This window comes from Cryptomeria japonica, chromosome 10 (assembly GCF_030272615.1).
Source record: "Cryptomeria japonica chromosome 10, Sugi_1.0, whole genome shotgun sequence".
Lineage (NCBI taxonomy): Eukaryota > Viridiplantae > Streptophyta > Pinopsida > Cupressales > Cupressaceae > Cryptomeria > Cryptomeria japonica.
The window spans coordinates 291,088,711-291,160,799 of NC_081414.1; the positions used below are offsets into that span (position 1 = coordinate 291,088,711).

General features: G+C 34.5%; 1 protein-coding gene across 5 annotated transcripts; it reads right to left on the reverse strand.

The window, feature by feature from the left end:
* Positions 1-8,504: 8,504 nt before the first annotated feature.
* On the reverse strand, positions 8,505-46,484 carry LOC131040932 (uncharacterized). 5 transcript variants are annotated; one of them, XM_057973893.2, is made up of 6 exons: positions 46,164-46,484; positions 43,451-43,562; positions 43,262-43,326; positions 36,857-37,087; positions 23,348-24,232; positions 8,505-11,126 (listed from the first exon to the last, which is right to left on the reverse strand). In XM_057973893.2, the coding sequence occupies exons 3-6, from the start codon at positions 43,295-43,297 to the stop codon at positions 8,829-8,831; spliced, it is 3,450 nt and encodes a 1,149-aa protein (XP_057829876.2). In that variant the 5' UTR covers positions 43,298-43,326; positions 43,451-43,562; positions 46,164-46,484; the 3' UTR covers positions 8,505-8,828. The 5 variants fall into 5 exon arrangements, with proteins under 5 accessions (XP_057829876.2, XP_057829874.2, XP_057829875.2 ...); XM_057973891.2 differs by having other exon boundaries at positions 36,857-37,100; XM_057973892.2 differs by lacking the exons at positions 43,262-43,326; positions 43,451-43,562.
* Between the last annotated feature and the right edge of the window lie 25,605 nt (positions 46,485-72,089).

The following is a 72,089-nucleotide window of genomic DNA, read 5'->3' on the forward strand; positions in this document are numbered from 1 at the left end:
TATAACTCATGAAAATATTTGAATTACTTGCAAGATACAATTGTTTTAGAACAAACCCATACACTTTAAGTATGAATCCTAATACCTGAAGGTACTAAATTGCTTGAAATTAAATAGCAAGACTTTGGGAATGAATTTAACACTTACTAAAAGCTTGAGAATAACCGCACTATTGATAAACCAACTAATTCTTGCATTAAAGTGACTTGAATTTTATTCTTAATTATTTCCTACAAACGATAACCTTACTTCAATATGGATCCTAAATTGTTTGAAAGGAAGGTAATACTATGGAAATGAATTTAATACTTACTTGCTTGAAAGAGAACTATTCAACAATGAGCTTTTCAATATAACCATATATATATATTAATTTACTAATTGTTTTGAAAAAGAGATTTTAAAAAAAAACTAAACACTTGCTAGTTAACCAAGGGTAAATATTAATAAGGCTCCCTAATAAATAATTTTGTAATCAATTTACTTCATGTTAACTTAATGTTTAATGTTTAGATATCTTTCCTTATCAATTTCAAATTCGCAGAAGAGAGTTAATGTTTCCTCCTAAAATTTACTTCAATTAAGAAAAATATTTTTTAATTCTAAACAAAAAATGAGTATTTAATCCAAATTCTTAGCATTCAAATTAATACTATGCAATGACCATTTTATGATAACAACTCTCTCTCTATATATGTATATATAAAGATTTACCTATATGATTCGTTATACAAATAATTTACTTCTTTTACATAAATAAATTATTAACTTATTTACCTCTACCCCTTTTCCAATATTAAGCTTTACCTTTACCTTTACATAATGAATTCACTTATTCTTTTACACAATCAAATTCAAATTACTAACTTACTAACTAGAAATTTCCATTCCTTCAGGAATATAATTAATTACACTCTTCCATAATATTCTCATTTCAGAACTCTAACCTCTAGCTTAAGTAAGAGACTGTTTTACCATTATATCAAATTAGCTGCATTGTTTTAACATCTAGAAAGAGTAGTTAAAAACTAGACTCTCTGCGATATGGTAAAAGGAATAGAAATAAAATTTAAACTCTTATCCAGCAAGCAATTTAATTTGTTGCTTTTCAATGGTAAGGACACTTATGATTATATACGGGCAATTGTGTAATATGTATTTAAGAGATAGTCAAACAGACAATATGATAAAACTTTTTTCCTAATAGATGCTATGTTAATTTAATTGCAGATTTTACTTGCAACATGGTTTGTTCAGTAACCATACACTTACATGGCATGTTGAAAAATTATTTCCATCACTTTAACACCGACAGCCTTTTTTTTTGGGAGTTACCTAGATACTGAAATAAAACAATCTGAATTTTCAAAAATATTGACTGGCACTACTATAATGTACGCTATTTCAGAAAAATGAATAAAAGAAAAAGAAAAATGTTATTGTGGCAATCATATGAATGCAAAGATTTCAAAAAGAGCACAGAATGGGCCTGTAAAAACTGTTAAAAAAAGACTTTCACTATATGCAAATTGTAGGCGTAATGTTGAGTCATTTGCTAGCATTCAACACAACATTTTCATCAAAACATGAATGAATAAACAACTTGAGAACATCGAACAACCAGAAAGAGATGTCAATCATCTAGGCTACGTCGCAGAGGTTTGATTTGTTGAACAGGCTTTACTACCAAATGCAATCGATAGGAAGGAAGAAGGCATACATTAAATGTGTGGATTAAATCCTACATCCATTCTTAGTTGGAGTAAAAAGGAGATTGCTCAAGAAGAGTACATAAACAGTAGCACAACTTTAGATCAGACAAGAAGCTATGCTACCAATTGATTTTCTAATGACTATAGCTATTATTTATTGGAATTGTGGCTTTAGGGATGTGGAACTGATTTAGGAAGATTAAGTAAAGACTAATGCACAGATCAGATAATTCCTTTCGCGTTATTACACATTTAAATTGTCCCCAACACTCTAAAGTCTAAGGATTCCAGGCAACGTTATGGGCAGGGTAAGCAATCAAATAACTTACATTGCATCAAAGACACAATAAAAATGCAAGGTTTCCAAGTAGATGGAAGATCCAAAGAAATTCCAAGCACTAGAAATCGTCAATGAAACTGAAAAGGAAAAGAACCCAATCTGAAGTGGAGATGCAATAACAAATCAGAATTTTTGACTTCTAGCTTGCATACGAGAAAAAGAGGATTTCGATCGAGATTCAAAGAAATTGTCATAAGATGAGCAATATTTTTCTTTAGACTGGCATGAGTGTATTTAATGAATATACAATTTAGAGAGTGATAGCACTGACCACACAAATCTCCCCATATTAAGAAGTTGCAGTCTAAGAGAAGACTTTTCAACTCGAAGCTTCTATCTCAGCATAGACAATAGATCAAATGGCTCAGAGGTACCAGTATTGTTAACAAGTTTTTGAAATGGTGTAGTAATGAACTTACCTGGCACAACTTCCATACTTCTATGTGGTGCAGTTTGTTCCTTCCATTTCACCGTTCCAAAGGAAGCTAAATAGTGTTGTTCATGTCAGTCCTGAGACAACAATAATCTAGCATATGGGATGTCAACTCAACCGATGCCTGAAAATGAAACCTTCCCATGCTTCCACTAGATTTTTTTTTCCATTTATCCTTGTCTTACATATGTTATCATATTCTCCATTGGCTTACAATATTAAGGAACCAGATTGCTCAGATCCCCCTCCCACTTTCTTCTCTTCTTTCTTTCTTCTTTTTCTTTTCTTTTGTCCCTCACCCTTTTCCATAAACTTCTCCAGTTTGATTGTGTAGGACTCTCCACCCCCCTTGCATGCCTACCCAAGCTCCAGTTATATAGATGGTATAATAAATGGTGTTAAAGAGTAGTGGAGTGTTGGTTTTGTGCGAGGTATTATAATAAATCTATCAAACGTAAAAACCACTAAGTGTTATAAATCTGCCAATCAGCAATGAATTCAGCATGCACATATTATTTGAATGTGCGAGGAAAATGGAAGGACTAAAAGTAGCTAACAGGTCCAGGCATAATTATTACCTAAGGGACTGGGACTGTAATTTCGAGCAATAATTAGCTATCATAACTATCGGTTGTTTGTTTTCTCCATAAGCATTCATTTTCATCTTTCCTAATTAATATATTGTCGTTTGGAGAAAACTTGTGAGCAATTAATATGTGAATTGTTGGGATTTATAGCTGTCTAAATATGGTACAAAGTAGTGGCCAGGATTCAAAGAAACCGCTATTATCATGAGTTGTTCATGACAAAGTTGTGAAAATTAGTAATTTGGATTTTAGTTAATTTAAGGTAAGAAAATTATTCTTAAATTTTGATAGTTTTTAAATTAATATAAATTAATTAAGATTATAAATAAAAAAACTTAATTTTTACATAAATATTGGAGTAAATAGATTAATCATCTATTAATTAAGCATCTCTAACAACAACAACAACAACAATATTAATAATAATAATAATATTAATGTCAAGTTTTGTCAAGGTTCAAAAAGAGGGTTATGACAAGCAATGGACGATGGACTAGTGGTATCCAAAAAACAAGACAAAAAACTGAAATCCTTCATGGGTAACCCTAAGGATCTTGCCCTCTGTCTAGGTAGAATTCTTCAGAAATGAGAAGCTTTGAGAATTCTTCGAGCCATCTGTAGTCTTGAAATTCATCCAGGAGAAACCATATTCAGAGTAACTCCCTACCAATTTGTGCCCATTTCCTATGTCGTGTCAATTGCTCAGCATTCAGGTTCAAAAGAAAAGGTTGTCTGGTCATATTTTGCTCAACGAGGAGAAGCTTGGGTAAATCACTCGTCCAAGGGATCCCCATCCCTACTTCTGCAAAGACGACAATAGTAACATTATCCCCAAGGAATTCTTCTTTGAACACTCTCCTTAACAGCATCAACATATCCATCTTTTCTCCTCCAAGGTCCAGAAGAGACGCCAAGAATCGGGACGTAATGTTCGTGTTAACACGGTGTCTATTATCATTTCTCAAAAGCTCTCGACCCAGCACAATCCTCGCAGCCTCGTTAGTGAACATCCCGACCTCCTTACAAACTGATTGGAGAGTTGGGTCTTTGACGTACCCCAAAAAGGCCCTCTAGTCCTCCTCAGATGTGCTTCTCAACCGGATAGGAGTGTTCATCTTCAAAAATCTTAATACCAAATTATACAGCCTAAAAACCTAAACCAGAGGCAGAATTTCAACTACCAGCAGCTTCGACAATTTATCTACCAAAGGCGAATTGAAGAAGAAAGAAGCGGAGATCATCTATAAATAGCTCCTCATACTAGCAATTCCTTCACCAATCGTATTAATTCCTTTGTCCTTTAAATTTTTATAAAACTTTCGTATCTCTTAGTAAATCATTCTCATAAATGCACGAGTGTGCGAAATTGGAAACAACTGTAAATCACTACTAATTACCAGATTGGAAGTCGTGTGTGCTGAGTGGATCGTAGTTAGAGAATGTCAGTGACAAGACATTAATAAATGTCAATACTCGATTAGGATAACATTTGATACGTGTCTACTATCTCCAATTCCATTTCAGGGACTTTTAGGAGAACTACGTTCTCTTCAGAAATTTGGGCCGAAAGAAAACTTCAGCCATTGATCTACGATCATCGAACGGTTTTAAATTATTGATGGATTTTAGGTATGTGTGACGTGTCAATGAGGTCACACTTATCGATACATCGTGCAGAGTCCGAACTCGACGTGATGTTGCATTAATTAGATAATGAAAATGGCTATTAATATATAACGAAAATGGCAATGAATTTATGAAATCGCCAATAAAATATTTATTTTTCCATAAATAATGAAATATTAGCCAATAAAATTAAATAATTTTAAATGGTAAATAAAAATCACCAATACACTTAAATAATTTTTCCTTCGGAGTATAACTTTTCGCCCATACACATATTTTTTTCTTTAAATGAAAAAAAATTCACCTCCGACATTTTATATTTTCCCTACACAATAATGAACTATTGGCTAGGATTTTATGGAATTTTCATACCCTAAAAAAAATCGCCAGTACAAATTAATTTTTTTCCAAATTTGAAAAAAAAATCGCCATCAATATGAAATTTTCCTCCTAAAAATAATGTCTAATTCGCTAGGATTTTACAATTTTTCCCGGGGGGTGGTTTCTTAAAGTTATCCCTGACTCTATATACCAATCCATGAGGATGAAAATGTTTGCTTACAAGTTGAGGTAATTTATGGGTCTATTGCTATGCATTTCCATGATATGGATCTCAACATTGAAAAGGTGAATAAAAGATATTTTTTCAAAGATGTATCGGTTTTGCTATTGATTGTAAAGGCTATTATAGAAATCTTAATAACAAAAAGAAAGAGACCCACAACATCATAAAATGTTTCTAAAGTGTTAAATTCAAGTTGCCAAATACCAGTGCACTTCTAGCTAGAACTCCAAGGCACTATTTGTCTTGCAGTGGGGGATTGTTTTGGAAATGTCTCAAGGTAGAAGATATCAAGCACATCAGTAAGTTTTCTAACATGGAAGAACCTGTTATGAAATTAGTTTCTACTTTCATGTTAAATATTTTATGTGGAGATCAAATTGTGCTTGAGGAAGGATTCAAAAAGTGCACAGTCTTCTGTAAGAAAGGCCTTTATATTGCAACATCAATTTTCAAAGTTTGGGGGAGCATGAGTTGCTATTTGATGATATCATTTTTTGTCTCTTATATGTGTCATTACCTATTCCAAATCTGCTCCTAATTAAAAAAAATTCAAAATGTGTCCGAGTTCAAAGTTGTTTGTGTTGTTTCATACATGGAGAATCACCTCACCTCCGAGGCAAAAAAGATTTAGAAAGAACCTAAAAATTGGTAGTTACTAATTGGGAAAGATGCAATGTATGAAAAAAACATACAGGTAGTATGGAGTAAAATGTTGCATATTGAATATCATCTTCATAATATTATAGAGCACGTATGCTTTTCAAGGAATTTTCAAGTTGCTTGGAAAGAACATGCAACATTACATAGATGCATAGTAAAGGTTGGCTATGCCATTTGTCACGATAGATTATTTTGGTATCGAGATTTTGGAGTTACATGTTTGCAATTGCTTGGGGACAAGCAATTTTGGGAAGGGAGGATTTGTCCTATCCCTTTTTTCCTAAAAATAACACTTACTAATTCCCCACTAGCCAAAAATATAAATCAATTATGGTGGGATACATTAGGAAAGATTATTTATTTAATATTCATAATGTCCCCTTTCCAAAATTAGCACTTTCTATTTTTAGAAAGCCCTACTTTCCAAAAAATAGTAAATCAAAATTTTTGGATAAGGTTGGAAAATAATATCTTTTTGGGTGATTTAATCAAATCAACAATAATGATTTATCATCGAAGATATTATTTTGAATTTTCTACTCAAGTGATGGTGTGGGTTCTTGAAAAGTCTTATTTTAGTAACATTTTGTATTTCATTGCCCCGTTGACATTTGTTGGCAAATGGCAAGTTTCCTTGGGAGTTAAAGGAGTTTGGAGACACTACGAAAGAGGAAAATTTCCTTTCCTAGGGAGTGGGATTTTTTACACTCATTTTGGTTTGAATTTGAATTGTGAAAGTGATTCCATATATGCATGGAATCGGCTCCATTTGGATTCATTCTATCTTGTCATTATAATAGATGAAAGCTATTTTCCTTTAGAGGCTAGTAAACCAAAGAAGGTGAAATCTCCAAGGCTAATAAACCAAAGAGATTGAGGCTAAAAGGCAATGAGTCTAAGAGTCTCTAGTGGCAATCTGGCCCAGAGATAGCATGTGTGCAGAAGATCTTTGCATTTGTGTTGTTTTCTTAGAGTGTTTGTGAGTGTTTGTAGCAGTTTGGAGTGCTTAAAGAAAAAAGTTTGGTGGTGTTGTTAGCAACATATTTGGTTGTTCTTATGATATTGTGGAAGCTCTAATTCAAGTGTATTTCAATCACATTAATTTGGAGTTTGGAGGAATCATTTGAAGTTTTCAATTGATTTCCTTAATGTTTGAGCCCCTATTTTGAGAGATCTTTGTGATGTATTTAGCAACAAATATCATGACTGTTATTTGATATATTTAGCAGAAACAATGATGTCAATAATAGTAATGGAGAATATTTTTGGTTGAATTAAGTTGTAAGTTCATTAGGTGGTGTTTTGGTGAAATTTTCTTTATACCTAATTTTACAAAATGTTCATAATTGCAAATTTGAAGTAGAAATTAAAGAAACTACCAAATCTGATTTAATTTTCAACAAGGGTTATTACATACAAGCAATAAAGAACAAATTAAAGCCTCACCTTGCAATCTTAAGCTAGCAATGAATGAATTCAATACAACCAACCTTTTAAGTGTTGTGTTCATACATCATCAAACACATTTTATAATTATACTAATACCATAAATCAAATACTCACAAATATATCTTCAAACATTATACAGCTCAAAATTAAAAAGTTTGTCGATTTGTTCAATATCAAACACATTTTATAATTATACTAATACCATAAATCAAATACTCAAAAATTATATCTTCAAACATTATACAGCTCAAAATTAAAAAGTTTGTCGGTTTGTTCAATACCTTGCTTGGGAAAAGAAATAAAATTTTTGGAAGACACTCAAATAGATGAACAAACTTTTGTCTACATTCCAATATATTACACAAAACATATCTTGCTATCAGCATAACCATTACACATAGTTGAAATGGAAGTACTAAAATATATTTAATTTATATGCAATTTTTAAAAATTAAAATCTCTTAAAATAATTAATATTTTAAGAACTTATAATAAACAAGCATCACCCAAAAATCCCAAAAATTGTTTGACAAGTAGAATCAACTCAGATTTTGACGTAGATTAAAGTGGTTCTTTATTTTTTTTTTGGCCACAAACTTTTTCCCTATCATATTTTTAAGTATATACTAAGAATATCTTTTATTTTCATTATGGTGTGCTAGATATTTATCTCTTTCAAGATGATCCATGACAAAAAAATTTAATGGTCTTTCAGTGCAGAAGCACGAGAATGAAGCAATATGCAAAATTACTATTTCAACACTTCATTGTTAGAGAATAAATTTCCTGTGAAAGAAGAGCTTTTACATTTATTTAGGCAGAGGCAAAAGATGATTATATGAACTAAAGATCGGGCAAATTATGCGTTGCATTTACTGATACAATTCATGTAGATCAAATCACTGGCCACTGTTTTTATACTAAAATTATTATTGATCAAATTTCTTGCACAAATCTCTATTAAACCATATTATTTTCACTTTCCTGCAATCCCATTCGATAGAAAGGAACTAACAAGACAACAGCACTGCGAATTGCAACTCTGAAATGCTTTGTCGAAGCCGCCAATGGATTTTTAATGGCCAAATGTATGCTTTCGCTAATTTGATGAGAGCACGAATAGAAATACAACTATGAGAAATAGATTTTTTATATTAATGCAAATAATAATGATTTTACTCGGGTTGAAGGGAATCCGGATATTGGACAGGAATAGATAAATGGGAACAAATTTAGATTTTGATTGATCTTAATTTGGGCAACATTCCTTTCATAAAGGCGGCCTAGGCAAAGCATTCTATTTTACTCTGATACATTCTTTAATTTATCCTCACTCCCAAAATAAATAAGCGAATGCTTCATACTGTAAAAAAACTGAAGCAAGATCTCAATATACATACACTGCTCTCTTCAAGCACGAATCCACAAGTTTACCAGCATTTATCAACACAAGATGCTAAGTACGTGGGCGCTGTGTCCTGCGCCGCTTTCCACGAATAGATTTGGTCCATCCAACTGTGCTCCCCTGCACACCTGCCTCGTGTGTTCTAGGCTTACTCCGTCTAGTGGAAGTCTTTCTCTCATTCCTATGGCAAGTGCTGTCTCTACTAGAATGGCTTGAAGAAGGCCCAACACAAGCAACCCGTCCTTGTTGATGAACGACACTTTCTTTTGTGACAGAGCTGCTTCTTTCAGATATGTCCTTAACAAGACTCAGAAGTATATTAGCTGCAAGATTTTCACGTGCCTCCTCTTCTTCTTCAGAGATTCCTTTATTCTCCTGTAATTTATTGCATTCCTTAGGTGTCTCGGTTGCCTCTGAGGATCTGTCTTTGGATGGCATCTTGTCTGTTATAAGATGATCGCTTTGCAAAGCTAGCATTTGATTGGTAGAGGAAAGTTGTGTATTGAGTTGGGTATCAATCAGGCGTTCAATTCGGTCTCTGTGTTTCAAGCTGTCTATCTGAATATCCTCCATATCCTTTTCACCTGACGGACATTCTTCGTTCTTGACATCATCCAGCTCACTTCTTGGACTGCCTTGGACTTTTACGTGACCGTTGCTGGTCAAAGCCTGGGAATGAACTTTATTGAACTGTCCTTTATCATCAGCCAGAGCACCTTCCGGTTCTTCTATTTGTACACACTGGATTCTACTGTGGATCCCATTTGTTTCTATCTGTAGCTGACCCTCAACGCTTTCTCTTATCTTACTTTCTGAGCAAATACTTGTGTAAGTGTCTATGGGATCCAGCTGTCGTGCATCTTCGCCTCTACATTGTTTCCCCTCATGGGTTCCTAGATTGTTGCTTCCATGGCCAGAGGAATCAAGGTCCTCTAGCTTATTAGTTTCTTTCTGTGATCCCATTCTTGATGCACAAATTTCACTCTTGTCAGTTGAAAGCCAATGCATCTTGTGGCTGGCATCTATTGACATTGTGTCCTCTAAATTCAACAATCCAGAAAGTTCTGTCTGCATCCCTTGTATCTTAAAACTAGTTTGTAAGTTTTTGTCAGGGGCATGCTTCTGGATATCAAGAGCCTTACTGAAGCAAACTTCGCTAGCAATTTTTTGTAGCTCCTTTGAGTCTTGAGATACTGCTTGCCCAGCAGAACATTCACTAGTGGAAATATTCCTCTTTTCTAACAGGGGATAATTTCCTTTATCAGATGAACTTGATTTAGACCCATCTTCATCTTTTCTTTTACTTTCATTGACCAATATTCTAATCTGTGTTTGTTCAGTAGTACGAAGCTCAGATTTACAATCTTTGCTAATTTCTTCTTGCTGCCCTGCTACTTCCTGTGTATCTAGACTGTGGTTATTACATCTTGATACTTTAGCATTAATTTGCTGTTTCTCTGATGTATTGAAAGGCTTTGAAGGCTCATTCCCTGTCGTAGAGATTCTTCTTTCTGAGTGATTGGATGTCTGGATATCTCTTGAATCTAATGTACATCCAGCTGTTCTATCAAAAGGTGGGTTGGCTGATGTAATACTAGAATGTTGAGGTCTAGGAAACCCTTCAGAACCATTAACACTGGAACTTTCCTCATGGCAGCGTTTTGTTTTAGCTTGCAAGGATGTCTCATTCTCTGCTTGTGATATAGGCTTCCCAGGTGTATGACTTTCTATGTGACCATCCCCCTGCTTTGATGACTGATCAGCACTATGACATGGTGCTGAAAATTTGTTATTATTTAAAACTTGCTGCTGATATGGATATAATTGAAAATATGCTCCCTGAGGACACCATGCAGCTGAGAGTGGATTTGGCAGAGGCCCCATTTCACTGGTTTTATTAACTGCTGGGAAAACAAATCCCTGAGCTGCAAGGGCAGGGTGACCTTCAACACTCCATTGCATGCCAATTGCTGGAATAGCTGCTCCAACTGGATATCCCGTAGGGAAAACCAAAGGAGTGAGCTGATTGGGAACTCCATAAGGATTGGGTGCTAAAATAGTTTGGAATGATTCTGTTGGATGTCTTACTAAGTTCTCTTGTGTGCTTCCGTTCTCTTCACAATTCTGTGCTTCTTTGTTTACACTAGTTTTCTTATCTATGTCTTGCATTGTACCTGACATCTTGATGTCTGTCAGAAAGGGGAAAATTCCTTTCCCTTGTATGAAAGGGTCTTCAGAGCTACCAACAAAGTTCCATCCCTGTGGTTGAGAGAAAACGGGGGCTAGCATCCAGCTTGTCATTTGACTGGGAGAATCATTTTCTGGGTTTCTCGAACCTGTCACTGTTGCCTGAATAATGCACCAAACTAGTTAGTTTTAGTTTGTTGGAGAAACATGTTACAGTCTAGTCTCATTGCCAAAAAAAAGAAGAAAAGGGTGAAATGAACAAATAATTGTAATTTACCTCCGCTTATTCTTATTAAAAGGAAATGATGTATCTGGTATGATTGAAATTTTTCCATAACAAAAGATATTTGCCATGGCTATGTTATGTGAGCTTGCAAGTCTTGTCCAACTTTCTTCTAAGATAACAGGGTTCGTAGTTTTCAAAATTCATATTTTTACAGCAGATAAGTATTTAGGAAAACAATGTCCATTGAAACCAAAAGATGTGGCGATTGCAAGATCTCTAATGTAGTTTTCGTATATGAAATGATGACCTTTAAAGTATGATTAGAGCGATTGCAAGATCTCTAATGTAGTTTTCGTATATGAAATGATGACCTTTAAAGTATGATTAGATCATAATATAAGTATACATATTCTTAAAAATGAGATTCAAGGAAATGTGAATTAAGTTGAGCAAAAGATAGGAGAAAAATGACAGATCAGTTTTCAAACAAATATTCCAAACTGTGCATAACTCAATGCAGAAGTTTATCAACTTAAGTTAGAAATAGTAGGTCAATGTTGAGCAGGTCTCTCAAAACTTATCGAATCATGTCTAGTACAGAAAAAAAGTAAATATCTTGTTCTCCTTCAATTCGGAAATTTTTGCTACTGTGATTAAGATGCAAAAATGCATGATAAATTACTGCATAGTCTGCATAAGCTTTCCCAACCAATGTTGCAAGTATATCTATTTTACATTTCCAAGTCTCTAAAGAAAAACCAATATGAAAACCAATGAAGGACATGACAGAATTGAAATTTATCAGATAACAGTCGTCACCAATGATTAATACTTCAAGACATTGGGATCATGCCTACAATATTTGAAAAGAATTTTTTGCCTCTGAGATTGCTGGAAGTAACAAGATTGAGGATATTATATGATATGGACATTAAGGTCCAGAAATTAGAGGTGAAACAATGAAAGCAGAAGAAAAAAGCCTGATTTTTCCAGTTTCTCAGTAAACAGCCAAGTCGTCAGGAATCAAGGTGGAACCTAAATTTGATGTAGTTTGTTAGCTTCCTAGAAATCATCATCTTAGTATGTTTTCAATGCAATCACACCATGTTTTTTATGTTTCTTCTGTGCAACCAATGAACAGTTTCCCTGCAAACAGTCTCTCTTGTATGAAAACAAGTATGAAGCTTTGTATGAGTCTATGAGATATCTGCCCAGCTAGTAGAAATACCAATCCTGGTAAAAGTTCCAAGGGGCTTATGGAAAATGTTAACATGCTCATAGATAATAATATGATAAAGGTCAATAGGAGGTCTGCTTTCCAAGACAATCCAACCTTGGATGTATATCAATTGTACATTCAAACCAAATCCCTATTTGTGGCACAGATTTAGTGCTGGGATATGTCTCTACCCCTTATCTAAATTTTATATGTATGCTTTAAATATAGGTGGTCTGCTTTCCAAGACAATTCAACCTTGGATGTATATCAATTGTACATTCAAACCAAATCCCTATTTGTGGCACAGATTTAGTGCTGGGATATGTCTCTACCCCTTATCTAAATTTTATATGTATGCTTTAAATATAGCTTTCATGCAAATTGATTACTTGGCACTTCTTTGGAACACGGTTTTGGAAGCTTATAGTCTTGGCCTTGAAGACTTGAACATATTTGTGTGAATAAGTGTTTTGTGTTTTGTTAAGAATGCATGAAGAATAAAGGAATAAATTCAATAAAACAATTTGTATCGATTCTTGTATGTCATTCTTGATAATTGTTTCATTTGTTCTTTATGTTCTTTGTTCTTTTGTGCTTTTTGACATCTCAACTTCTGCAGTTTTCTTAAAATGGTTTCTGAGTCAGTATAGATAAGCTTGGGCAGATATGTGGCCCAAAAGGAGAGTGGATTGATTTTTTAACACCCCTATCAAGTCATATAACCTAATTCTAGTACCATGTTGAGAATCTCCATTATTAAAATTCCACAAGGGATTGGAACAAATTGTTACCTTACTCTTTTCTCCACATATCCTCAATGGTATAAGCCACAATTTTTACACAAGTATGCAAGGCCCAAAACTATTTGCTAGAATTATGTGCTTCCTTAGTCATATGGTTCAAAACCATGTGACAAACTTATAATGCTTTAATGAATCCATATTTAAACCATACACATTTATTTGTAGATTAGTGATTGGCATAACATCGAGGCAAGCTTAGTCAATATCTAAGCCATTGGTAGTTAGAGCCCACACATTAAATGTATGTAAATGATTGACACAAAAAAATCTCACGGTTGGAAATCACATCTAAAGCTCCATATCCATAGGAAAAAAATTGGAACTCCAACTGTACTTCTCTACAATGACAAGCATTGATGCATATGCTGCATTGTCTGGAGTGTTGAATTTGATCAATACACCTTTTTAAACTGCACCATCTCTTAGACTGATTTCTAATATAGATTTATGCACTTAGATCAGACATGAAAAGGGATTCTTCACCAATGCCACTTCAATTTGAGTATCACATTCAATCATTACTGGTGACTGATCCAATCCAATGTCCTTGTTACAGTTTCTGCAACATACCCCACTTTACAAGCTTAAGTAGCAATTATGTACTTGGCTTCAGTTATGGATAATGCTACTGCTGTCTGTTTTTAGACATCTAGCTCACAGCATTCTCAAAAAGGATAGTAGTGCAATCCAGGCAAGCAGGTCCAAATGTAAGACTACCCCACCTAGAAACCACTCACGCTCACGTAGACCATATTCCAAGTGAAAGCCTCAAAATATTACTATATTATTAATTCAAAAGAAATCAGCCCTTACATGCTAGAATGGGCTGATAAGAAACCTGTAACTTCACTATCTTAATACAATACCACATGCCCTGCCAACAATGGCTTACAACAGGGTACATGAACTTATTGATTTCATGGTTCAGAAATAAACCACAAGACTGATCTAATCTTCTACCTCTTGACATCTCTCTATCTTTTGTTCCTTCTATGTCTCAAGGAACTTCTATGACTATCCACTAGCCACCTCACCTCTATGGCAAAACTCTACACTCTCTATCGACTATCCTTTAGTCAATCCCTGTCTTTCTCTTTCCTTGAGCAAATTATCTCTCATTTGTGCTTTGTGACTTCTTTTCTTCTGTAGTTTTCTTAAAATGGTATAATCAGTATAGATAAGCTTCGGCAGATATATGGCTTGAGAGGAGAGTTAATTGACCTTTAACACCTCCATGAAGTCATATAACCTAGTTTTGATACCATCTTGAGAACCTCCATTAGTTATAATTCCACAAGAGATTAGAGCATATTATTATCTTCCTCTTTGGTCCACATCCCCTCAATGATAAAAGCCGTTTTACACAATTATGCATAAAAGTTTTCAAGGACCAAAACTATTTGCTAAACATATGTGCTTCCATAGCCATCGGTTTCAAAACCATGTGCCAAGCCTATCTTACTTTAATGAAACTATATTTAAACTATACAGATTAAATGTCAATTGGCGATTGGCATAATGTCTAAGCAACCTTGTTCAATATCTAATCCATCTATAATTAAAGGCCACACTTTAAATGTAAGTGACTGGAACACATCCCAACAATCTCCTAATTGACAATCATAACTAATGCTCCATATCCAAGAAAAAATTTCAAAATTCCTGAATTCCTACATCAATTGCACTTCTCTAAAATGACACATCAATTGCACTTCTCTAAAATGACAGGCTTCATTGATGTATATCCTTCATTGTCTAGAGTGTTGCATTTGATCAATACCACCTTCCCAAATTGCACCATTTGTCAAACAAAATGCTTATACATATTTATGTGCTTAGATCACGTATTATAAGTGGGATTCTTCACCAATGCCACCTCACTTTGAGTATCACATTCAATCGTTATTGTTTCCTAATCCAATCCAATGTCCTTACATAGTCTCTACAAGCATACAGCCCCTTTACAAGATTAAATAGCAACTCTGTGCTTGGCTTCAACGTTGGATAATGCCATTGTTGTTTGTTTTTCTCCATCTAGCTCACATCTTCAAACAGTACACTGGTGTAGTTTAGGCACTGGAATCTAATTAAAGTGTAATGTCCCCGATCGGACAACTCTAGGAGATTGATGATTTATCAAACATGTGCAAGCTGAAACAATAAACAGACCAATATAAATGCCAAACCCTAGTTGATTAACAATAATGCAATTTTGCAAATCCTCATAATGCTGGTATACATCCTGAACACAACATACACAACTGATATGAATTGTATGTGTCAAATACATCAAGCATAATTGCTTATAACTGATTTCTTATGGGCAGTGATAGTAGCATTCACCTATGTCTATATGGAAACCTTTTACATTAAAATTAACCAAATATGAAAGTAGAATTGGATAATAAGTTGCTGAATAAATTATGACAGCAGCAATAAACATGGAAGCACAACATAGAAACCCCAGATTTGATTTTTATTTATGTCAGCCAATGTAATTAACAATAACGTATGCACCAGCAACAACAAGCCCTCATAGATTACCCATACTTAGTCTGAAAATGATTTGAGAATGCCATATATCTAATCAATCCAAACCTCCACAAGCTGAAGTCTTCAATAAATTACTGTAACAACCTGAAAGTGACTTTAAACCACTGTAAAGACACTGTAGCAAGTTGAAAATGACTTCAATTTATATGCCCAAGTGTGTTCCTTGAATAGAAATTGTTCAAATGGAGATGAGGGATTTTGTCCCCAAATCCAACTATGGAATGCCAAGAGGATTTTAATCATCCGGATCTCCAACAGCAAAGGTTTTCATCCTTGAATGCTAGAAGATTTGCTTTGAGCCTTGAGCTCTCTTCAATAGGGACATACTTTGGGCCCTCTATTTTATTTTATTTTTATTTTTATTTATTTTTCCCTCCTAGTATTTAAAAATTCTTTTAAATTACATTCAAAGGTCCTTTTTGAATTTCAATTCGTATAAGTGTTGAAAACTCTTATTGAACATTAAATACAACCTACAATAATATTTAATTTGCCAATTTGAAAATAAAGTGATATGGTCCAATTTAAATATTATTAGTTCTTTTAGTTTTGAAAAGGGGACATGACAAAAGATACCTTACCTTGTGACCAATCACACTAGAACAGATCATATGCCAAGCAGAGCCTCAAAACATTACAATTTTATTTATTCAAAAGAAGTATGCCCTTACAAGCTACAATAAGCTGGTAAGAAACCTATCCCACATCCCCTGCCAACTATGGCTTACAATGATTTCATAGTTTTGCACTAAACTACATGACTGATTTTGTCTTCTTACTCTTGACTTCTCTCTATCTCTTGTTCCCTCTCAATCTCAAGGAACTTCTGTGACTACCCGCTAGCCAACCCACCTTTATGACCGCACTCTAGCCAATCAACCTCTAACCTTTTCTCTCTAGACTATGTTCAAGTCAGTTCCTCTCTCTTCCTCATTTCCATAGTGAAAAATCCCTCTTTTCTCTTTCATTATCTGCTGCCCTAGACGGGAAAAGATAAATCATTAATTTTTTTCATGGAGCTGCCATAATAACTGCCCAATCATTCTTGTTCCTTCTTCATTGAATAAGTCTTTGCACTGTCATAGGCAATTGCCCAACTGCTGCAACAATCAGCCAAGAATTCATATGGCCACTAGAAGACAGGAATATTAGCAAAATGTCATCCCAAAGGAATATTTAGTTCTCTTGCATGGAAAAGAATAAACACCAAAGAGTGGTGACCTCAACAGTGCTGCTAGGAAAGAAAAACCAAAAACCATGAGATCAAATTGAAGAACAATTAATTGCCAAAAATTAGAAATAGGCAACAAATCACACATCCTAAAATGAAGATAATCGATCACCAAGAAACAAGATTGACAATATGCAGTTCCGCCCAAAACAACTACAATATCCAATCTGCGTAGCTTTTACATGTGTTAACAATCAAATCAACTGCCACCAAGAAAGACATGCAATCTAGAAAATCTCATGATCTAATGTTGACACCAAGAAACAAGATTGCCAACATGCAATTCCACCCAAAACACCTACAACATCCAATCTGCCTATCTTTTACATGTGTTAACAATCAAATCAATTGCCAACAAGAGACATGCAATCTAGAAAATCTCATGATCTAATGTTGACAGGTTGGACATGTAAAGCAAGTTGATCTACATAAAGACAGGTTAGATGCCACCTACTGCTTTTGTTTTTCTACATCATTCTACTGTCAATGATATTGTTGAAAGCAATGATAATTTCTCCAATAACACTCTCAACTTGATCCCAAGCAATGTTGTTCAAGTCATAGATGTTAAAGATGTCCTAATTGCTGAGTAAGATATCTGTTGCTGATGAAGTCCTTTGGCATTGAAGTCACATTGGTAGATGCTAATGAAGCAACTAAGGCAAATGCTAACGGAGTTACACAAAGGCATAAGCTAAGGAAGTGAGTTACCTTGTTGTAAAAGTCACATGCAAACTTGCTAATGCAGATGACAATGCAAGTGTATTAATTACCTTGCTATAGATGTGAACTCATGTTGTTGCAGAAGATGCAATTGTGTTTTGTGTTTTACCAAAGTTTGCTAGAACTTTATTCACCTTTCAACTTTGATAAGCATGTCCAACTTTGTAGCAATGAATCTATGTACATCAATTGATCTCATAGAATCCTTTAGTGAACCACCCCCTTGGTAGCACGTTGCATAATCCATTGTGTTGCACATATAATTGAAAATCCTCTTAAATGCATTCCAATATTCCTCGCCCAAGTTCGCTCTAAACCTATAGACTAATATGGCTCTCACTATATGAGCAAGATCTGACCTCAAGCAGACCATTGCATACAACAAACTTCCAACCATGCTAGCATAAGGAAAACATGACATGTCATCTCTTCGATTTTTGCTCTTTCGACACAAATATTAAGTATTCATTCCTATTGAAGATGTTGTCTATCTACGCTTTACATTCTGCATGCTAGTGTTGGAATCGTTTGCCATTGCACCAAAGCTCGAACTATCAACACCCAATACAAACACCAGATTTAACAAGATCCACGAGAGGCAATCAAGCCATGTCACGAGTCCCCAAAGAGGTGCTGACTACCAAGTCAACAATCTCCCCCTCGGCATCGACTAAGCCTTCAACACCCACTAAAGGGAGACTTGAACCTGTGACCCAAGGCTCTAATACCAATTGTTGGAATCGTTTGCCGTTGCACCAAAAGCTCGAACTATCAACGCCCGATACAAACACCAGATTTAACCTGACCCATGGGAGGCTGTTAAGCCATGTCACGAGTCCCCAAGGAGGTGCTGACCACCAAGTCATCAGCTAGGCCATCTAGTATTTCTTCCACGTGCATTCCTTGACTTGGATTTCAACATTTTGGACAATTATTCTACCCAATATCATAGGAAAGAAAGTGGATGAAATGCTCAACCCCTAGCACTTCTATGTTTACGCAATTAGAAAGTGGTGAATTTAATGTGCAGTTTGTATTTGATCGAAGTCCTTAAAAAGAGAAACAAAAGTGCACCAAGAACATGTACTTCCAACCATGGATCCAAAATTCTCTCTAACAGATGTAACAATGATTAAGAGGCTTAGGGAATGCCAAGTGAAGATACATATATTAACATTGTAGGAATCTTTGAATGCATTTTTAGGAACTATTCAACTATAACGGATCAATAGCTACCTATACAAAGATGCAAGAGGAGGATTACTTTCCTTGAAGCAAGTAAGTGTAGTTAGCATACAATGCCTATTATGTTTTGATAATATGGTTAATCTGACTATGTATTAATTGTTTGTCGGCTTCAAGTAGTTATAAGCTAAGTTACTGATTCAAGTTCGGGCTTAGGTTCAGGAACGTAAACCCGGTTTGTGGGTTCAGGCAAAAAAAATTTAACCTTTAGGTTCATGGGTCGGGTTCGTATGTGTCTATAGACTCTATACACACACACACACAAACATTTAAAGAAATGTAAAGAATTATGAAACTAACTACATTTGATTGTATGATACTTCATCATTGATCAATGCCAAATGCCAATTGATAGTTCATAATTGGATTGGAAGATAGAAAAATGCAGAATGGCAGAATAAAAACAGCAAAGGGCAATTGGAATGCCTGGGGTGAGCCCGAACCCAAACAAACCGGGTTCCGATGCAGGGAACAAAACCGGCAAACCCAGTAACATAGGTTATAAAAGTTAGTCGATGGTTGTATTTCTCTTAGCAATTGTCAGGTCCTTTAAATAGATTTTGTACTATCAAGGAAAGTAATATTATCTAGTTGGATTGACCCTGATCCTTGGCTGACCATCTTGGGTCTACTTCTGTAATAACTTCATGTGCAAATAAAGATATAGTTTTACTTCTTTATTTGGTATGCATTATTAATTTTTTTCATTATTTCAAGCATTCATTTTATCAGATAGGAGAGTAAGAAGTAAGATTGAGGGTTAATAAGAATTGGCAACAATTGACAAGATTGAGGGTTAATAAGAATTGGCAACAATTGAAAAAATTCAAAATAAATAATTTTATGAAGAAATATTAATTTATCTTTCAACATCAATTTTCATGTGTTACTTCAAAAATTTGGGTAAATAGTAAAATACATGTTAGCATTTTAATTTGTTACTTTTGTGACAACTCAAAACAAAATGGTATGTGAGGAAATTTGAAGTAGGTAATCTCGAGTGCAAGTTATGTAGATTTTACAAATCATAGTTACACGACTCACTTGGAGTCCTTTCTTCTATGTCTGCTTATCCTTAAAAATCTCTATATTTCATGGTTTTTTCAATTTTCGAGTCTAAGCCAAAAATCAGCTTGTCGAGTCTAATGCGAGTCTGTTGTAACACTCGTAGAAATAAGCTTTTAGGGGTTTTGCCTGTAAACACAATGCTCTAAAGAAACAATCTAGACCTATCTTTTGATCACAAAGGTAGGAGAACAAGACTAAACTTAATTATTTCACCACGCAGTTTTTTGTTTTTTTAGCTAAACAATAACATGACTGTAAACATTAATGCTATCCAATGATTAAAGCATAGATGAATGGAAACATGTCAACATATAAATTGATTTGAACAAGGAACATAATACTTATTTGACATTTGACAAAGAATGTGATTGAATGCAAGCAATAATACCAAAGCATACACTACACTTGGCTTGCCAAACTTGCACAATTACTACACAAAATTCTAACTTTGAAACTTGAATGATAAATTCAGCAAAGTAAAATAGAAACCTTTTTTATTATTGGATTGCCAAACTTGGATAATTACAACACAAAACTCTCACTTTGGAACTTGAATGAAAACTTGAGCAGCATAAGCTCAACACAAACTCTCATAGTTTTTCTAAGTGTTCAATGAACTTCTTTATAAGCTCTTTAAGAGAAACTTCTAAGGAAAAATTAAAATAAAATAGTGCTTTAAAACTGCTTTTAAAGAAACCCCAAATTCTTTCTACTGCAAAAAGGAAACAAAACACTAAAATTGCTTGAAACAGGCTCTTTACTTGCTTTAACTCAGTTTTCTCCTTAGTCGAGTTATTTTTTCCATTCTAATCCCTTCTTTTGGATGCTAATATATCACTTAAGAGACTTAGTCACTTTGTTGCACTTTTTAGCCACCATAACCAATTGGGTTGCATATTTGGAGTGGCAATGCCACATAAAAGGTGTGCCTTTCACTTGAATTGTGAAGTTTCTTTTTGTCAGACTTTTTGGCCACTTCAACCATCTTGGTGACTCTTTTTGGTTGGCATAATCATTAGAAATGTGTGAATTTGTCTTATGATTCACTTTATGACATTTATAGCCACACTTGTTGTGCCTTTTAACCATGTCAGCCTCTTTAAAAACCCCTTTTAAGTGACAATGCCACCAAAAGAATGCAATTTTAATTTTAATAAAACAAGTCTTCAGCTGGTCACTCTTTTTAGTCATCATTGCCAATGCTTTAAAAAAATTTAAGTGACACTAACATAGGAAAGGAGTAGTTTTCCTAATGTCCCAGTTTGAAGTGGTATGGCCACCTAGAAATAAGGAAATTACTTATCTTTTGCTTAATTTCACTTTATCCCACATTTTGACCACTATGACCAGTTCTGTTGTGTTTTTTGAGAGTCATAACCACTTTGAAATAACATGAATTTGCAAATGCCTAATGGTTGTCATGCTTTTCAGTCACTTTGAGCATTTATGTTGCAGTTTTAAAGTGGCATTGCCATCTCAAAAATTTGATTTGTGCTTATGTTTTTTCCTTTCAATTAGCTTAAATGCATTTTGACCACCTTCACCGCCTTTGTCACAGCTTTGAGGTGGTATAGCCACTCAACATGTGCAAAATAGCTGTCTCATTTTCTCTTTCCATTGTCACAATTCTCAACTACTTCAACCACCTTAGTTGCTCTTTCTCCCTAGCATAGCTACCCAAATTACGGAAAATGAATTAAAACCTTTAAGTTTGAACTCTTTGATGCTTGTTGCATATTTTAGCTATTATGGCCACTTCGATTGCTATTTTTCACTTGTTGTACTTCCCTGCCATCATTGCCATTTAGGGCACAACTTTTCCTTGGATAAGCCATTGAAAAGGTGTGACATGTTAACTAAGACTTAGATGTATCTCCTCTCGGGCATAGTTTCATGTCTTATTCATCATCTTAGACATTCATCTTCTTCTTTGTCAAGTATACTTTCCATGGCACTTTGACAACTTCCATAAACTGAAATCTGGGTACATTGACCTTATCACTTGATGTTTCTTTGATGTTGCCACTTGACCAAGGTGCTAGAATAGTTTTCTCTGGCAGCCTTGACAACTCCAAACCCCATCTTGAGATCTTCCTCTTTTCATCTCACTGCCAAAGTCACCATCACACATGAAACACTTTCATCATTAAATCGCAAAGGATCAAACTCAAACAACTTGCAAGACTTGTTAGTTGAAAAATTTGACAAAGTTAGGACAACTTTACCATTGGACAGGATGGGAATGTAGTTGACTTTGATAACATGACAAGCAAAACCCAGTTCAAGGCTACAAATTTGACTGTAGGCAAAGTTTTGCAGGGGAACCAATTTTAGTACTAACATGAGATATAAGATAATCACCTATATCATCGAGGATTAAGGATAACATTCATATCACAACATAAAGGCAGCTCAAACTCCATTTATGTAAAATAGCCCATAAACATTAGACCTTAATCAGATATTTTGGGGTTGATCAAAAGCCAAATAGTTTATTCTATAGCTCATGAGAATTAGATTGGAAGGCTTGAGGGAAATATTGGAAGGGGATAGTAAACTCATTATCCAAGCCTAGGTGAGTATTTTTTGAACCCCATTTAAGGAGGCTGTTTGATCACTCTGTATCTATTTCAGTTCCATAGAAGTTAACGTTCAGGGGTTAGGGTACATGGCAAATCCCATCTCCTTTGGGTTTTGAAATGGCTTGATATGCTACTACAGTTAATGAGTTCCCTTGCCTGGTATGTGTTTAGAGTTTTGACAGTACAGAAGTAGTTACTAAGGGGCTCCTTTAGAGCTTAGTTGTAGCTTTCTAACTTGAACATTCATTTCAGATTAGGAGATATTGAAGTAGTGTAGTGAGAGACTCCTTTGGAGCTTATTTATAATTAAGTATTTTTTGTTTTTATATGAATTGGAACTTGCACTTCAGCCTAGGAACTATTTAAGTGCACATACGAAGGGGTTCCTTTGGAACTTAGTAGTTGTCTATTTTTCTTTTATGAGCTAGATCTGATCATGGAGCATAGTTGCTCACAGTTTCTATCAGCAGATTGGTGAACAGTTAAATTTGTATAAAGAAGAATATGAAAGTACAAACCTGCATGTAAGAGCCATCAAACATAATTTGAAATTCTTTGTTGTGGCAAATAACCCTCAATCCAAACCTCTTTTCACTATGAATAAAAATTACTTAGAGATCTTAAAAACTGTACCATTTGCAAGTTTTGTTCATAAACATGATTAGGCTATTCTAATATCTTCAGCAAACACTATTCATGCCGTCTTCAAGACCTGGATGGAAAGGAATACAACCTGAGGAAACCATGATGGCAGTTTTGTGTTGATGTCTGAAGGTTTATCCTTACATTCCAAATCAAATGACTGATGCTTCTGCTTTTTATCATGCTGGGCATGATTCATGCCATTGCTTTCCCATTCAGAACTTTTTTTGTCCATCTTACCCTCTTTCTCAAGAAACATCACAGTTCCTGAAGTACTTTGAACTATAGTTGGTGTGGAAGTTTCTTGATCAATACTATCTTTTAAATCTGGTAGCAAATCAGTATCATCTTGTGATCCTTTAAGCCTCTTTAATGGAACACTTTCCAAATTCTCTCTCTCTACATGTCTTCCGATATCTGTTCTAAACCATTCTCTCTGCTTGGAAAATTGTTCTTCCATCTGTGTTATGGAGCTGACTTTTTCACTGCCTCCAAGCATCTCGTCTGTATCTAAGACATTTCTAGGTGCTACAGAAACTTCATCAGGATTTCCAGCTTCCCTCATCTCTCTTTCCTGATTTTCTGAAAAGTCATCAAGATCATCCAAATACTCCTCAGGAGGCCTTTCAAGGTCTATAGTTTTTCTTGCCCTTTTCTCTTTGACAGCTGAATTGATTGCTTTATTTTCACCATTCCACAAAGAACTCTGGCCGCTACTTTTTGCAATGTTCTCATCTGTGAGTATGAAACGTACAGGAGACCTGGGTCTTGTAATTGAAATGGAATGGTTTTCTGCTTGCTTAAATGGAGAAACTTGATGTAGTTTCCCTTTAATATCTGAGATTTTTGATGCATCATCGTGAAGATGAATAGCAGTTGTAGAAAATATAGACAGATTGTGTGGACTAAAAGAATGTTTTCTGATCTCATGCATTGCTGATCTCTGAGTATTGTAGAGTCTGTGCAGTGCCTTAACCTGATAGACAAGAAAAATTGAAATTATGTTATAAACGTGTTTCCAACGATGTCTACCACATGTGTGTGTGCACATCATTACTCTTATGAGGTGTACCTGAAAAGTGAAATAAGATAAAATGCTTTATAGTTTGTACCATTTATTGGATTTGAGAGATTTCAGATGAATTTAGTGGATGCATTATCTAGTTAAATTTCTGTACTTTTTGAAGCATACGTGAAAGATGAAATGAGATAAATACTGTATTACATTTTTTGAATTTCAGACATTTCTAATGAATTTAGTGGATGTATTATCCGATTAGCTTTCCGTACTCTTTTTGAGGCATACATGAAACATTAAAAAGTGAAATGAGATAAATACTTCATACTATTTTTTAATTTTTATAAATTCAGATATTTCAGATGAATTTAGTGGATGTGTTATCTAATTATTTTTCTGTACCAAATGTAATCTTTCAAGTTACACAGAAAGAAGATTATTAAAGTTGTTGACCTTGAAAAAATGTGGACTGTTAAATTCTATTCAGAAAGTGGGTAATTGTGATTGATATTAGGTAACCTATATTCAGGTTAAATTGCATTTTTTTCTATCACTCAAAATTTTGACAAAAAATGGTCTATATTCAACTCGTGCTTCTGCGCCCCTGCCTAGTGCCAAGTCTCTCTCTATGTAAAGCATCATGTTCATTGTGTGGCTACATTGGCAATGCTTAGTTTGCTCCAAAGCTTGGACATGTGATTGGAACCCGTGGCTCCAAAATTTGAACAATATACATGTCCATGTTCTCTTGTTCTCATACACACAAAAGACATAATATTTTAATGAGAAAATTTCTGGATGGGGAACTTGTCTATCTAACTGTTTCCAGCAATTCATAAATACAACCAAGTCAAACATAGTGACCACAAGTTGGCCTCTCTAGAACAATAAAAAGACAAGAGGAGAAGATAATGCATCATTGCTGGTCCCAAAATAAGAAGGTTCTCCATAGAAATGTCTACCCTAAAATCACTCACCTTGAAAGAAGTGGTCTCTCAAGGCTAGCCATAATATAGGACCCATCAGAGATCTCAAAAAAATCAGTGTATATCCTACTCATCAGAAGGATTCATCATCTTGAAATATGATACCATTGGCCTTCAATTAACCATAAGAAATCACATCATGTTAATAGGGTAATGTTCGAAGAAGGGATTCTTGGAGGAAACACCCTATGGTGCTTTAAGAGGGAATCCTGGTCTAGCTAGTGCTAGCATTGTTATTCCTAATAAGAAAGGCCTCCTAGTGAAAGGTGTATCACTTTTTCTTTATTGTCATTCTAACAATGAAGCTAATTGGGAAGTTGATTGTAATGCTAACAATGAAGTTAATTGGGAAGTTGACGTGGCTTAGATTGCTTTGGACTCTATTCAGAATTTCAGTGTGCTTCAAAGGTCTAGTAAGCGAAGGTGACTCTTTCGTTGAATCAATGGCTCAATAAGATGGATTGTTCTAGTTGGAAGCATAGACATTTGTTGAGAAGGCTATGGCTTTGAGTAAAGGTTTTGATGATATTATGTCTTCTCACTATTATCATGAGATGACCTCAATGGTGGATTTCTTAGCCAGCATGGACATAGATCAAATAGCTCTCATAGCTCTTTATAGTGATTAGAGTCTAGAGCTTTGGCCAAGTATTAAAAAAACATCCGTTTAGTTATCAAGCTCCATAAAAGGTTCATGTGCTTTTTTTCCCTTGCCTCATAGTGGGTGGCCTTTTTGGATATGGGTGTTTGATTCCCACCGCTCCCACGCCTTTTCATTTATTGTGATTGGAAGTTTGGGTGGCAGCTTGCCATCAACGAGTAGGATTTTGTTGTTTTGATGAGCTCTTGTTGTGATCTCCATGGTACGTTTGAAGTGACCAACCATAGGGTGTTGGAATTCTCTATTTATGGATTTGGAGGTGTGGCTTTTAGGCATTCTTTGACTCTCCTTGAAGTTTGCCTTTTTATGGGTGTAGTGGTTTTCTTGGGTGGTGCATAAGGGTTTCAGTGATGGTATTGTTGTTTTGGCTTTGTTGTTGTGGTCAATGGCCTATTATTGACAATCAAGGAAGCTGAGGAATTTATACCTCAAGCGTGTGGTTTCAGATTGCAGGTTATGTTCATTTTTTCATTGTCTGAATGATGCATTCTCGAAGTTGGTTAAGTCTGACTTAGTTAGGTCATTCTTGGATTGGTGCAGTGTTGTTTGGATGGTTGGTTAAGCTTCCACAGCCTACTTTGTTGAGCAATGTAGTGTTGGGTTAAGGGTGATGCTTTGTCAGCTCTAGGTGGGTTGCAAGTTCCAACTACAATGGGTGATTTTTGGGTGATTGGAAAAGAAGTGCTTGTGATCTTCAGTGAGCTGCAAGAGCTCAAGGGTTTCTTCCTTTATTTGAGGGTGGTTGTTGAAAACCTTCTAGTTACCCACACCAAGGGTTGGTCTATTGGTCCAGGAGGATGGGCTATTTGTTTGTGCAAAACAATGGCAAAAATTAATTCATGGCTTGCAATTTCTAGAGTTGGATGTTTGTGTTGGGAGCGTCATTCCTACATCGCTTGTGGTGGCCCTTCAGAGAAGGCTAAGGATGTTGATGGTAGGGAGGTTGGTTTATGTATCAATGTGGGTAGTTTGGGTGTCTCAATTCAAAGGATGTTCCCTCTTCTCTAAAGTGTCCGTAGGTTGGAATATCAATTCTTTTTTGCCAGTTGGTGATAGTATATATGGTATGTTGTCTATTAGATTTCAAGTTGTTGGCTATTGGGTTGTTCTATTAGTTAGTCATTATGAGTAGTTTGGTTGTACTTTATTTTTTTAATCATTTCTCAAGCAAGGGCCCCTATAGAACCCTCAACATATTATCTATAAAAAACATAAGGAATCACATTCTTAAGGAGAATTATGCACATTTTTAATGAAGCATCAAATATATTTACCATGAATGATGTGGGTCTAAATGAATCTGTCATTCAACTATTACATCTTTTAAGAAGAATACAAATGGAAGCTCTTAAAGTCGCACTTAATCATTGCCATACTTGATTACAAATTTGAATCTATAAATATTTTAGTCTTTCTAAGTCCAATCATTTGTCTATCTTCACCAATTTGTTGTTGATGCTACCATTCATAGTGTCTTGTCGCACAATTGCTCCTTTGATCATACTTGCATTCATTCCTTTGCTATTTGTTCAAACATGTGAGTGAATTTTGTTGATGTCCTAATTGCCAATTTTCATGATAATAACCAGGTCTGGATGCACAACCCAAACATTACTTCTATCTTTTTGTTATCTCACCAAAGGCCTTCGCCTTTTCAAGTTTATCATTGTTTTCCCTTACATCAATTCAAATGGTCAAGCAAGGGAGTCTTCTCCCCTCTCTCCTCTCCCTTATTACATAATCCTTTTTTGCTATTTCTTAGGTGAACTATTTGATATTTTTTGCATGATTTGCTAGACGATTCACTGTATTTCATCTTTTTCAGACATATCCCTGATCATTGCTTCTGTCCAAGTAAACTTTTGTCTTTTACCTCCAGGCTGCAAATTTTCTGATGTAAGTTCAATAAAAGCTTTGCAGCATTGTTACTTCATCATTTCTTTCTTCATTTGATGTTACAGGTTCTATATTTAATTTTATGGTTTATTATTATATTCATTTCGAGATCACCTATCACTCAATTCATTTCTTATCCCTCGGAAGCACCTTCCTTATTATATTTTTTGCCTATCTTAATTTTCTGTCATATATTCAATAATCATTTTGTGGAATTCTCATTTTTTCCCACTTCCCTTTTCTATCTTTCCAAAGACTTTCAATTTTTTCCCATGATCCAATATGTAATTGTATTCACTCGGTGGAACACCATTTTGCAGCTCCATTTTTCCCACTTCACTCAGTGGAAATCTCTCTATTATTTTTGCACAAACCAATAGTTCATTTGGATCTTCCAAGTAATTCTGCAGTTCCACTTGGATATCAACTCAGTTGACTCCTTTAGATTACTCTTTAGGGACTTATTTGGTCCCTTTAAAAGTTTCAGCACTTGATAGTTTGGTATCAACAGTGGATCTACCTTTTCCTAGTCTCTCTTCATATTACTGCCGATAACTACTGATCCAAAAATTGTTCTTTTGACATTTTCTCAAATTTGTGCTTGCCAAAAAAAATCTCAACAAAAAAATGTTGCTATTGTTGGTGTTGGAAATAAGCCACACCCGGACCGATGGTGGACTGGTCCAAAAGGGGCCAGTAGCTCAGTGGTAGAGCACTCCAGCAGCGTATCGAAGGTCCTAGGTTCGAGTCCTAGCTGGTCCATGTCTCAACATGGTATCAGAGCCAGGTCCAGGCTAGGAGCCCCAAGCACACGAGAGGTGTGGCTTAAGGGGGGTTGTTGGTGTTGGAAATAAGCCACACCCGGACCGATGATGGACTGGTCCAAGAGGGGCCAGTAGCTCAGTGGTAGAGCACTCCAGCAGCGTATGGAAGGTCCTAGGTTCGAGTCCTAGCTGGTCCATGTCTCAACCGCTATAAGAGGGGCTGAATTTGCAGAATAGTTACCTGGAGACACAGTGTACAGGCACCAGTACAGTAAGATGGACGCCATTAAAATGTTGTCACCAACAATTGCAGGTAGGGAAACAGGGACATGATCCTCATTCAAATTGACTATAGTTTAAAGTAATTTTCCAACAAGTTGCTGAACTTGCAAACCTGTATTTAATAGGCCACTCATCTCTTTTATAACCTGCTTCCTTCTGTGATTTGTTATTTAACACATCAATGGGAACTTCAATGGCCCAGTAATTCTACAGTTAAATCATCATAATTCTTCTATCATTGTGTTATGTCTGACTGCATAACTGATGCAGACTTGCAGCTTCACTGAGTTTCTGCATATAAATCTGAATAAATAGACCACTTTTTCTTCCTCTATGTTTGTATCTGTCCTAATGGTCTATACATTGCTAAGATGGTATTTGTTATTGATTTTGAAAAGTGAAAATTTATGAGAAATAAATGAAAATTAATCCTGCAATACCGAATACTGCATTTTTTTCCAAAGCTAATAACATAGAGCTTGCTTCAGCCGGTGATTCAAAAATTATCCTTCAGAACTTGCATCAGCTTTGCAACCACAAAGAAGTTATCAAAAAAAATTATTTAAATCTTTTTAGTAAAATCCACGTGAATGTTCTGTATCTTGTTTTCTTGTTAAGATGTATATCATATGAATGAGAGAAAATGCCATCACAAATTCACACATTGTATTTTAACTAAAGGAAGTACCAAGAACCATAGACTTCTTGACAGTGACAGTAGTTATATGAAAATGATACTGAGAAAACAGAAAGAGTATGTCTGCAAATCCTGTACCATCCAACCCAATGACCTCAACAGCTCTAACAGTTTTCAAAGGTTACACTATAAGGAAACAACAAAATTTTAGCTAGCAGTTAAAAGGAAACAAACTAGAACCATTGGAAGCCTGATGATGTAAAGATCTGGATTGACAAAAAAGGTCTAGCAGCAGCCAGTTAATTGATGTTGCAGACTCTCAATTTGATTGTCTGCTTGGTCAGGCAACACTCCAACATAGCATTGTGTGAGTGATTCTAAACAGAAGCACTCATATTTTTTGTATCACTCAAATTTCTTGTATAAGAAATGTTGAAACCTCCTTATTACTACATAGAGTTCGTCTGATATGAAGCGATAGAAAGATAAGCTCCCTTTGTAAAATTCTCCATGTCAATTCATCATTCTGTGGTCTAACTTCTCTAAATGACAAGTCAAGAAAACAACAAAATTTCTTCAAGATTAATACTATGATGGATTTCACGCAATCTCCCTGTAAGTTGTACATGTTCCTCTATTCTAAGAAGATAAATCTTGATGCCATATAATCTCCAATTGATATGTTCATAAGTACTATTGCTTCAATAATTACAATTTGAACAAAACTTTGGTACCACATATAGGTTGAACAAAGGAAAACTGTTCCAGGTCAACTAGAAATGTCCCCAGTAAAGGTGTGCAACTAAAAGATGAGGAGCTCGTAAAAAGTTTTGGTTTGTTCTTTTCCTTAAAGAAAAAGAGTCATTTTCTTAGAGGCATGAATCTCATGATTTAGAATAGGACTCTTCAGTGGTTCCAATATAACAAAGGAGATGTTGTATTTATATTATTAATGCCGCTGATATTCTTGATATAAAATCAGTCTATATGCAACCTGCATCAATCTAATAAGGTCCTATAAATTGCACCTATTCTTGTTTCAATGTTTGTCCTCCTTGAAGGTTTGATCCTCATAAATGCTTTGCCTAAACTTCAATGACAACATATATTGTCCATAGACTACCTATGAACCAAAGAGGGGGAATTCATGAATTTGAAGAAATGAAGAAAACAAGATGTCACCGTGTAAATCAAGAATGCCCTTAAAACACAGCTCTGGGGCGGCTATCACTTCACCAAGACTTGGCAGTCAAAATAGGACAAAGCTTACATACTCGATACAGGAGAGAAAATGAGGATCCATAGGACATGATTACTACAAATATCCAGCTACCAAGAACTTTCTGGCCTGCTGTAAGTGGGATTCAATTGTTTATTAATCTCTCCTTTCTACCGTTTGGTCCTCTTTTAATGTACTGACAATTGTATGATAAATATGTGCAAAAAGTTAGAGCATACAAGGGATCTGTCTGCTTATGATTTCCTTCAGAAAACAAGAGGCAGGGAATCATTTTAGAAAGACAATCACCCACTTTGCTCAAAAGAGATGAATGCCTTTCAAATGGATTCAACCATACATCTTTAATAAGAGTTCATTGTTTCAAACAGATGCTGACTCTGGCCTCTAGGAGAAAAATAAAAAATGCTAGACTTGCTAGGCTTCATGTACTTTGATGTTCACACAATATAATTCTCATGTTTCTTGGTTTAATATTGGATGCATTCTTTCCAGAAAAACAGAACTACAACACTCATGTAACCATCTAGGCCTCTACTCTAGCCCATTCTTCAAATTCCATAGCCATTGTGAATAGTAAGTCTTTAATGCTCTATAAAAGACTTCACTTGTGAACTAGACTTGAATCTGTAATACTTGTTGGTTTTAACCTGTAAATTAATCCCAATCTATTGGCTTCTTTGCAAGTACCTCACCAAACTTCAATTCTTTACTAGATCAATAAATCCACTCAAACTTCTTTGCTAGTTCTCTATTTCTATCAAGAGCAAAGTTTGATGACTTAGTATAGGGACTTGTAACAGATTTAACCAAAAACTCGGCTAGGACTCGGACAAAAAAAACCATAATTTTACCAAAAAAAAAAAAAGAAATTAATGATTTTAGAGAACATAAAAGCCTAATTTGACTTTCAATTTATCATAATTCAAACATTACACGTCATATGATCATCAAACACTCAATATTTGAAATTTCATAATTCATACTCATAGTTTCAAACTTTCAAATGTATAACAGCATCATAAGTTTATAAATGTTTACATAAAATGATATGTCAAAATGAGAAAAACAACCAAATACAATCTACAAATTCCTCTTTCCCCGCATAATGTAACTTAATTTGTCAAGCCTCGAACTAAAAGGTGCTATAGTATCAAAATGATGATGAATTGTTTCTTCAACATTGTCTTTTTGGATCTCAAATGCTCCTCTTCTCCTCTCCTTCCTTTCTTATTTTGTTGTTCAAACCAGTTTTGGACAAGATAGAAAAAATAAAGTGAAGAAAAAGTCACTTTTTAATGTTTTTTTACCTCCCTAGCCACACCCAAGTGGACCCGAGAGTCCGTGCTCAAAACTCGGGAGTCTAAGTCTGGGACTTGGAGAGTCCTAGGGCAAGACTTGAGTGAGTACTCCCCGGAACTCTTCTGGACTCGCTATGGGAGTCAGTGGAGAGTGGGCTCAGACAGAGATAGGACTTAGGAGTTTGGAGAATTCTGGAAAGTACTTGGAGAGTCCTCAAACTATGATCACTAGTAATTTCACATCTCCAACCTAATTGATGTTGAGAGTGTCAATAACAATTGTCAATATTCAATTGATTCATCATAGGTATTTGATATCCTAAATTTAGTTGCCAATGAATTCAACACATCATGCATCATCAATCAATTCCCTGATTTGGGTTTGGTTCAAACCCCAACCAGATTTTAGATTGGTTCTCACCTATGGGTTTGTCCCAAATGAACCTAAAAAATCTGACTAGTACTTAGACTAAACCTGTTGGGTCCCAAAATTGCCGCTCACACTTCAATCCACTTCAAGGCTAGAGATATGTTGTTCCTGAAGGTGAATAGACTGGCTCATTGACAAAATGTGAGTAATGACAAGCCAATTGCTAAGAGTGGATAGTCTCTCCTTCACTTCAAGCTCAACTAGACCTAGAAGGGTGTTCCTAGAGGTAATATTTAACAAGATTTAGTCACAACTAAAGATATAGAAACTAAGAAAACTACAATAGTATTCAATGTACACCTAGTCCCAAAAGATGTCACTAGAACAAGGACTAACATACTACACATATAACCTCTATTAAGCTAATGAAGCTGTACAGGACATGATTCTCTAGATTAAAAACTACTATGGCTCACTTTAGATGTTTTTCTTGAGAATAATACTAAACTATGAAGTACATATAAACTAACTTTCTACTCCTAACTATTAGTTAATGATATTGTTCACTTTAATGATGCATGGAGGATCAAACACTTCTAAGCTTGGTGCCTTATTGTGCTATAGAATCACAATCATCAAAAGACACAACACCATAGAAATGACAAAAGAGCTATGATATTTAACAACTAAACATGCTTTATTATCCCTCTCCAAACTTCCAAAAATCCACATACAATATGGGAAAGACTGTTACAAATAACATCTGCGATGCAATAAAGTGTTACAACACTTATCAAATCAATATTACATAGCCACCAGCAAATGTGGTAAACTAAGCTAAAAAGAACTTGTCACACTCCATCACTTAAAAGTCTTCCTAAATATCCACAATTGGTCAAGGAGACATTTAGTTACATATATCTATCATACAACAACTACCTCTTTGTGATTTGTAACATGAGCTGCCCTAATGGCAGTTGGACATGCAAGATTTAGAACCCTAGAATTATTTCAGTGTTGCAATCACATGGAAATGGATAAATGACTAGCCTTTTGTTGGAAAACAAACTAGCATAGCACTTTGTTGGTTGCATTGTCGCTTCGAGAATCAAGGAAGAACTATAGGTCATGAACGCTTTGTGTTAAACAAGCTGAAATCCTATGGAATCCACTAAAATGGCAGCCTAGTACTTGTGTGGAAACCATCCATGTCAAAAAATAAACATTGTATTAATGGCAACATGGCATTCTCCTCCTACACCATTGATATTGCATGTGAAGTTGTGCCCTTGAGATGAACAACTATTTTTGGCAATAAAACCCCCTTGGAGTGTTTGTGGTATCAAATCTGGTCATTAGTGGTGACTTGGCACATGCAAGGAGGTAGGTGGGAGTGAATAATGCTAAATGAGAGAGATGTGGAGTTTCAAGGAACGGGGGCCAAGGATACTTTATAACGCATACTAAAGATAAACAAATCAATATAACTTACATTACTAACTCCAGAAAGGATATAAGGAGAAATGTTAGCATTTGGGGATCTAGGATACCAAGGAACTCATGACACAAAGCATGCTAGGAAAAGGATGACTAAAACTAACACTTAAAAAAATAACATAGTGGATAGGATTGAAAGGTAACTTAGTGTAAAATGTCGAAGTGTGGAGGTTTGAGGAAAAGCAAGCTAGTAAGAGTAAGTTTGAAACTCCAACAAAGACAAGGGAAAAAGAAAGGTTTAGAGGAAGGTACACCAAGATGGAAAACCCCAAAATTGCAACATTTAACACAAACTTTGGAATTTGAATAGAAAACCTCCACACTTAAATTTTGGGACCTTTACAACTTCCAACACATGAGAGACAATGGAGAACAATACATAAGCAAATTTGACAAATGGAGACCGATACAAAAGTTCTTAGATCAATTAATATGTGATGGGCAAAAAGAGGCCTAGATGCACGAACGAGTTGGGACCCAAGGAAATTTTGCCACTGATAGATTGAGTTTCAACAAAACCCACTCCAAAATATGGCTTTTAAAAAAAGTTAAATTTATTATCTTTTATCAAATTTATTATCTTTTATCATCATTTATTATTGTAATGAAAGAAAACAACAACACAAATAATGAGGCTCTGAATCCTTGGAAAAGATCTATCTTCATTTTGCTTCTCTAAAACCCATGACTCCCTACGTTTTATCATGTTCCATTAACGACCATCAACATTGGCGAGTTGCTCATGTCTCTTTTGGAGAATGTCCTTGAGTTCAATAAGGTTAGGCAAGCCAACATGAAAGTGGACTTAGGCACAATCATGACACAATTGCAAAGGGATGATTACATGACCATACGAGAAGCCTTCATGTTGACCACGTGACATATTCCGTGCCATTTTTACCGCATGCTATGACTTTGCCAGCCATCAAATGGTTCACACTCCCACTACAAGTTTTCATTTTCTTAGTCAGGTCATTTTGACTCCCTAGCTGAAAATTATCTAATTCTTGTGGACCTTTTGCCTAGCTTTGCAACCACAACAGGTCATCTATCTATCTCGGGCAATATTCAGTAGCAAGGCATGCAGGTGTATCAATTTCACTCTCTTGTAGGCTTTGTTGTCGTAAAATCTGAAATTGCTAATTCAATGAGAATTAAAAATGGAAAATATAACGTTGACAAGTGATTTGATTATTTTAATATTGAGAAATGAATAGTCAAGCAAGGTATTCAAGATTGACAAATTAATATTGCATTAGTATATATTATATTTATAATATTGATGGTAATTTTTCTAAAATATGTATATTATGTGGCATTTTGAATTCAATCCTTGTTTTTGGGCTGTAAATATATATTTCTTATTTTTATATGTTTTTATGGACAAACCTAAAAAGAATCTAATCATAAAATTTCTTTTTGATCAAATCCACAAACCAAACCAGCAAACCTGAACTAGAACCTAAATCAAGATCAGTAACTTTGCTTAGAATTATACATTATTACTACTACCTCAGCTTTGAATCTACACCAGTGTTAAATAATGAGAGAAATAATTGTATAGGGAGTAAATTCTCAGATAAAGAACATTTCAATCAAGTTTTGCACAGCGAGTTATAAATACACCATTAGTCAACCATATTGGCACAGTTAAAATACTCTTGCAGAAATCAAACAAAATAAACACTTCGCTGATTTTCTCCACTTTTCAGCTTGCCTGGTTATTCTTAAACTGGAATTTCCTAATCACGCTTAGTGGAATTCAAAATGAAGAGACAAGTGCCTTATATCGATGAGTGCACTCAATTACAATGGTATTTCCCACCTAATTCATTTTTTTCCTCCTCACTTTGATGTACATTAACATCCTTTCTTGTGGAATGAGACTTTATGCAAGATACGTGAATTAAACTAGACCTACTTTTACAACCCATTGTTGAAATTGAACCTACCAAATGCTTCAATGAAAATAATGATCTGCAACAGCTATCGAGAAAGAAGCTTTAGCATAATATAAAGACTAAATGAATAACCATTCCCTAAACATTAGTTGAGCCCTTTTGCACCTTCAATCACACATAAGTGCCCTCTTCGTGAAAGCCTTTAATTCAATAGAAAATTAAGACCTTGAAGTCGAGGTTGCAGTTGAGGACTCAACCAACAACATAAGGGCTCAACCAGTAAGGAGAGTAAGTGAAGTTAGTGACAATGAACTAAGAATCATAGCTTTGATGCACTCTTTTAGAGCACCTTGTGCTTTTTATAGCTACAGTTAATATTAAAATAACATCTTATTTATAAGGAAGAATTTGAATTTCTATACATAGTTGATAAGAATTAATTTTTCAAATAAATTCTATGCAGTTGAATCCAGAAGCACAGTACAATAATCATTATAGACTCTGGAAATCTGATGTCTCAAAATTATTTTTTCATTTAGCTTCATTTAGGTCAGTCTTTATGATCCCCAAGAGTACTCCTCATTTGTATTGATTTCCTTGTGTCCTATGCCCTACTACTGACCATCTATTATTAATTTATTAACTTATTGATATGTATCAGAATTTTTTTAGTATGTGTGGTTGGATCTTGTTCAATCGAAAGGCATATTTATTCTTGTGCACTTTGTCACATATTGATTATTTTGCAAGAAAACAAAGGCCAAATGGAATAATTTTAAAATCATACACACACACAGAAAAGTCATGTAATTTGATTCAGTTTAAAAATAATAATGTACGATTGGCCTAACTGCTGTCTTCATCACTTATTTGCAATTCAATTCAACTCTAAGTAGCCTAACTGATTTTTACCCTACAATCTTATCTCTAGTCTTTGGCAAACAATCTCAGAATTGTGTGGACATAAATTTTTTCAATACCTCAAAAGGTACTTAAGTTATTTCAAATATACATTACAAAGAAACAACTCAAAGTAAAAAATATTAAGACCTGTTCCTTAAACATCTCTTCATGCTTTATCATGGTTTTCCTGATATGTTCCATTTTATCCTCTGAGAGATTCTGCAGAAAATGCCTCTGGCCAAAAGCATGCACGACTTTGCTGCAACTGCTGTTGATGTTGGTGTGAGGGGTGGTGGGGTAGTTTGAAGATACATCTTGAAAGATCATTCTGTTGCTCCTGCTTTCCAAGGATGGAACATCCTGAACAGTTCTGATAGTCTGCAGATATAAACTAAATTGATTTAGAGCCTCTAATTTCTAAAAGAACATAGACAACAATGGAATACTGAATTTCATAAATTTTCAATAGAATACATGAATGTAGAAAAAGACATTAAAAATGTCATCCAGAAATATATAACCAATGTACGTATCCCTTCTTTTCATTAAAGGGAGGACCATATAAATTGAACATTTGGGGACAAAAGGAACCAAAAAAAAGTGGCGGCCACATTCTAATAGGAGTTAATTATAGCCAACAGAGTTTATATTCCAATTTAGAAAGAAAAATTCGGTGTAGTAAGTCTCAATTATTTCAGAATCAATCATAAGTCATTGCATGTATAAATTGAATCTTTAAGGCATCCAATAAGGATAAGAGTAAGAAGTATAAGTCTTAAAGGAACTCAAGTAAGATTTGCCCTTCACGAAAATGGAAAATGGCTGAGTGTTGTAGCAAGGACACAATTCAATCATTGAGATAAGAAACACAATACTCGAAAGAAACACCTTTAAGAAAGGATCAAATGACATTGATCATGGTTGAGTGTTGTACTAATGCCCACCTATTTACTACAGAATCATACACCTCTCAACAAAAATACAACATAATAAGACCCTAATAAGGATAGGAGTTTAACACAAACTTGAGGAGAATTCATAAGTGGTTGTACTTAATGAACAAGTGATAATAGCTGTAAGGAAAAGGACCTTGTAATATTTACATAAGCAGGCTTAATTGTGAGTTTAAAACTTTCTTTACCTTTGCAGATCATCATTGATGGTTTAAGGAATTAATGAATATATAGTAAATACGTAACAGCCAGGCACCCAAACAAATCACAGAAGCCAACTTTCAGGAGTAATCAAAAAAATATAGCTTAAACAGTACCCCATAATTATCCTACCAGAAAGACTAATATATAAACTAACCATACTAACAGTAAACTGAAAATAGTAGTTAAGAGAAAAATACGTAAACATGTTGCTGGCAGTCTTAGTTTCGGTTTTAGCAGTTAGTTAGAGCAAGATTTTATGAGGTGGCAAATTAGTTTAAGTTAGCTATTAAGTTTAGATCCAGGTTTGTAAAAATTGGTTGTGCCTTTTAAAGGCTACATAAAGCATGTAATCTTCTCCAATAAAATAGATAGACAGTTTCATTTGTGTGCATCTTGTCTTTGTACTGCTATTATCTCTATAAATTTTGACATGGTATCATTGCCTACTCAGCTCTGACCTCCTATTGAAAAGGTTGAATCTCATAGGCTTTTATTATGCACCGGCACCCTGATCCCCTCGTACTAAAAAATGAGAGAAATGACACCTTTTCGTTTATATCAAAAACTCATACCACAAATTAGGAGGGTAAAAGGAGAACTAAAGCATTTTATGTTAGATTTCAAAGTAAATTTACATTGTTAGAAGAAAGGCATTTCATATTGGGGATAACGGACCTGCATATTATACCCTTAAACGAGATTATACCATTACCTATAAAGGAGATTCCTTTCAAGTGACCAAAAATTAAATCCATGAGTATTCTCATTAAAAAAAATATTTTGTGCACCTTGATAATTGTTGAAGGTGGTTTGTATCCATATAACCATTCTAAAAGCCAACAGTGCTCGCTTCATCAATATGACTGTAAATTACATATTTGATCATAATGCTTGTATGAACTTTGAGGAATAATCCTTTGATGTGCATGGGACGGGTTCATCCATACATTAAAAATTTGCCAATTACTCATTTAACTTACGAGTTATTTTTGCAGCCGAATAAATCTCCCATTAACTTGTCTAGTTGAGTTTTGCCAAGATTTTGGCTAGGTTTTGCCGAGTACTCCCAAGTTTGCTGAGTAAATGAAGTAATGAAGTTATTTAATTTGCTGAGTCCAAGTCAAAATTGGGTCTGCCAAGTTTTACTGAGTTGTCTAGTCCGATCAAACTTGGGTCTACCTTGTTTTCCTGAATTGCAAGTTTTGAAGCCTTCATGCTTGTATTGCTGATTTGCTGCAAGATTACAATCCTTAATCGTCTAATGCCTTCTCTCTTTGGAAATCCCAATCAATGGGCTTGGAGATTCACCATGTCCTCATTCGTGTTTTGCAGACATGCTAGTTCTGTACACGGGATTGTGCCTCTGAAATCACATATACAAGCTCAATAGAACTTGACCATAAATTAGACTCATGTTTCACCGTGCATGTGTAGTGAGCGTATTTGTGCAGTATGATAGCAATGCACTACATATTGTCAGGAAAACTACAGTAATGATGCTTAGAAAGGTCAAAGACTGAGGTATGAACATGGCAATTGGCTTGTTCAGGGGTAATGCAACAATATTAAGATTGTCGTAACAGGTCACATCCAAGACTCCATATGAACCTTCCTCTATCCTCAAACACCCTCCATATGAACCTACCTCCGTCCTCAACACCCTCTGTCAAGTGCTATCCAACACATAGATGTTATAATCGTCAATGTCAGAAGATCATGGTTGTTGTTTATAGATTCAGAACTGATCCAACGGTGGAGCAGGGTTGCTTCTAAGTTATGTCACCGTCTTTCATCATGCTCTGACATATGTTTAACCATTGCGAGAATTTAGTAGTGCATGCTCTTCCATTAGGAGTGAAGGTGGATATTTAGTGTGCAATGACAGAGCCCAAAAGACAACAATTAAAGATGTTTCAAAAATGCCAATTCAGGCTCTACGTAATGGCAGAGGAAGCAATTGGATAGAGGAATGAAACACTTCCCAAATTCGCAAAACATTGAAGAGACGTACCTTGACTCACTCGGATAAGAAAATGAAAAAGCCAACTTCCTTATAAATGGATCAATGGACCTCCATAAGCAAGGGCTGATAGATCTTTCTTCCTAACCTAGGATACGCAGATTCAACAATTAGAGAGTTCAAATAGAGAGGGAGGCAATCAATTTTTAAGGTGAACACTGAAACGAGGATCACCAGGAGTAAAGCTAAAGAGCCCTCTTGCATTTTAGGCACTTTTTATCAATTGAATTTTTGGAGCCTGAGAATTTCAATTTGTATAGGCTGGTCTTAGACAGTGCTCAATACGGTTACATTTTGATGCGTTTTCAATAAAATTCTGGTTTGTAAAAGTTATATCTAGTTGTAGTTCCATATGTTTTTGTCCCCTCACTGCTTGAGCAGGTAAGCTGGAATACAACTGACTTTTTATAAAAGTACACATCTAGTTCCATAAGTATACCAAATACACTCATTCATTTTAATTCTAAACTTCCTATAAGCTGTGATTATGGACATTACTATAAACAATTTTCCAAGGCACATCCATACTAATTTCCATATCCTGCGCAAAAGAACGATTGTAACTGTGTTAGGGGAGAGGGGAGCTCTAGGAACTTCTACCTAACATTTACAGGCTGCGATAGGCTCTTTGCTGTATTACCTTGGTAATCTGCTGCTGCAGTGATAGTCTTTTTTACTTGGAAAACATGAGTTATCCTCCATGGCTGTGAGGACCACCTTGTTGAGGATTTTCTCTTGTTTTGTGGGATACATGTTTTGGAGGCCTAAATATTAAAAAAGTTATGTCCAAGGATACCAATATGGTAGAATTGATGTCTTTTGATGGTGGTTTTTTTTTCCCCAAAATCCAATACAAAATTCCTTATAGGGTTTCAAAAAATGTCTTTCTTTCCAAATACGGTACAGCTTTTAAAAAGTAGCACGTTGAACTTAAGTTTAAGATCTAAATTTTTTAATTTAAAATTAATTTTATATTTGGTAAAAGGTTTGATTTGTAATGGTATCTATAATTCAATGTATTGTAGTTTTTAATTAGGTGATTTATATTTAAATTATCTTTTTAATTAATATAATAGTGCAGATAAATATATTTATATGATGGATTTTTTTTTACAATTTTAAAAATAAAAATAAAAATCTCTTTATAATTTTTACTGTCTTTTTTAAAATGAGAAAGGTCTTTGATATATTGTTGAAATTAAATGACTTGTAAATAATTTATCAAAAGGTTCAATTTTGTTGAAAAATTTACAAATATTTTTTTCATTTAATCATTTATCTCTAAAAAACTAGTATAATTATAACAAAAGTTTCTTCCATATAGCATTTGGTACCATATTATATAAGTTTAACTCAAACCTTGACAAGTCTTGTTTACCTAAACGTTAAAATGAAACAAATCTATGTTAACTTCTATATTATAATATTTTTTAAAACATTAAAATGAAAAATCTTTTCAAATCTAAAATTCTAAAATAGAATTATGTATCACAATTAGCTTTAAAATTTTAAATAATTTAATATTTAATTTATTAAAAGATAAAATCATAAAAAATTCTTCTTAATAGAAGATTAAATACAATTATCAAAAATTATAATAAAATATTAATTAATATAATTTTATTATTAATTATTACATATTTATTTAAATTTATTAATAATTTTATTTTTTAATTATTACATATTTATTTAAATTTATTAATAATTTTATTTTTTATGTTTAAATATTAATTTTGTTTTTTATGTTTAAATATTAATTTTCTTATAAACATATATTAGGAAAAATGAAAAGAACAACATTGAACTTATTGACCCATATTTCATGAGTAGTGGTTTGACTCATATTTCATGAGTAGTGGTTTGCACGAACCCACTAGTCATGAAATATGGACCCATGAGTTTAATTAAAACACTAGTTAAATCTTGATTAAAATCAAAAGTTTTATGTTGTTCCTTTCATTTTTATTTATATATTTTTGTATAACAAAATTATTAAAAAAATAATATTTAAATAAAACTAAAATAATTTCAATTATTAATAATTTTTTAAATGGTAAATAAATATATGTAACAATGAGATCCAATATTTCATCCCCAACTAGATCATTCATTCTCATAAAAGATGGGTTCATATATACCACTCATCAATAGATTGAATCTTGAAAATTTAATATCATAAAACATTACCAAAATACCACCTACTTACTTATCAATATAAAATTTCTTAAATTTTTAAATTTACAATTTTTATTTTTTATTTTTTTTAATAGATAAATAGCTGCATAGGGGCAGCACCCATTTCTATTATCTAAAAAGGAATACAATTTTTATTTTTAATATAATAATAAAAAATATATAATTTTATACAAAATAATTAAATACACTATTAAATCTAATAAAATGAATTCTTTTAATACTTTATAAAGTATATTCTACCTAACTAAAACATAAAATTCAACAGCTTTTATAAATTCTTTAGGAAAATATGAAAATATATTCTCATTACATCACCCCAACATATCATCCAATCTTAAAAGATTCCTTTCAAAGGGTTATAGCGATGTAAAATCAATCATATCTCTAAAATGGTGGACCTACTATTCCAAGAGTCATATAGTTAAATTGTCAATTTATTCCAACATTAATGTAAAATTAAAGTAAGACCCATCTTGATTTAAAATTAAAATATTTAACGTAACTTACACATTTAAACTAAAGATTTTTTAATAGTTTTATACCAAAAAATCAGATAGGTTGGAATTTAGTCAATTAATTTTTAAATTATCTTTGACTTACAGTGGCGTTTAATTCCAAATGATGCTAAAATTAAACGCCAGGGAAAAAGACAGACAGAAAACGTTAAGACACGATTTATCGGTTTAATTATATTTGGAAATCGAATAAACAATATCTCGCAATGGATCGGATCCGCTGTTCCCAATTTGCGTGGACCAGGAAAATAGTAGAAACAAAATCCCTAAACTCAGACGAAATGTCCAAAGCTTTTAGACTGCCGCGTGCAGAAGGGCCCATTTCACGATTTCTTTAAAAAAACCCATGAAAATGGGGGCCTCCCAGTACCAAAATGATTCAATTTATTAATGGAGGGATCTCTCTCGGGGAATAGAAAATTATATCGATCTTATCTTCATAATTTGTAAGTTTATAAGATTGCCCAACACAGATGGACGAGCTGAAAACATACATGCGCATCGGGGAAAGTAAACAAAGAATATTTGCGAAACAACAGATAAGCAAGCTGTAAAGAAGAGAAAAATCCCTACCAATCTTCTCCTGCTTGGACTTTTCTACGACTTGCGAGGGAATTCTCAATTTTTGTATACTTTATTTGGATTTTAACAATTAGAAGAGTACCTGCTGTTGCGGAGATTCTTCTTGCCACCGACCCATTCTCCGAAACCTACTGTATTGACCTGTCTCTGTATAAACAAAAACGTAATCTCTTTAAAAAAATGGGTTCTTCCATGTTTTAGTAAAGAACAATTGCGTTTGATTGTGTGGTTCTTAATGATCCGTAGATATTTTAAAGATAAATGCACATACCATACAGTGTTCAAGTACAAGCTATGAGCTATTATGGTACATTGAGGTGACACCGATGGCTTTCCATAAAGAAGATCCTCTACAAGCCCAGGGCCGGTGAAATTCCCACGGCCTGTCGAGAAAATAAGAGAATTAGGTTACCCAGTGGGAGATTTGAAATATTGTGCGTATCTTTTTAGATTTCACGACCAAATAAAGAAAATTATGTAACCCTCTCTAGGACAATTGCCCTAACAAAAAGTAGCCTAGAAACTCTTATATACAAAAGAGTCAAAGATTCTGTGATATTTCTAGATCATGATTTCCATTCACATTCTGTGATACTTCTAGATCAAGATTGTCAAAAAGATTGTGTGTAGCGTATGAAAATTTCCGTAAGCAGTCTGAAAATATTTCAAAGGTGGACAGTTTAAACGAGTTCTTTGAGGAGATAGACTTCACAAATTATTAGCAAGCTTCTTGGTCAAGATTCATAATAGAAAAACAGACATAAAAAGAAATCTGAAAATGTGTTAATATTATGGTTTTTGGTCTTGATATCATGAACATCATTAAAATTATGTAGCAACAAGCACATAAGCTAGGTGCTAACAATCAGTTTAAAACTTAAAAGAACTTTAAGGCAACTAAACAGTAAACATAAGGTACAACAGTATTGACAATTAGATTCCACGATTGATACACATTCAATCATAAGAGCTTTTCCAAATATGATGCTTTTATATATTCCTGATCATATAAATTCATGACTTAAAGTATCTGTTAGGGACTGAATTTTTTCTCTTCTTTCCCTTTTATTCTCAGTCATTCTTTTTACAACCCATCTTTGATGAGAAAAATCATAAATGATTCGACACAAGCAATTGGACTAATTGGCCCAAAGGCAAGTGGATCAATTGTAAGTGACAAATTTCAGCACAATGCCTGTAGATGCTATAAAAATATCAGCACAACGCCTGTAGATGATATGCAAATATCGGCACAATGCCTGTAGGACTGCACTGCAATAAATTGGTGTTTAGTCCATAAAAGAATTACATTGAGGGGATGGGAGATGATCAATTTGAATCAATTGTTTGTAGGCAATAATACCTAAGCAACATGACCTTACACTGGTGCATGAGTTAAGGTCATCAACTGTAACTACAAAGCAATAAAATAAACCATAAATATTTTAAATAGCCACAAAATGTGTGAGAAATGAAGAGCCATTAAATGAGAAGGTGAAAGTTTTCAACAAGCCGTGACATGTCAAAGCAAGGGCTCAATGAGGCTAGAAAAGCCCGACCAAGATCATCACCATGGATCTCAAAGACATTGGATTTAACATCTAGATTCTACAGTCAAGATATATCAAACCAGGGTTGCACGGCCCTGTGCTAGTACTGAAAGTCTGAAACAGACTTGGAGAACCAAAATTTAGGAGTTCGTCACATTTTTGAAGCAACTGAATTGCTTGGAGGAGATGCAATTTATGAACATTCAAATTAAAACAGGAGGAAAAACATCAACTTCACAAATAAGAGTCAAAAAAATTTAGTGCACTGGGAACAAGCTATTATTTGGTTCCAAATGTTAACCCCAAACACCCATTAAAACCTCAGACAGCTTCCAATACTTTAACCTACAAAGTGAAAGCTGAGAAATTTCCAAGCATCGGAAGAAGCAAGGTTGGCATATGCTAAACAGATTCTCTGACGTTTGAATACCTGTGCAAGCATTTAAGTCCTTATAATATGGGAATAGTTCCAATAATTGCGCCTTTATATGGAAGAAAAATGAAGATAGAATGTAACTTTTTAATTTTCCAGAAATGCAGTACCTAAAACAGATCCTATGGGATCAAAATTGAAAACCAGAGCACCCCTTCAAAACCTCTAAAAACCCCATAAAAACTGAGTATTGAAACTGAAAACCTAAAACAAATTCTGAAAGTCTAAATGAATTCACAGTCTGTACAATTTCACGTTGAACTATTTCATTTGCACACATTTTTTGTGAACCCAGGACTCCCAACTCTGCAGATGACAGAAATATATCAAGGGAAACCCTCCTATTTTATAATTCACAGAACACTGTCCTACACTAACAGTGCTTACCGCCGCAATGACTCAGGTTCAAGTCCAGAAGGGCATGATGTTCCCTCTAAAAATACAATTGGAGTGATTTGAGGGTTGTTATGGAGTGTCCAGCGCTTAAGAGGGGTTTTCCTTGACTCCATAATCAACCCTCTCCAGATGCTCAGTCTACTCAAAAGGACCAAATTGATAATGAATGGCTTGGATCAGCAAGGAATTAGGAATAGGACCACCAAGAAGCATACTGGTACGTATCAGTGAGCTAACAACCCTTCAGAGGTCCGATTTTTCCTGGAGTATGGAATAACCTTCCAACAATTTTAGTAGCTAAATGCCCATCCAATCAATCTTGGTCAAACCTTTAAACACCCACTCCCTCCACAAATCACAGCAGGAAGAATTTACAGGGACGCATTCCTTTGCTAAGTCCAAAGCATTTATACTAACGGTAAACCTCAACCCCCACAGATTTCAAGTCCCACAATCAAGAATCCAACCCTCCACCAAACACAACCCAAAAAAAAACAAAGAAAAACAAAACATCCAAAAATCTCCCTAAACTTGTAACAGAACAGAAAGATTAGAATCAGCAAATTGTCTCAGTTAAAAGAACCAAAATGCATAACCGAACGTACCTGAAGAAAAACATCACCGCAAATCCTCCTGTCTGAAGGAAATCCGTCATCTACCATGGAAATCAGCAGGCAGGTAGTCAAAATCCTTGAAAGAAGGAAAAAACTCTAAAATAAAAATTGACAATAGTGCTGCGAATCCTCCGTCGTGCGGACAAAGGACAAAAGTTTGTCCGACGAATGCCGTCAAAAACTGTCGTTATTTTGTTCGATTTTCCGAATCGAATCGCCACTAGACGAACGAAGATCGATCTGTGTCTTCCTCTCTCCACAATCTCATCCTCCCAGAATCTAATCAAATTTTTATCTCCCACTCCCTTTTCCTCAAAATTGCTTCCACCAATATCTTCCCCCCCTCCTCCCGCCGGCCGACTGCCCGCCCGGAGCTTGACTTTTCCGTCAACCGTGATTCTCCGATAAGACCTGACAAATATCTGTCTCCACGTGTCAAGTCTCCTTAGGTTTGATTACCAGGCGGTGTCGTGGCCGAAAGCAGATCAACATCTATCATCTGATTGGTTTTCCTTTTTCCTTCACGCGCGTCAAATCACTTGGAACTATCTGATTGGCTGCCACATATGCTTCTTCCAAATGTTGGGACCCGCCATGGCTGCGCGCCGAGCCATATCTAATGTCCATCGCCCATTGGTACAAACGAACCGGTCACACTCTTACACGATACCTTTTTTCCTCCTTGCTTTCAATCTCCCCACACATTACAGATTCCATTATCTCCTTTTTTTAATTATAAATATTTTCTAGATAACGAAACGAAATAAGCAGCCCATGGGACCAAGAGCTGTTGTGACAATATTCTATGGTAATAGCTGTTTAAATAGACTATGGGACCAATGGATGTAATAAAATGTTTTATGTTAGATATACATGCTGTTCAATCAATTCATCTAATATTGAAAGGAGTTTGATGATAAAGTTGTAGTTCTCGATTTCTTAGATTATTTAGTCTCGTGGATGTCATTATTAAAATCATTGATTCATCCCACCAGCAATTGTAGTTAAAATGTTTTACAACTCGCATGTTTACGAGGAACACGGACTATTTAATTAATCTATGGAACAACAGTATTGTATTTGACTAGGAAACCCTTATTCCCATTAGAATTGAGTTTCTTGGAGAAACAATCGGTCCCAGTCAACTCAAGTGAGATAAGTAGTTGCTAAAGTTCTAGCAACATATATTCTACAGTAATATATTTATTAGGTACCTGTGTTGTTTAATTAGTCTATGGGACCAACGGTTGTAATGAAAATGTTTTATATCAGATACACGTGTTGTTTAATCAATTCGTCTAACATTGAAAGGAGTTTGAATATAAAGTTGTAATTCTCAATTCATTAGACTATCATGTCTCATGGTTGTCATTCAAATCATACATTCATCCTATCAACAATTGTCATTTAAATATTTTACAATAACATGCTAATGAGAAACACGCACTATTTAAATAATCTATGGGATGACGGAATTGTAGTTGGCTCAGAAACCCTTAAACCCCTAAGAATCAAGTGTCTTGGACAAATAGTGGGTCCCCACTCAACCCAGGTGGGATAAGTAGTTGCTAAAGTTCTCAGGGTAAGAGGTGGGTCAAGAAGCGAGCTATTCACCTCTACCCCATCCGTTCATGCACCTCGACTCGAGGGTCACTTTCTATCAATTCGAGTACACCTTGAGTTTCCCTAGTAGTGGAGAACTTGTTCTCTTGAAAGAGATGTCGCAAGTTCAAATCTCAAGGAGTAAGGTATGTATGCCTCGTTTGTAGAATAGTTAGGTGCCTCCCACAAGAAGTACGGGGTAGTCCCATATTACTATAAGCCATTTCTAGACACATATCTAGACTAAATTTCTTCCTTTTTATCGAGACTAAACCCCACCTTTCATTCATTGTTTAATGGACCAATTCAATTGATATGAAGGGTGCCTTGTCCATATGGATAAAATTGTCTACTCTCTACTTATCTTCATAGTTTGATACAGATATATACTATGAACTGAAAATTGTACTGTACTGGATATTTATTTTATTTTCTCTATAGTTTCCTGGGACCGTCCCAAGTTCCCTTTCTACCTCCTAGACTCACTTTTGGCACGTCAGGATGTCAGAGTTGTTTTGTATTGCATGGCATGGTTTGGATTGAAAAGGTATATATATACTTTCTCTGTACAGATACTTGAAAATTGCAATTATGAATACATGTGTTGATTCGGAGGCAAATCTGGTCCTGTACGCTCTACATCAATGATATGCTGTATCTATTTCGAGATCCATCTAATTCCACTCGCCCCTTTTCCAATCATACTTTCCTAAGCTCAAATCTCCGTCTCCATCTAATCCTTTCCATTTGTGTCTTCTTCACGCTAGCCTAGTTGTTTTGCTGGGTTTCCCTCATTTAATTCCAAGAGGGGACATTTTTGCCCTTTCGGAGGAGGTGAGAATTGAAGCGACAAATAGTGGTATGTGACAGGGACACTCTGTTTTGGCCATAAACTCTTTTGTTCCTTTCAAACTATCTCTCCTCTGCAACATAAAATCTCGCGTACTTCATGCATTTTCCCTTTGCCACGTGTGTACCTTCGCCACGAGACCTACATTTATCTTTCCGCAAACTGGATATTTAAAGCATGCGGAATCCATGATATTGTAATGGTGGAAATTGCATCTCAGTGAACACCTTGTAACAAGATCAAGTAGTTTAGGAGATTGAAGAACAGAAATGATATTGATTTTTTTGGTGAGCCTGTGTATCAATCTTTCATATCACACACATAAAATGATTAGTTGTATGTCAAGATCAAGTTAAAATAGAAAGTAGAGTGAAATTGAGTGTAGAGAGCAAACTATAAGAGAGAAAAGGGAGGTAACACCAAGCTAAAATAGAAAGAAGAGTGAAGGTGAGTCAGACGAAAAAAAAAAAGGAGAGAAGAGGGAGGTAACACCAAGGTAAAATAGAAAAGAAGAGTGTCCACCGAAAAAAAAAAAGAAAAGAGGGAGGTAATTGGTCGGAGGCAAAGGATAAAGCCAAAAAGGGGGTATTATTTGGATGTATTTTGAAGAGGTGAAAATTATGTTGCTTGAATCTATAATATTCATTTTTTTTACTATTGTTTGGGGTTGTTTGATTATAATGTTTTAAAGTAGTTTTAATGTCTTAAATACATCTATCTAAAAAATGTTGAGAGATATTTACAATTTTTTAAATATTAATTATTTGATGTATAAACGATTGTTACATTTAAGTAAAGGGTTTTTATATACACTATCACACAATGAGAATCTTTGTTGCCTTTATATAATAAAACAAGTAATATGTAAAAATATAATAATAATATGTAGTTAAATGAAATTAAAACTTTTAATTATATCAATGATTTTAAACAATTTGTGAGACCGTCTATTAAACTAGCTACTTCAACCACTCAAAGATTCATGGAACAAGTGGCATCCTTTAAAATAATGGTCCTTCTCTTGTTGATTAAGTTAACAACTCTACCAATCCTTTTAATATGTTTTCTTCAAATAACTCTAAAATGGAGCTTACCCTTAGTGTTTTGTAATGTTTCACTAGAAAACACTTGGGTAAAAGTACAAAGATGTGTCATGCTTTTAGTCAACTTAGAGAATTGTGAAATTGAGTGTTGAGAGCAAACTGTGTGTGTGTGTGTGTGTGTGTGTGTGTGTGTGTGTGTGTGTGTGTGTGTGAGAGAGAGAGAGAGGGAGGTAACACCAAGCTGAAATAGAAAGAAGAGTGAAGTTGAGCATCGAGTCCAAACTAAAAGAGAGATAAGAGGAAGGTAACTGGTTCGACCCAAAGGATAAGCCAAAAAGGGGGTATTATTTGGATGTATTTTGGAGAGGTGAAAATTATGTTGCTTGAATCTATAATATTCATATTTTTTACTATTGTTTTGGGTTGTTCGATTATAATGTTTTAAACTAGTATTAATGTCTTAAAAACATCTATATAAAAAATGTTCAAAATATTTACAATCTTTATTAATATTTATTATTTGATGTATAAATGATTGTTCCATTTAAGTTAAAGGGTTTTTATATACACAATCACACCATGAGAATTCGTGTTGCCTTCATATAATATAACAAATAATATGTAAAAATATAATAATAGTATGTAGTTAAATGAAATTAAATACTTTTAATTATGTCAATAATTCCAAACAATCTATAAGACCGTCTATTAAACTAGCTAATTGAACCACTCAAATATTTGTGAGACAAGTGGCATCCTTTAAAATAATGGTCCTCCTCTTATTGATTAAGTTAACTCTACCAATCCTTTTAATATGTTTTCTTCAAATAACTCTACTATGGAGCTTAGCCTTAGTGTTTTGTAATGTTTCACGACGAAACACTTGGGTAAAAGTACAAAGACGTGTCATGCTTTTAGTCAACTTATCGGCATATGAGAATTTAAGCATTTACAACTAAAAATAAATTTTGGTCAAATATGGTCTAGTTAAATTCATTCTAAGTAAATTAGATATGAGCCACAACTTTTCCAATAGAAATGTTCACTAAATGTATGTATAGCACTACTTTGGAGCCAATTTACCAAAATAAAATAAAATTATCTCTTATTTCAACAAGTCCTATTCATGTAAATAACATTTTTTTAAATGAAAAAAAAAATTGTAGATTTATGTGTGAAGTTTTAAAATATATATTTTAAAATTTCAATTATTGTTTATATTTTTTTCACTATTACTACAACTATGTCATCAACACTAAAATATAAGGTTGATTATCTTGTCAAAATAAAATATTATTTTTTAAAAATAAAATAAAATATGATGAGTGCACACAAATTTTAGAATTTATTGAAAAATAATATTTTTCAAATAAGAAAAAAATCCATGCACTAAAGTTTCAAGTTATAAATACACGAAAACATGAAGGAAACAAAAATATAATTTGCTATATAAAGAGTGGTGTTCCATTTAACTTTATTTTTAGTATTTTATCAACAATTAGATTATAGTTTCGATCTTATTACAAAATATACTTAAATAATTTAGAAACTTTTCTTTAAAAAAAGCATAAAATGCATTAAAAAATATACATTTCATTAGTTATATCATTCAAAATTCAACACACACACACACACAGACAGATATATATATATATATATATATATATATATATATATATATATATATATATATATATATATATATATATATATATATATATATATCACTTCCTAATTATTCATTAGTGTTGGTCATTTCTTTTATAAAAGTGGCACAACTTTATATTTTCATCCGCTTCTACAAATATGTTTTCAACCTTATTTAAATATTATTATTTGAAACATTGATATCAAGTTCTACTATTGGAATCAAATATTAAATAGTTAAGATTTAATTTTGTTTACACATTGTAATTTTCATCACATTCTAATTAGTGAACTATTTAACAAATATAAATCTTTCTCTTTTTCTTATTACATTTGAATTTGAATTACATTCAATAATGTGTAGCTTTGATAAATACAATAGCATTAAGTTTTCATGTATATACACACAAAAAAAAATCAAACCTCTAAAATGTGACTAAAATTTGCAATTAACAAAGATTCAATGTGACCTATGAATTGATATTAGTCTGCAACCATAGGGGTTTCATCATCTAGCTTCCAAAATCAAAGGGATTTCATCTTCCAATCTCCACACTCGAACATAAGTGCTCAATCAATTTCTAGACAAGGGTTTGTAAAGTGATAAATTGCCCTCCTCGTATGGATGCACTCACCTTTTTAAATCTATCACAATAATATCAAGTTAGCCACAAATATGAATTTGCATCTCTTGATTTGAACAACAATTATGGGATGAAAATATCTCACCTTTAAAAATCTTGGCACCATTAAAAAATATGCTAGGGAGTTAGAAGGAGAGCACAACCAAAGATATAGATATTGGAGTTTAGGGGTTGAAGATACCATAAGATGCATACCAAAGATCTAGGCATTAGGGATCAAGTGTAATGGGCATATTGTTAAGAATGGGTTAGAAAATCTAACAATTATAAATGAAAGAGAGAGAGAGAGAGAGAGAGAGAGAGAGAGAGAGAGAGAGAGAATGAAAGACGTGGTAGAATGGATAAATTTTAACTTTGATAGAAAAAAATAAAATAAAATAAAGTTGAAAGAAAAGACATGCTCAAAAGGGAAACTCTGACAAAACTTAGAAGACAACTAATGTAAACTTAGAAGAATAGACCTCATAAAAATCATTGAAAAAGAAGGGAAAGAACACATAGTAGAGCATGACCAAGGGGAACACATTAACAAAGAATAGAGCTAATTTAATTGAAAACAAGAAATGACATTTTTTCCCTACTCAAAATTACTTATCCTTAAGCAATTATAAATTTGAATGCTCTAATATCTAAGGGCCTTCCTATATTGCATCTTTTATGGGTAGATCTTTTTTTTAAACCAAATACTTCTTGGGGCTTCTATTTTTATCCACGAATGATTTAGAATCAAAAACAACTTGTTTTCTGCATTTAATAGAAGTAACTCATTTGAAGGTACAACATGAATTCCAAGTGCTCTCCTAAGAGAAGACACTTGAAATAAATTATGAATCTTACTTTCCTCTAGTAGCATCAACTCATGGGAAACTTTGTGATCCTTCTTAGAATTTTGTAAGGCCCAAAAAATGAGGTTTAATATTTTTTGATCCACATGCCTTCAAACAAGATTGACTGTATGGTTGTAATATCATAAAATCCATGTCATCAACCTCAAATGTTCTCTCAATCCTATGGTGGTCTACATGAATATTATGTTGATTTTGATCTTTTTGGAGATTATTCTTAAGTGAATTCAAAATACTCCACATGCTTACATCATTTTCTTCTAGGACATTATTGTTTGATAGAACAAGGTCAACAAAGCTTTAGCCTTCTTACTCATACAAAGCCATGAATGTCATCATCTTAATTAGCATGTAATAAGTGGTATTGCAGTAGTGCTCGAAATGGATCCTTTTGATTCATTTATTTTGTTGATTAGCAACATGATTTATCAAATAACCTTCCACACACTTGTTCATAATATCAATTTGACTACTTGTTTATGGGTAGTATCTAGCATTGGGTGTGAGCTCAATTTTAGTTAAAATAAATAATTCTTACCAAAATAAACTCAAGAAATGATTATCTCTATCACTCACAACACTCTTGGATAGCCCATGGAAGTTCAACACTTCCTCAAAGAATAAAGCAACAAGTTGTGGTACCTTAAGTCTAAAAATATAGCAAAGAAATATGCATACTTTATGAGTATGTTTACAACAACATATATGTAGTCCTTACCTTGGACTTCTAGAAGTCTAGTGATAGAGTCCATAGTAACACTTTCATGCTTCTACTTTAAAAAAAGTAAGGGTTGCAATAGAGCAATTGGGAATGCTTGTTGTATTTTATTCATTTGACAAACATTACATTTTCTGACATGACTAAGGACATCATCCTTGTGTTCCTTCCATGTGAATCTTTCCTTAATCTACTTATAGGTCTTAAAATACCCAAGTTGACCCACCAAAGGAGTATTATATACCAAGTTCTCAAAATATTTCCTTTCATTCTTGATTCTAGTACCAAGTAGATTATTCTCTTGTAGAGAATGAGTTCATTACACATTGTATACCTATCATCTAGTAGTTTCCCTTTCAACACATCAAATACAAGCTTATTCTTAGTATAGTCTACTATGATCTTTTTTCCCTCTAATCAATAAAGATGTGAGACATTGCACACAAAGTTGACATTCTAGATAATGCATCAATAATAACTTTTTTTCCTATAACATATTCAATATCAAATTCATACACTTAAAGTTTATTTACCCACTTTTGTTGCCACTCATATAGATCTATATTACTGAAAAAATACTTCAAGATATTGCCATCAATATTGGTTATTAATTGACCACTACCATTTATTTCTTAAATTTGGTTAATGTGTACATAATAGCTAGTATTTACTTAGCATATGGAGAATCGCCTTTCCATCTCTCTAAGTTTTTTACTCTCAAATACAATTGGGTGCTTATTTTAAATAAGAATTATTCTAATCCCTTCTCTTGGTGCATCACATTATAAAACAAAGAGAAGGGATAATATAGAATAGCTAACATGAGACACAAGCTCATTAACTCCTCCAATTTATCGAATTTTCGTTATGCAACCTCATTTCATGTAAAAATGTCTTTCTTTGTTATCTTACTTGAGGGGATGACTAGTTGAGGGAATCCCTTGATGGAATTTCTATGGTAGCTACAAAGGTTGAAGAATCCTTGTAATTGTGTTAGATTCTTTTAGGGAGCGAAATCACTTTGATCTTCTCCATATCAATGTAAATAGTGTCATTCTCAAACTAGTTAGCTAATCACCTTTCTAGTTAGTTACATATTCACTCCTAGGTTAATTTTACTTAGGTTATTTCATAATTTTGTTTCACTTCATAACATTGAGACATGTGTCCACATCACTTGAGACACCAAGTGCATGCATACTTGTCAATTCTCACACACTTGTCACTTAGTGAGCTCACAAGTGTTGCACCTTTTGAGGGTTATTCAAAGTTTGATTCCTACTTTCCTACCTCATCTGTTGTTAAGAATCGGGAAGGACAACTGAGAGGGGGGGGGTGAATCAGTTGCCAATAAATTATAACCCAAAACCAATTATTTCAACTTCAAACTCAGTTCTGGTAAAACAGATTAACAGTTATAGCAATACCGATATAACTTAATGCATGAAACAGAAAGCAAAACACATCCACAACACATGACACAAAGATTTTGATGTGGAAACCCTATAAGGGGAAAAACCATAGTGGGAAACCTTACCCACAATCAGATAATACTACTGCAGATAGTAAGTGAATACAATAATGGGGTTTGCACATGCAGAAAGGCCAACCGCCTAGAGCTCACTACTCAATCACAAAATAGGAGTCACGCTAACTACAATTGGATGGTTAAATCCGATAACAATGTACTGCTTCAATATAGCATCTACAATGTTGGATTCAGTACCGATTTAAGCTCTGACCATGAGTGCCAAACACCTTCATAACCTTTCCTTCAACCTTTAGATAATATCTGCGTGATTCGCACAAGGATCTGCTTATATTCGCTCTTCACAATTATCTCAACATACACTCATACATCTTCTAGATAAGATCTTACAATTATTTATACAAAACCTAAGACCTCATGATTAGGTCGGCTCTCTAAAGATATTACATTTACAAAATAAGTCTTGATGCAATACAATATGTCGACCTCAATACATTTACACATTATCCAATCAATAAACCATTTCCAAAACGTGTCATGTTGATCTGGAACATGATATCTTGTACCGGTCCATAACCTAGACCTATCTGTCGGTCAAGGCAAATATGTGAACCTGATCAGACCAATAAGAAAAACACCAAATGTAAACATCCAATCCATGTCTTTGACATAACCAAATGATCTCTAGATGATAACAAGTCATCATCAACTTCCTGAGCTGTCGGTGAAACATATACCGATGACTGTGCATAAGCCAATATCCATATTGGGGCCACAATCTGTCAGTTCAACAATAAACCAATATAACCAGAGTGCCAAATCAACAATGTAGACCTCCAAAAAGATAAGTGTTGACATCAATGACAAAACCAATGCAACACATGATGAAGTCATCCATAATACCAACAATCTCCCCCTTTGGCATTGATGGCAACACTAGGTGGAAAAACATCTAAGTGCCAAAAATAGAATGCCAAATACCAACAATCTCCCAAAATAGATCAATACAAAGTTCTGTACCAAAAAAAGAAACAAAAACCAAAATACATCTTTCCAAGAATTCATCTCTCTCCAATCTTCAAAGTACAATGTTTTTCCATAGACATCTCTCCCCCTTTGACATCAAATGCCAAAGCAGTTAAGAATCAAAATCAGAACATAACATATAGCTAACTACTCCCCCTGAGCAGTAGCTCTCCTTCATCAAACTGGAAAAAAAAATTATGTTAGTCCCTGTCGGTTTGATGCCAATCTTCATCATTCAAGTCTCTGTCAGTGGGGTGATTACCCCAAGCTTCTCTCTGAGATATTCAAATGTTTCCTTAGGCAAAGGCTTTGTAAAAATATTTGCAATTTGCTCTTTAGTATTTACATAAACCAATCTCACTTCATTTGCTTCAACATTTTCTTTCAGAAAATTATACTTAATAGAAACATGCTTTGTTTTAGAGTGAACTACCAGATTCTTTGATATATCTATTGTTGTTGAGTTATCACAATGAATAATTATCAGTTCATTGCATTTTACCTTGATATCCTTCAACATTTGCTTGATCCATAATACCTAAATGCAATTAGTTGTTGCTGCAACATATTCTGCTTCTGCTGTAGATAATGATGTACAAGTTTGCTTCTTGTTGATCCATGAAATTAATCTTCTGCCAAGAAAGAATGCACTGCCAGTGGTACTCTTTCTGTCATCCACATCTCTTGCCCAATTTTCATCTATATATACACATAACTCAAAATTGTCATCCTTAGGATACCATAAACCAAGATTTGTTGTGCCTTGTAGGTACCGAAAAATCCTTTTTACTGCAGTTTCATGATTTTCTTTACGATTTCTTTGAAATCTTGAAACAATACACACTGCATTCATTATATCAAGTCTGGTTTGTGTCAAAAACAGTAACCCTCCAATCATAGATTGTACCTTGTTGGATTTATAGGAGCTGAATCATCCTTTAATGTCAATTTATCAGTTGTAGTCATAGGATTGCTTACCGGTTTGGAGTTTTCCATTCCAAATTTCTTCAAAAGTTCCTTCAAGTATTTTGTTTGACATATGAATATACCTTTATCTGTTTGAGAAATCTGCAAACCTTGAAAAAAAATTATCTCTCCAATCATAGACATTTCAAATTCTTCGTGCATCTTGTTAGCAAAGTTTTTACATAACCCTTCTTCTCCTCCAAAAATGATATCATCCACAAATACTTCAATAACCAAAATGTCATCATTGGTGATTTTGTAATACAAATTATTGTCAGCATTACCTTTTGTGTATCCAAGCTTTAGAAGATATTTATCCAGTCTAGCATACCAAGCTCTGGGAGCTTGCTTCAATCCATATAAAGCTTTCCTTAACCTTCAAACCATATCTTTATCATCCGTTAATGAAAATACATTAGGTTGTTCAATGTAAACTTCTTCTTTAAGATCTCCATTAAAAAATGCCCATTTTACATCCATCTGATAAACTTTATAGTTTTTGTGAGCTACAAATGCAAGAAATAGTCTTACTGCTTCAATTCCGACTACCGGTGCAAAGGTTTCATTATAATCAATTCCTTCTTTCTGAGAGTAACCTTTACAAACTAGTCTTGCTTTGTTTTTGATTACTTCACCATCTTCATTAAGTTTATTTCTAAATACCCATTTAGTTCCAATTACATTTTTGTCTTTAGGTCGAGGAACTAATGTCCAAGTATTTTTTTTTTCAATCTGTTCTAATTCATCTTCCATTGCTTTTATCCAATGTTTATCTTGACATGCTTCAACAACTGATGTTGATTCAACTTGAGAAATTAAACATACCTCTTCATTTACCAATCTTCCTCTTGTCATAACACCTTGATTTTTATTTTCAATTATCTGATTTTTTGAATGATTCAATCTTACATACCTAGGTTTATTTTGATTTCCACTTACAGGTTGTTGTTCTTCAGTGATAATTGAGTTTTCTGATGATGTTGGTGTGACTGGTTCTTCATTTTGTTCCAGTGCAATCTGTATCGGTTCATTTATAATCATTTCTACTATTAGTTCAGAACCTATAGATCTTGATTCTCCTCTAAAATGTTCATCTACCTTCACATTAGTACTTTCAGTGATTTTCTGCAGTCTTTTATTATAACATCTATATGCCTTGCTTCTAGTTGAATAACCAAGAAATATTTCTTCATCACGTCTAGGATCAAATTTGCCAATAGACTCATCTCTCCTAATATAGCATTTTCTTCCAAATATTCTGAAATATTTAAGAGTAGGAATATGACCAAACCATAGTTCATAAGGGGTCTTACTAGTTTCACCTTTGATGTGAACTCTGTTGAAAGTATAAACCGTTGTATTCACTGCTTCTCTCTAGTACATATGAGGTATATTTTCTTCCATCATCATGGTTCTTGCTGCATCTAGTATAGTTATGTTCTTCCTTTCCACAACTCCATTTTGCTGGGGTGTTTGGGGTGCTGATAGTTGTCTTTTGATTCAATTCTCTTCACAGTATGCATTGAATTCCCTAGATGTAAATTCTCCTCCTTGATCAAATATCAAACATTTGATTTTCTTGTCGGTTTCATTCTCTACCATTGCCTTGTATATCTTGAATCTCCCAAAAGCTTCTGATTTCTCCCTGAGAAAAGTAACCCAACACATTCTAGAATAATCATCAATTATTAGCATAAAGTATCTATCACCCTGAAGACTCCTTGTTCTTGCTGGACCACATAAATCGGTATGAATTAAATCAAGAATATTATTGGATTTATCATAAATGCTCTTAAATGTTGTTCTAACTTGCTTTCACATTTGACATTCCTTACATATCAGATTATGAGGTTTCACAATCTTAGGTAAATCCCTTACTACCTTGGTTGAACTAATCTTTACAATGCAATCAAAATTCACATGACAGAGTTTTTTATGTCATAACCAACTTTCATCAATCTGAGCAATCAAACATGTCTTATCATTGGTCTTCAAATGAAAGATATTACCTTTAGTCTGATTACCGGTTGCAATCTCCAATCCAATTCTGTTTATGATTTTGCATTTTCCATTCTTGAATTGTAATTGAAATCCTTTTTCCACTAACTAACCAAGACTCAAAATATTATGCTTTAAACCTTCAACATAGTAAACATTGTCAGTATTGTGCTTACCATCCAAATATATAGTGCCTCTTCCTTTGATTAAACAAGATTTGTCATATCCAAATCTTACTAGACCTCCATGACATTCTTGAAATGATAAGAATTTGCTTTTATCACCAATCATATGATGCGAGCAACCACTATCAATGATCCATTTATCCTTTTCTTCAATTTTTGCTACTAATGCCTGCTCTACCAGTTTGACAATAGGTGCCAGTTGATCTTCTTTTATTGCTACAAATGCCCATCCACTATCTGTTGGATCTTCATCAGAGTCATCTATAACACCTTCATCTGCATAGTAACATGACTTATCTCTATTTTTCTTAAATCTGTATCTCTGATATTTAGGGTTAGGTTTATATGTTCTATTTGCCTTCTCTCTTAGTCTTGAATGTCTATCAGGACACCTAGACGCCATATGACCAACTTTATTGCAATTAAAACATTTGAAAGGTGCTTTACCTTCATACTTACTTACTGTTGGACCTTTAGGCATCCTCCTTGCAAATAGTGCTTCAAGCTCTTCAAGTTCTTCATTTTCTCTTCTGATATCTTCAAGTTCTTTTGCATAAAGTGCTTTCCAATCAGATTTGTCATATGATGATGATGATTCTTTGAAGGCTATATCAGTCTTGACTGTAGCAACAAGACCAAATTCTTCAAGCTCAAATGTTGAAAGTTTTCCAACCAAAGTATCTCTAGATACTGAGGTATTAGGCATTATTCTCAACTCATTAATAGTTGTCACTTTCATTTTGTAAGCCAGTGGCAAAGCTCTTAAAACTTTAGAAACAATTTCATCTTTACTTAAAGATCCTCCACAACATTGTATTCCTAAAATAATTTCATTAACTCTTTCCATAAATGCAGAAATTCTTTCATCCTCTTCCATTTTTAAATTTTCATACTTGACCTGGTAACATTCCAATTTTGCAATTTTGACAGTGGAGTCTCCTTCATTCAATGTTTCCAGTTTATCCCAAATAGCTTTTATGGTAGATCTGTTTGATAATCCCATGATTTGTTGATTTGATAATGCGCTTAGAAGTGTTTCTCTCGCTTTGCAAGCATTCTCCAAGTCTTTAGCCAAGGTCGATGGATTAGGGTTATTCGAAGTATGAGCAACATATCCATTCTTTGTAACATCTCATATATCTCTTCCAATGCAGTTCAAATGTGTTTCCATTCTGATCTTTCATATACCATAGTTAGTTCCATCAAGTTTGGGACTATCCTTCCTAAAGATATTTGCTTCCATAGGATCTCCTCAAGCTATTAGGCTTCTGCAAAAAGAGGACTAGGCTCTAATACCAATTGTTAGTAACTGGGAAGGACAACTGAGAGGGGGGGTGAGTCAGTTGCCAATAAATTATAACCCAAAACCAATTATTTCAACTTAAAACTCAGTGTCGGTAAAACAGATTAACAATTATAGCAATACCAGTACAACTTAATGCATGAAACAAAAAGCAAAATACATCCACAACACATGGCACATATATTTTGACATGGAAACCCTGTAAGGGGAAAAACCACGGTGGGAAACCTTACCCACAATCAGATGATACTACTGCAGATAGTAAGTGAATACAATAATGGGGTCTGCACATGCAGAAAGGCCAACCGTCTAGAGCTCACTGCTCAATCAAAAAATAGGAGTCACACTGACTACAATTAGATGGTTAAATCCAATAACAATGTACTGCTTCAGTATAGCATCTACAATGTTGGATTCAGTACCGTTTTAAGCTCTGACCATGAGTGCCAAACACCTTCATAACCTTTTCTTCAACCTTCAGATAATATTTGCATGATTTGCACAAGGATCTGCTTATTTTCGCTCTTCACAATGATCTCAACATACACTCATACATCTTCTAGATAAGATCTTACAATTATTTATACAAAACCTAAGACCTTATGATTAGGTCAGCTCTCTAAAGATATTACATTTACAAAATAAGTCTTGATGCAATACAATATGTCGACCTCAATACATTTACACATTATTCAATCAATAAATAATTTCCAAAACGTGTCATGCTAATCTGGAACATGATATCTTGTACCGGTCCATAACTTAGACCCATCTGTCGATCAAGGCAAATATGTGAACCCGATCAGACCAATAAGTAAAACACCAAATGTAAACATCCAATCCATGTCTTTGACATAACCAAATGATAACAAGTCATCATCAACTTCCTGAGCTATCAGTGAAACATATAAGTTGTTGATGAAACATATATCGATGACTGTGCATAAGCCAATATCCATATCAGGACCACAATGTATTGGTTCAACAACAAACCAATATAACCAGAGTGCCAAATCAACAACGTAGACCTCTAGAAAGATAAGTGTTGACATCAATGACAAAACCAATGCAACACATGGCGAAGTCATCCATAATACCAACATCTACCTTGTGTTTGAGGTTGTTGCCTTTGATGTCTAAGTGTTGTCATTGATGTTAATCCTTAGTGTTGTGTTGTGATTGATGTTCGAAGTGCAATTGTGGTGTTCATGTGCATTGATATGTTGTTGAAGCTATGAGGAAGTTCATGATCAAATGCCATTCCTTGTTTATTATCAGCACAAATGTTATCATGATGATATCATATTAAGATGAGGATTAGACGCATTAAGATGAGGATTAGAAGTATTAAGATGAGGATTAGAAGTATTAAGATGAGGAAAAGAAGCATGGTGGATATAGTGATTATGGTCTTGTACATGCTACAAGTTGTTTTTATATCTTTCTTGGTGCTCTTGAATGAGAAAATGGTGCTACAATGATGTTTTGGTCTCTATAAATTGATGAAGTGTGTAAATGTAGGAAGGTGCTTTGGAGAATGCTCTACATTCCTCCACATTTGAAGATATGGTCTTGCAATTTGGGATTTAAGGTGTATGTGTTGTGGATATTGCACTCCTATCTTTTCAGATCACTGGTGTATCCACATGACAGACTTGTGAAAGAAGGATATGTAAATGTTGCTAAGTGTTCAAGGAACATCTCTATGTGGTCTGCATAGTAGTGGTTGATCTTTTTGATACTACATTTTGTCTGGAGTTGGTTTTTTGGGTGTTTTATGATTGTCTGGAAAATTGAGCTCACTCTCTTGCTTGTGCTATGCATTTTGGGGTATGCACTAGCATTGGTGGTCATGATGAGTTTTCCTTGGGTCCTATTGTGTCTTGATTTGAACTACATTATGTAAATTCACTTAGAAGAACTATTTTTGGGCCAACTAGTAAGTGCTACAAGTTTCATTTACATGTTACCCCGTTGTTGACCTAAGAGGATGTGCACTAGTAAGTTTGATGTTTGGGGCTACATGGAAAATGTAATAAGTTGTTTTAGGTCCACTCTATCTCCTGTTTTGGACTGCTTTCATTGTAATGTATTTTTTAGGCCAACTTGTTGGGGTTATTGCTTGTCTCATGTTCTAACTAGCCTAATTTGATGTTATTCTTGCTTGTAGAGGATATATATAGAAGATCAAATCTTATGCAAGTGTTTTGATTGTGGGTGATATGAATTTGAGTCAGTAAAAGTGTGTGGTGGCAATTTTTGAGCTGAATTGTTTAATTGTTGCTTGAGGCAGCATGCCAAGAGGTCTACATTCTAAGGAGACTGTTGGAGGCTATGACTTGAAGGCTTATTATTTGTAATACAAATATTCATTGTATCCTACTTTGAGATAGTGAATCTCCATTTCATTTCCTCTATGTCTTGCTTTAAGAGTGAACATCATCAACAAGTCCTTTCAGGAGCAATGTGATTCCTTAGGCAGCGAGCCTCAAAAAAAAAAAAATTGTTTTACATATATTGTGAGATATCTCCCACCATGATTTTTTTACCTTATTAGGTTTTTCATGTAAATATGGTGTTCTCTCAAGTGCATTAGTGTTCATTGATTTATCTTTCATTGTTGTTGATATATTTAAAGATATTGAATTTAAATTGTGTTAAGAGTTTTAAGTTTTAAGGATATTGTTTCACCCCCCCCCTCCCCCTCTCAGTATTTGGGTTTGTTATTAACCTCTTGAGGAAGGTCTAGGATGGCACAATATGGATATTATATGATACCTAAGTTTGATGGGACAAACTACACATTTTGGAAAGTAAGAATCGAGGCATATTTGTCCTCTTTAGGGTTTGGAGTTTGGAACTTATGCAACGATGACTACACTCCTGCTGCTACTCCAATAGATTCAATGGAGATTATATTATATGAAAACAATGGCAAATAAAGGAATGCAATACTCAATGCATTAGAAGATTCATAACTTGTGAAGGTAATGCACTGTGGCACTGCTAAGGAGGTCTATGAGAAACTTAACAATTTTTATGAAGGAGATGGTAAAATAAAGAAAATCAAGATGTGAAACTCAAAGCACAAATTTGATATTTTGAGGATGTCAGAGGATGAAGACTTTTCTAGTTATATGCTCCAAGTAGACGAAGTAGTAAATGGCATCACAAGTATTTTTGGAGAACTGAAAGAAGTTGAGGTTGTGAAAAAGGTATTTATATTTCTCCCTAAATCTTATAGTAATAAGGTATCTACTATTGAGTAAAGTAAATACTTGGTTAAATATTTAATTGATCAACCATATGGTGCTCTCATTACATTTGAGATGAGAGAATTTGGTAAAGGTGCTCCTAAAAAGTAAGCAGCATTCAAATCCAATAAGAAGGTAGAAGATAATGTTGTAGATGATTTTGATGACTTTGATCAAGTATAAGCAAACTTTGTGCAAAGACTTTAAAAGAAGGGCACTAGAAATTACAAAGGTAAGTTACCTTTCAAATGTTTTAATTGTGGGAGAATTAGTCAATTTAAATCTAAATGTAATTTTAGAGAATCAATAGATAACAACAAAATAGAGAAGTTCAAAAGAAGTATTTCAAGGAAAGTAGTTGTGTTTCAAAAGATGAGGACCAAGATGTATCAAATGATGAAATACTCTTCATGGCCTTTAAATTTGGTGACAAAAAGGGTAATATTGAAAAATATAAGAAGGTTGGTACCTTGGAAGTTGACAAAGATAATGAAAAGTCAATCATTGTGTGGATTGCCTTTCATGCAAAAGAAGAGGAAAATTCTTGGGTGATCAACAGTGGTTTTTCTCATCACATGACTGGTGATGAAGGGAAGTTAATGAGTCTTAAGAAGTGGAATGGAGGATTAGTGAAGTTTAGTGATGAAGGCTTTGCAAAAATATGTGGAAAAGGTACTATAATAATTGATGGAAAGAACAAGACAAAGGATGTTATTTATGTTAAAGGACTGAAACACAATCTTCTTTGTGTTAGTTAGATGTGCAACAAAGGATATAATCTTACATTTCATGATAAAGGTTGTAAAACCAAAAAGGGTAACTCAGGAAGACTAGTTGCAAAAAGAAGTAGGATTGATGGAAATGTTTATCATCTAAAGGAGTCTAATGGAAGAAGTTGTTTGATGGCACAAACTAGTGAATGTTGTCTATAGAACAAGAGGATAGGTCACATCAACTTTGACAACATGGTGAAGATCAACACTACACATGTAGTAAGAGATATGCCAAGGACCATCAAGCCTACAAACACCTTATGTAAGGAGTGTCAAATGGAAAAACAAACTACTACAAGATTCAAGAACAAGGATTACTCATCTACAAAACCCTTGGAGCTGATAAAAATTGACTTATGCAAACCTACCAAGATAAAAGGACTCAATGGTTAAAGGTACTTTATGATTGCTTATTGGTGATTATTCTAGAATGACTTGGGTTACAGTATTTAGAGAAAAATAAAAAGTTCTAGACAAGTTTAAAGCTTTTAAATCCCTAATTGAGAATGAAGTATATGCCAAAATCAAATGTCTACGATTTGATAGAGGAGGTGAATTCACTTCAAATGAGTTTGAAAAGTTTTGTGAAGACCATGGAATTAGGAGATAATTGTCTGCTCCTAGGACCCCTCAACAAAATGGGGTAGTAGAAAAAAAGAATAAAAGAGTCTAAGAGATGACAAGGACAATGATAAAAGATGCTAATCCGCCTAATGTATATTGGAAGGAAGCACTTCATACTTCTATCTATATTCTTAATAGAGTGTAATTGAGGGTCAACAACTCTAAGACCCCTTATGAGATATGCTAAGGTAAACTTTCTATTGTCAAGTATTTTAGAATTTTTTGTAGCAAATGTTATATCAAAAAAGATGAAGAAAACTTGGGAAAGTTTGAATCAAGATGTGATGAAGGGATCTTCCTTGGTTACTCAACCAAAAGCATGGCCTATAGATGCTACAACAATAGAATTAGGAAAATGGTTGAAATAAAAAATGTTAATGTAAATAAATATTGAAGTCTAATCACGCAAGAACCTAAGGATTATGGATTAGAAGAACCTCCCCACATAGAAGAAGAAGAAGAAGAAGAGAAATATCAAAGAAAACTACTAATACTTCAGCCCAGTATGTTCAAAGGAATCATTCAAAAGATTAGATCATTAGTGACAAGAATGAAGATGTGTAGGCTAGAAGAAGATTTGCAAAAGCAAGCGAGCAAGTGAATCTATGTCTCCTATCATATATTGAGCCCAAGACCTCTATTGATGCTATCAAGGATTAATGTTGGTTGCAAGCAATGCAAGAAGAGCTATATTAGATTGAGAAGAATTAGACATGGGAATTTGTCCCTAATGTAGACGTCCAAAATTAATTAAATTAATGTTTAATTAATTTTATCCCTTAGCCATATAATTAATTTATCAATTAATTATATAAATCCCCAATCCTCTAAAATAATTTCAACCTCTAATATCCTTTCTAAATCCAAATTAGCTAATTAATTTTGATTAATTAGCTAATCCCTTGATTCTATTAAATCACTCTTCTTAATCTTATCATCTAGCCTAATTAATCTACCTTAATTGTGCTTATCATTTCCTCCAATTTTATATTCCTCCACTCATTCTCTCTTGTCATATCCCATCCTCCTGACTTTCCCACTTGCACTCCTAATCCCTCATTATCCCACCTAATCAATCCTCTTAAACATTTGCACATCCCCATGCCTCCTCTTCCCAAGGAATTTTTAATTCCTTTGTCCATTTATTCGTTCGACACAATCCCTTATCTTGGAATTTTTTATTCCTTTGTCCTTTCACAAGGAATTTTATATTCATTCTCCTCTTCCCAATGTACTTAGGGAACTCTTCCCCATGTACTTGGGAAGTGTGGAGACAAGAAATTCCTTTATGACAAATCTCTTGGATCTCCTACTTTGTCCTCTCAATCCTCTCCCACTTTCTTTCAATCCCAGCCCTTCATTTATGATCAATCTAGACCCTCTATTTTGGGCCCCTCTAATCTATAAATTGGAGTCTCCTCTCCTCACAAATCATCCGCTTTCATTGCAATTTCATGCTATCCACTTGAATCCCAATAATCATCCAAGCACCCTTATAATGCCAAAATATTTCCTCATCTAAGTCAATTCATCTATCCCCATCATTCAATATCAATCCATCTTGTTGTGTAGTGGAGAGCAATCCACAATCCACCATCTCAAAGGACTAAATCGAGTCGAGCATTGGGCACACATCCACTTCAAGCTCAATCGGAGGAAGAAGAGAAGACAAGGTATAAGGTTATTTGATTTGAATGCTTTGTTTGTGTTTTATTTGATTTATGGAATTAATCTTTTCTCCTTGTTTTTTCCCCTCTTCATTTTGGCATGCCTCATGGGACCCCAAGTCCCTGAAATTTAACATTTTTTGCAAAGTATTTGTGTAATATTTTTGTAGGTAACAAAACGACGTCTCTATCGCAAATTGTCTTTTGTGCCTACACTTCAATGTCTGTGCTCCCAAAACGGCATCTCCACTTTTTCAAATTTTCTCGCTAACTGTGTTTTTTGTAGGAATTGCAGATCATCATCTTTGTCTATAGATCGACGACTGTGCCGCTGATTTGATGTCTCCATCTCGCAGAATCGACGTCTACGTTTAGAATAATTTTTCATTGCAACATTTTATTTATGTTAAATATTTCTTAAAAAAAAGACAAAAACATCCATAAATTGTTTAAAAAAACATACATTAGCCACTTTGGTTATCATCTATGTTAATCAATATTTGTTGCTTTTATTCAAATCTTTGTGTATTTTGGATTTTTAGCTAGCTAGTTTTTTGCAGAACGCGCATCGATGTCTATGTAGACATTGCAACATCTTGACTCCCAGAATGACGTCTTCACCTTTCTATTTTTCCCACACTTTTTTGTTTTTAAATTTTAAATTTCTAGACTATCTGTTTGTGTGCAAAACCTTAATCGGTGTTTGTGTAGATGCTTTGACATTTGTGTTTGCACTTCGGCGTCTATGTTGTGAATGTTGTCACTTTTAGTTTTTCACTAATTTTCTTGTTCTTGTAGCATTTTGCTTGGCAAAGACCACAAATTGAAACTATTAATTGTTGTTGTAGAACAATTATCAAAGGAAACATAATTCTACCCTAGTCTAGATTTTTTGGTCTTGGATTAGCAAACTTTTCATTTGGTGCTTAAAAAGATTCATTGTCTTTTGTTTCTTATGTGTTTACACATATGTAGGGTAGACCTACCATTACATTGAGTATCCTCTCCCCTCACCTTCATGACCTTGAATGAAAGAGAAAGGTGAATAACAACACTTGATTTTTCTTTTGAGTAGAGAATCACCTCTCAGGGGCCTCATTAACCCAAGGGGGTGTTTTTAAATGAGGCACGTTGGGGATATCGTCTCTCCCGGGAGGGCCTTGAGCAATGTTTTTCGAGCTGCTATACAAATACGTTGGTCAAACGACTATAGTATTGAGTGAATTCAGCTATGTGGAGGGACCTTCTCTGCACCAATAAAATCAATTAGAGTCTTAAGTGTCTTGCTTTGTGGATTCATTGTTGGACTGGGATCCCTCAGAAACTTACTAGACACCTTGTTTTAGTAGCCAAAATCCTATTTTCTTGTTGGTGCAGGAGGTCGGACCTCTGAAGACACCCCACATCGTACTACTCTAAGTAGAGATAGATGTCCCCTAATTCATGAGATCTCCAAATCTTCAAGGTATGAGATTCTGGTATGCCTGATAAGTGAGTGTTGAGCAAGGAAGAGCAAGTGCTCCCATATCTCTATCTATCTGCTTCATTTAAGTATATGGAGGAATCTAAGTGGGGATTCAATAAGTAGAATCTACTTTCCTGGCTTAGATTGTATGTTTTTTTTGTGTCTTCTATTGACAAACTAGTAAATTTTATCACATCGGACTAATGTAGGCCCTCATTTTCACGCTTGTCTCAAGTGTCACCTTGACGAACATGTATTCACTGCTTGATATCTCTTGCCAAGTCAAACAAGTCTAAAAATTCCTAATTTGATGAAACATGTAACCAAATTTACCAAATTTCACATCAAATTGTCAAAACCTGAGTTTCAATGTTTACATTTCTGAATTTTGATGTTTTTGCCACCTGCATTACCTAAGAATCGATGTCTCTTTTTGTGCTTCACCATTTCCACCTCTATTTCATGATCTCCATCTGAACTGAGTTTCCAATCAATCCCCATCCATGCATCATAAACCCATGTCTCTCAAGAATCCCAAGAGATCAATTTACCATCAAGTCAAGAAGAAGAAGAAGCCTAGTTACAAATAAATTCTCAAACATCACAACTTCTCGTATAAGAATCAAAAACTCTTATTGAAACACTGTGTATTTCTACACTGTTTCCATGATTATCTACATGGTTACAACAATGAGTTTGATGAAGAACCCTTGAGAACCCATGCTTTTGATCAAAGGTCACCCTTGTCACAATGATTTGAAGTAGTTGCATTTCATTGTCCTACCTGCCTCAACCAAAGATCACCTATTGAGTCATTTTTCATCTAGGTTAGCCTTCCCTCTCTACTTTTCTTCAACCCATCTTCATTCGTCATCATTTTCATTTCACCCTTGAGGACTGAGCACATCAACCCAATCAAACATCCTAATCAATCAAACATCAATCTCCCAATCCAAGGTCAACACTTTGTGAAGTCTAATTTAGACCTTTTATTATTTGTCAATCCTTGATTAACCTTTTTATTGAGAAAGAACCTATCTCAAGTACTTTGTCTAATTGATAATAATCATTTGGGTTGATCAAAACCCTAATACCTTGCCTAATTTTGCTTAGGAACTTAATCTATCCTAAGTAGAAGAGGGCTTGATCAAATCAAATCCTAATCCAAAGGTTTGAGTTTAGCCTAGCTTTGTTGCTACCTTGCTTTTTGGCATGCATCATTGACCCCTACACCTCATCTAAGTTCTAATCCAAGGAATAAGGTATCATCTTAATCCGAATCAATCTTGTTCTCATCCAAGTACCATCAAATCAAATCCAATTTACTTAAATCCAAATCAGTCCTAAGTCCAATAATAATTTGCTAAGTCCTTATCTACACTTCCATCTTACATCATTTCATCACTTCGTAGTCAAGCCCATCCAACAATTTTTAGGTCATTACTTCACTCTCGTCATTTTGAAGTTACCCATCCATGGTCTTGAATCACTCTCAAAAAGACAAAGTTGGCTGCCCAAAACCCACATTCAAACATCATGGGTTGGTTTGAAGAAAATGTTATAGAATTTCAAGGATAACCCTATCAATCATGCCCATCTATCTCATGCATGCCTCAAAGTCATCACTTCCACTCATTCATGTCTCCCACCCCAACCCACTTACCAAGTCAATCCCAATTCATCTCACACCTCTTATCATTCCTCTACCTTTGACAAGGGAAATCCATCTTATTCCCCACCCATGTCTTCATATTATCCCCCATCCACATACCCCTCCCATCCAATATGTATACCCCAATCCTCTTCCCCATCCACATCCCAATCCCCCTCTTTTTACAACACCTCCATCAACTCCACTCACCATCCAAGTCCCTTACACCATAGTTCTCCAAGCCTTAATATTAATCCCCCACTACATAGTACCAATCTTCCATCTAATACTAAACCTCCACATTTTCCTACTCCTCCAAAATCCACATCATCCCCATCCTCTAACTCATTTCTTCATAATCTTATCCAACAAATACTAGCAAAGGAGACTAAATCCCCACCTCAAATCAAAGCTACCCAATCTCCCTAAGTCATACATCCACCTTCATCCCCTCTAAATCAAGACAAACCTCAATCCCCTAAGCTTCATCATTCATCCATCTACCCAAGTTGAAGCTTCCATATCCTCCACCATCCCCATAACCCAAAACATATCAAGACCTTGTTCCAAAGCATCCTAGCATAGATTCCTCTCCATATTAAGATTAAAGCATCCCTCCATCTCATGATACCTCTCTATCTCAAAATCCAAGTCTACAATCCACTCCATCTCATGATACCTCTCTATCTCAAAATCCAAGTCTACAATCCACTCCATCCCATGATCCCCTTTCATCTCAAGATCCAATCATCTCTCCTAATCTCCTTCATGATCTCATTCCTCGTCAAGATAAAAACATCCCTTTTATCTAGTATAATCATTCCCCTCAATGTCAAGATCAAATCACTCCATCTCATAATCCCACTACATTTCAAGAGGAAAATATCCCCTCCACCCCATTGCATGATCCCCTTCCATCTCAAGATCCATTCATCCCTCCCAATCCACCACATGATCTCATCCCAAGTCAAGCTCACAGTATTCCTTCCTCTCCATGTCATGATACCAATCCATCTCACAATCCTAATATTCCTTCTAATCCCACACATGCTCTTGTTTCTTCACATGATCCTAGTCCTCCACAAGACCCCATCACCCCTATCCAAGCCATATATGAATCCCATACCTATTAACTTGGCTCTTCCACCTTTATCCACTCTAATTTCCTCCAAGAGCTTACAGTCACTTCCACATCCCATCCCCCTCAAAATGGACTCGCATATTGTTTCCAAAATAATATTTTATCCTATTGGAAAAGGAATTTGTCAAAAAATGAATTATCAAGGAAAAGGATTAGGCCTCCATGAACAAGGCATATTTGAACCCCTTCAAGTCAAAGAAAATACAAGTTCATATGGCCTTGGCTACAAGGATTAGGATCAAGATGTTGGTATATCTTCCATCCCTCCTAAATCTAAAATACCTTCATCTAAATCCAAATTTTTCCATCGCCCGTCTTCCAAACCCTTTTTGGGTCCTTATGTCCTAAAGTCAACAGTCGTTCCTCATCAACATCCATTTTGGATCCTTATGTTCCCAAGCTAGACCCTTCATCCCTTCCATCCAACAATCTCCCTCCATCCTCCCATCCATAAAATATCTATGTCATCCAACCTCATGCACCCATACCATTATTGTTGGAAGCAATTTGGATGCCAAATCTAAAATGCATAGAGGCAAAAATCCATAAAAATCCAAGGATCAACATGTCCCATCAAAAATACATGCTCAAGAAAGGAAAAATATGATCCAAAAGAAAGAAAAATCCAAAAGGCCGCAAAGGCCCAAAAAGAAAAAAATTAAAGACTATTTGGATTACCAAACTAATCATAGAAGAAATGCACCTCAAAGTAAAATCCAAATTGGCATCCAAACTTGATAATCCAAAATCTCCCTCCACTCATAAGTCCTCCAATCATCCATCTAACAATACTCCATCTATAAAATCTATTTTGGGTCTGTGTGTCCCAAAATCCAGTATCCCAAGTCCATCATCCCCTTCATATATTTTGGTTCCTTATGTCCCGGAACCCACATTTTATCCTCCATCTAATTCAAACTCCTCTCCTCCACAACTCCACCACCCCTCAAAGTGTGTGTCAATGTTGTTCTTCCCAACATCCCCATCCATTTATCCAAAATTCTTTCAAACCCCATCCATTATCCA

Coding starts and splice junctions, on each gene's coding strand:
- LOC131040932 (XM_057973891.2), bottom strand. Junction 24,233..36,856: donor AAGAGATGTTTAAGGAACAG/GTCTTAATATTT, acceptor CTTGTCTATCAG/GTTAAGGCACTGCACAGACT. Junction 11,127..23,347: donor TGCCATCATGGTTTCCTCAG/GTTGTATTCCTT, acceptor TGCATTATTCAG/GCAACAGTGACAGGTTCGAG.